Source organism: Lepidochelys kempii, chromosome 14 (assembly GCF_965140285.1).
Source record: "Lepidochelys kempii isolate rLepKem1 chromosome 14, rLepKem1.hap1, whole genome shotgun sequence".
Taxonomy (NCBI): Eukaryota; Metazoa; Chordata; order Testudines; family Cheloniidae; genus Lepidochelys; species Lepidochelys kempii.
In genome coordinates, this window is record NC_136393.1 from 16,108,142 (window position 1) to 16,163,343 (window position 55,202).

Below are 55,202 nucleotides of genomic sequence, written 5' to 3' on the forward strand. Positions count from 1 at the left end.
GAGGACAGCGTGACCCCCAAAGGAGCATGGCCTGCCAGCTGGTGGGCACACCCAGTCTTCTCAGCTGGCTAGCAGATGTTAAGGTCTGCTGCATTTCCATAGCCCTGCTGCACAACGGGGCTCTTCACCCTGCTGTGATTGGCCTGTAATTCCCCAGCCGGGAAAGAGCTGCAAGAAAATTAGTAAAGAAACATGATTATTTTCTGCTGGGGTGGGAGGCCAATGATGTACATTCCCCTGGCTCCTGGCCCTCCACTCATTCATGGAGCTCTGGAGCTACAGCTGCTCTCCCATGAGGTCAGGGGCGGGGAGGGGACATGGTACAGAGGCAGCTTCCCCCTCCCTCATGTCAGAGTTGCCAGTTCAGACAGCAGTTCCCCTCTGTCTGGGAGTCACAAATGCCCTTCCCTTTTGTTCTTACTCAGCCAGACTGAAGTCAGCCTGGGAGTTATGCTGAATGATGCCATCAGGGTCAGGCCCAGGGCATTTCTGAAGTAGACAGTCCTGTGCGACGGGGGGTTAAAATGGACCCGCTGCTCTAACCTGAGATGGAGCGGTCTTTGTGAGTGGTGCTGGAGTACACCCTGCTAATTCATAAGAAATTGCTACTGCCCTTTCTGTGGCTCGGACTAATGAGCTACCTTCTCCCACTCAAAGCCTCGGGAACATTCAGCCCATGTGCACTTATTGCCATTACGCTGGCTTTCCTGCCTGAGTTCCTCAGCTCGGAAAGATGATGCTTTCCCATTAATTTCACACAAAGAGCCAGCATTAAAATACATAGTCATAGGGAATTCAATTCCTGCAAGATAAAAGGCTCAGAGCAGCCCTACTGTTTGGAGCAATATCCAGGGTGTCTCTCTCCTTTGGCTACATGCCAAGCAGATTGCAGACCAGCTCCTATGTGCATGGTCAGGCTGTCTCAGCTGGACTAAGCCAGACTGGCACGGGGCACCATGCTGGGAACAAGGCTAAGAAGGGCATGCAAGCAGACCACAGGGGAAAACTGCCACATTCCAAACAAACCATTCATCTCCATGGAAAGGTGGGGAATTTTTTTCTTAGTAATGGAAAATAAATTTGCAAAGCAGAGAAGAAGGAAAAGCTATGAATGATGGACTGAGAAAATTGCTAGGTTAAAAAAGATTTTAGGGGAGGTCGTTTTTGTTTTCTTAAAATCAGGGAAGAGAGCTAGCTCTTAACTCGAGGAGCAAAGCCACTAAAGGTCACTGGACAATGCCACAGGGATTGGCAGATGCATCAGGGTATGCATCTGGTGCCAGTCTAGAGGTTGCTACTGATTTCATACCAAGGCTACACTTAGCATCAGATATAGCATCTTTCCCAGCTGCAGTGCCTTTGTGCTCTGATAATCACCAGCTGTTTTGCCATTACCTGCTGGTGAAAGTTAGAGAAGCCCTGAGGTTGCTCTAACTTGTGCCAGTGACTGAACCAGACCCCTGCAGACCTGAGGCTCAGGAGAATTGCAAAAGCAGGTATGCAGCCATTTTTGCCCCTCTCCCTTGGGGCCAGAACCATCAACATCACAACTGGCTCCCTTATTGGCTGAATGTTCAAAGAGGCCAGACACTGAACATTTAGGCTGCAGAGTGAACTCCCCAGTCAGCCTCAGCAGCAGCCCCTCCAGTCTTCAAAGGTCTGAAGCACAATGGTTAGTTAAGTATCTGCTAGCTGTCCTGGGGATAAAGAGAGTTTTGCTTGCCAGGGCTGCCAAGCTGGCATCAGCCCTGACAAAAGATGTTGGAAAACTGTTACCATAGGAGTTACAGCTGAACCGTAACAATCTCAGCAGGGTGATGCAATTATCATTGTTCAGTTGACACCACTCATATTCAAGCATCTATCTGCTGAAGTGCGGGAACGAAGCTTGAATTCAATCAATTCAAAAAGCTTTTTTAATGAGACCCACTGAATGTTCAATCACTGTTCAATGTGGAGTTAAATAAAAGCAGATTCAACTGGAAAGAGAAAATAATCAGAACAAATTAGACTTCCATCCGACTCCACGGAAGTTCAGTCTGAGAACCGTCATTACACTGGGACCTTGCTTTACTTAGATCCTTCTTATCATTAGATTATATGGGCATTGTGTATTAATAGCACCAAATTCACTCCTTGATTTCATCACATGTTTATAGTCAAGGACATCTGGGAACTGGGATTCTGAGTTCTTCGCAATTAATTAAAATATTTAGAGATAAGTCAGAACTAGAAAGTAGAACCCAGTGAGAAGGTGTCTGGATCTGAGAAGTATCACTGGATCACAGTCTGCCTGAATAGACTGGCTCTTTGCCAGAGTTTAAAGAAGGGGGCTCATTTCCAGTCCTTTTTTGGATGTAGCAGAAGTCTCGCCAAACCAGCCCTCTGCATGAGCAAAAGACTCACAAGATTAACGAATCTCACAGCAGTTCGGTCAGTGGAGGCCAAAGTCTGATGAGAACATCTTTACAGAGCTTGGTGCCAGCCACCAAATTCCACCTCCTCCCACCACCTTCCTGGGTTTTTTTATTTACTTTAATAACAGCAACAAATATAAGTCTCAACCTAAACGTTCTCCTGAGCTTGACTATTCCTAGGGCTTTTCCCTGCAGCACTCCTCAGTTTGTGTCCCTAGTGCCCTCAAACCCTAAAATTCTTCTGTACTCTGGGACTGTTGGTAACAGGACCTGCCTAATCTGGCTGCCAGGGTGAGTCAGCAGAAGAGCTCTACAGTTCTCTGAAGTGTCCTAGAACATGACACCCTCTTACATGGTAGATTTATGACATGGACACTTTTCAGCTACAAACTGGACAGGGATCCAGTTCATTTCATGCAGACCCCAGAACACTCAGCAGCTGGTAATAACTGCCAGTCACTACCAAAGTTCTGTCAGCATATAAAACATTATTTGTGATTATATTTTACCCTGCAAAGTCAGGGGGTGGGGTGGAAGTGGAGCATATAGACCTATGAAAAGTTGAGGGGGGAAACAAGGTCTGGGATGGGCAACACCCCCCCTTTTCCCCATAGCAAATGGTGCCTCTGCTTCTCCCGTGGCCCATCCATTCCTCTTTAAGGTAGGGTAGGGAGAAGTTGGATTTTGATTTTGGCCCAGAAATATCCCAGTTATGAAGAGCAGAACAGGTTTGTTGTCCCATGGGGTTCACCAGTAAAAATGTAATGGGATGTTGTTTGTCCTTATAGGATTGTAATCTGATTAAACCCAAGGAAAAAGAAAAAGCTAGACAGGGAAAATAGGGAGGGAATAATGCATTTATTTACCATAAGTTTTGCCTGCATGAAGTCAAGACAATCTCCATTCAGATTTCTGGTCCTGTCCGTCGTCCATTCCGTTTCTAGTGCATCTCTCTGTTCAATTGTTTCAGCTGGCAGGGTTCCAGCTGCCATATTTGTGTTGCTTCCAGCGCTACAGAACATACCAAGTGCAGACCACTTGGAAAAAGTCTTGTTTCGAAAAAGGTGGGGTGGGCGTTTCCCTGCTCAGAGCCTGGATCTTTGTCAAAGCTGGAGTCAATGACCATTGTTAATTAACACGCCTTGCCATGTCCAAAAGACATTCCTTACCATAAAAGCCAAGGAACTTGTGATGCTCTTACCCTGAACGCTGTGCAGTTTGATCAGCCCTGAGCAATCAGGGTCAATCTGCTGCAGCCTGGAACATGAGAGTCTCTCGCCTTTGTTCCAACCCCAAATAAAGACGGGGAGACGGGAAGGAAGAGGCGCTAGTGTTCCAAAAGCGGGCGTGGCACTATACCCACTTCTAGCTGTCAGGGGGTCCAAATCAGTTTACAGCACATTCTTCCTCTCACGGGATACACGTAATGAAGCTCAGTGAAATGGCGGCTCTTTCCCAGACAACCGCCAGAGCAGGTTTTTAAAGTGACAGGGATTGAACAGAGGCTAATGTCTTCCCCCTTGTGACTGCAAACAGGGAACCCTGTTCCTGGCTGTCTTTTTAACGACCTTGGTTTCTAGAACAGTCCCCATCATGCGATCAGCAACATGTGAGATCAACCACATTCCACCCGTATTTCCAGGGCTTTACAATGCAGCCTGTGAGCACGGTCTCGGAGCACCTTCCATGAGGAGTCGGCACAAAAAACTCTCTGTGGGCAGGAACAAGCTTCAAGTTATTGACTTCTTTAGATGTAAATAACTAATGTGATCCCCAGCCCATGTCCTGACAAACCATTAACAATACAATTAAATATGATCGGCATTAAAATGATCAGCTCAACAGGAACTCTGCCGGCGAGCTTCAGAGACTCCTTTCCACCCTGGCGTTGACAGAGGAAGCAAACCTTCAAGGCCCCCTCCAAAAACCCTGATTGCTGAGTTGTTTTAAAGATATACAGTTAGAGTTTACCCATGTGGCTGATGGGGGAACTCCAGGAAAGCTGTGTCAAAGAGACAATATCTTCTCACCCCAGAGGAGAGTCCAGCTCACGCCCCCTGACTTCGGAGCTCTCTGCCTGTCCATCAGACCCTCAGGCTTAGTTAACATTGGCCAATGAAGAGGACCTTTGCTGCCCATTTGCGTAAAGGAGAGAAAGACACAGAAGTTCACTATGTCAACACGTTTTGGTCCTGCCATGGCAGGCAGGGGCGAATGCAAGAACGAAGCCTGCAGTGTGCTGAATGCCTTCATCTTCACAGTAGTGAATAGGAGCAGGATTGGGCCATGCAAACTAACTTCAGAAGGGAGGCTAAGGGCACCTAACCTGATGCAACTTAGATGTGACCCCAACAGGCTTGCTAACACATAGCCACATGGAACATGCCCCGTCGATGACACACTATCTTGGAATCTGGCCCATCCAGTCTACGGGGGTCTGAGCTGGTGTATCATGCATGCTGAGGGAGCAGGGGAGAGAAGGGAAGGCAGAAAAGCAGCTAACAACGTACCTGTTAAAGCAGCACATGCACCCCACTTACAATAACTTGCACTTTCTTCTAGCTGCTCAGTGTGTCAGTTACACCAGCTGACTCCTTTGCGCTCAGCACATATTGGGGCAATTTACACAGCACCTTTGGTTCTGGCCTTTAGCAAAGCCTTGGCCACTGTCTGGAGTCCTGGAAATTGATTTCTCTACCTGGAACTGCACATCATTAGTCTCTAGGGAAAGAGCACCAAAGGGGCACAGCATTGTTTATCTGCAGCCACTCAAGGCAAACAGCAGCCACCCAACCCAGGCATCAACAAGGCACTTTGTACAGAGCCATTGCATACAATAGAACCTCTGAGAACAATACATTAGCCACAAGCACCATGCCTTGCAAAACAAAAAAGAGAAGCACTGAACAAATGAAAGCAGCAGCAGCCCAAGTGGGAGGGCTGGTGTACAATAATTGGCATAACAGCTCTGCTGTTTCCCTAATAGGGGATAGGAGAGAAAATTGAAGCAAGTTCCTCTTGAATCGAACATTATCAGGCTCTGAGCAACAGAAAACAAATCGTACCTCAAGAACAAGTACAGGGGCAGCAGGGAGCCAGCAGGCCAGGGGAGATCTTGTACATATAAGTGTAGGAGCAGTTGAATCCCGAGCCATGTCCACAGACTTCACCTTCCTGGGCTGCTCTCATGGTCCCTCTTGCCCCGCCACTGAAGCCAATTAAGTTTGGGAGCCAGTGCCCTGAGCGCTGCTCCTGACTTGGGTCTAGCTTAGATGAGACAAGAACTCATTTGGGAGTCACTGATTTAGCCACTGTTTCTGCATGCTCCACAGCTAGCAAAAAGCCGTTCGGGTTCCTGTGAGCTAGCTAGCTGCACTCAGGCCTGATTAATAGTGCGGTTTTTGCCCTGGCTGTTCCTGCCTGCCTGCAAATGGCACAGAATATTCTGAACTCTAATCTCCCTAATAAGAGAAGGTCAGAGTGTCCCAGGCTTGACATGCAGGCCCTGTCCATGGTGTAACATCCCGGCCTTTCCCTGCCAGTCAGGCTGGGATAAAACACTAATCTTCTCTCTGCTATGTTCTACAGCTAACACCTCCATTGCCTCCCGGCGTGCTGAACAGCCCTTCTGATAGCAAAGGTGTAATAATCATATCCCTATCGATCACAAAGTCCACTGAGAAACACAACCATCAAGAGGCAGATCCGAGACACAATGACTTGGGGGCAGAGAGGGAGCTTGGGTAGAAAACATCCTTGGGTAACCCAGTCCAAGTGTCGAACATCCAAGGATGGCCCATTAAACCCGCCAGTGCAGATCCTCCAGCCAGACACGAACTGGCACCTTACCAGCCTCTGCTAAGCCCCTCTCCATTGTGGAGCCCCAATTCCTCAACATTTGGAAATGCTGAGACTCCCCTGAGACTGAAGTCCACATGTGGCCTCTGCTGGACAGTGGCAGATGTCTGGGAACACTGCCAGGAATTAAAAACACAGCAGCCTCTTGACAAATGTGGCTCCAAGGGGTCCAATAGACAGAGTTTCCTGCAAATCCCCAAAGACCTCACTTGCTTTACCTGACGGCTTCACCCACCTCCTGTTCGTTCAGCGATCGGCAGACTGCACGGGGTGGCATTTCCCCAGCTCTGGAACACCCCAGAAGCATGAGGGAGTAACACACTGAGAAGGCAGCAGATTTCTTAAGGGAAAGATCTCCCTGTGGGGCACTACAGAGGCCAGAAACTCTTTTGGCTCAACCCCTGCCCCCCTCGAGAGTCCTTCACAAAGCAGGGTTCTGCCCTTCCCCTGGACAGCAACCCCACTCCCTCTTAAGTGGGGACAAAATGACAGCTCGGTTTCAGTAAGTCCATTGGCATCGAAAAGTCATGGTGTGAGTATGGTGCCTAGCCAGGGATTCTCAGTGGTGCAGGGGCCAGATGGGTTTGACACGGTGGGTGAAACCCTGCCCTCGGCAGCCTGGGTTCACTAGGAGAGAGTAGGCAGAGAGTGCAGGGACAGCCACACCCCCAAACCCTCCACCCCCTGTGAAACAACATGATTGGAACCTACTGCTTGAGAGCTTGTCAGCTTGGGGGACTAGCTAGCCCCCCAGGTAACACCCACCCCACTTTGTGTTGGCACATCTCCAGCAGAAGGGTTCCTAAGTTAATACCCCCCCAGTACCTTTTCCTTGGCCTCACACAGCTGCCAGGCCTCATCTCTTCAAGTTCCACTCCCCGGGAGCTGCTGACAGTGGCAACCCCATTGGTAGGCAGAGCAGGCGTTGGGTACCAGATCCAACAAAGCAAAGGGGCTTCTCTCTCATGTGGGCGCTCTGCCCAGAGAGGACCCCCGAGCATCTCCCCCTAGCACACAGCGGGTATCATCGAACAACACACTCACACCAATAGCGCACAAAGGTTCCATATACGAACACTATGAACAATTAGAAACTAGTAGCTATAGGCACAGTGCTTAACAGCTCGTCCTGCACCATGAGGGCAAAGCAAGTTTCACCACAGCTCCAAGGACATGGGGCTATAAATCCTGATACAACATGCTCCGAAGGGTCTGCCTGCTTAAAGACACGATCAGGTCATTAACACCCCTGCCCCTCCAGGAACCTCTGGCTAGTTTATTATTTTAACAGTGTGAATTGTGCATTTATGAATAGTCTCAAGGCTTTTCAAGCTGGTACCTGAGTCTCATACTCAGCTCCAGGATAGGCACAGCATGAGCAGTAGCAGGGCAAATCTTCTCCTGCCGATGGGCTTCCACCTTCCTCTGGAAGGTCCAAAGGGTCGAAATGTCTCCATGCTCCTTTAGTCTGGGGCTGCTCTGGTTTGTCATGACTAGGAAAAGTGGTCAAGTCTAGGTTAAGTTTAGCTTAACATGTGCTAGCTAAGCCTGACCTAAACTTGACCTTTTCCCTAGCATGGATGCAGGGTACAAATCTAGGCTACAACTCAACCAGCTAAAGATTGAGCTAAAATTAAATTAACATTTTGAAATCTCAGCCTTAATGTATAGCTTCACAGACAAACTTGTGTGTGATGTACTGGGTACAGGTCTGGTGAGACAAAAAAGATCCCATGGTACATTTCATAAGGGGAGTGTCCTGAAATTCTCTCCCCAGCTTTCCCTCTCCGCACGGCTGTGTGCTTGCTGGTCACACTAGAGATGGCTGCATTTCAACCGTGCTCTCTGAGCATAGGTTCTCATCTCGCATTCCTTGCGCATGCAGACATTCACTGAAGTCAGACGGTAGCTTGCATGTGCAAGGTGGCACCTTTGCAAAGTGCTTTGGAATCCTTTGCTGCTTTAACGACATGGATCATCACCATCACCTCGAGCCATTTAAAATGGCTGCAGTGTTTAAACGTTTTCAAGGTCTAATTGCGCAGACCTGGCCCACCAGTTGGAATTGGCCTAAATAAACAAGTACTTGAAAGTTAGCAAGAGTTGAAGAGGATATTTGTACCCCAGTCAGTCAATATTTAACTCTTCTTTTTGTGTCCGAGGGGTTAATGATACTTTCAGAGAGTGAATAAAAAGACCAAAAAACAAAAACCAGAGGGAGAAAGCAGCATCTAAACAAACAAGAGTCTAGGCATGGGTCTGATCATAAACATGAGACACAGAGGAATGGAGATCACTGCACTGTACTGCAAAGGGAAACAACTGGTCCCCCATGTCACACTCACAGTGGGTATTGGTTACCCTTTGTGAGTGATCATTGAAAGGTACATGAAAGCCCAGGTACATGAAAGTCCAGGAAAGTACTCACTCAGGAACAGCTGTCAGACAAAGGAAGAGGCAGATGGTCCACCGAGAAAGACAGCTCTGTAGTGTCAAATGGAGAGGACGAAAATGGGGAGAAGGGCTCTGGCACCATAACCAAGGCCAAGCAGATACCCCGATGATGGGGGCCCTATAAGAATGCAGACAGCTGGCTCCCTGAGCATTCCTCACACCACTTCATGTCTGGATCACCTGGTGGAATCCCGCGGCCTGCACTGATGCAAAAGGGCACCTTACCCAGGTAAGACTGGCTCTTCGCTTACAGCTCACTGATTGCAGGCAATACCGGCTGGTGCTGTAGCTGGGATTTCCTGTTTAAGCTGACGCCAGGGAACAGTGCGGTGCAGCTGGCGGGAGCACAGACACGGGAGCCAGGGTTCTGGGCCCTGTTCTGCCGCTGACTCACTGGAGGACCTTAGGCAAGTCATTCAGAGACAAATTTTCTAAAGTGGCTTCTAATTCTGGGTCCTTTGGTTATCCTACCTTCAATACCTATGTGCTGATGTTGAGCACCCCAACTCCCACTGGCTTCAGAACCTCTGAAAATCAGGCCCCAACACCAGCATTTTCAATGTGGGGTGTCTTATGTTAGGCCACTACATCCACACTTGGGCTCTGTGACATTCTATACCTTGGGGGAGCGTACTCCCGTATTCCTCATTTCCACATAATCGTGATCTTACATATAAAGCACGCCTTATAAGGTAGCAGGGGACAGGTTATGATCTGCTGAAAGTCATTTCTCTATCCGTGTGTGTGTATCCGTACTGCATATGAAGTTATGAGAGTTGTGTTGTATGGTGGTCACTAAAACATGCTGTAAGTTGGGGAATCAGCCAGATATTAGCTACCCAGGGGCAACAGCAAAGAAAGTAACAACGCCCGGGTGGGGTGTCAAACAACCCACCAACAGTCATTGTCCAGCAAGGGAGCTACAATGCAATGACTCTCCTGCATGAGGCCACACCAGGGGAATTGCTCGACCTTGTTTGGAGAGACTCAGCAATGCCCCCAGACATGCCTGGACTTGTGCTCCCCAAGCACATGGACTGAGGGTATAAAACAGACACAGTGGACGCATACTGGGCCCTTCTCCTGCCCTCACCTTCACTGTAAGCAACTAAGACACTGAGAAGACAAGACTCCAACAGAGGAGATTGGCCCAGGTTTAAGGAACAAACCTCTATATTAAGGACTGCACTATCCAGTGGAGTGAGAAAAACTGCTTCATCTAGATGTTGCCCAGTCTAATAGGGCTGAAAGTTTAGACTGCATGCTTATATTTTCTTTTCTTTTGGTAACCACTCTGACTTTTCGCCTATCATTTAAAATCTATCTTTGTAGTTAAAAAATCCGTTTGTTTATTCTACCTGAAGCAGTGTGTATCCAGACTGGTGATCTGCTAGGTCACTCCAATCCTTGACTCTGGGAGCCAGCCTCACCCGGCTCAGCCCCCACTCCTGGGCTGTTCGCGCACAGCCTCTGGCATGTAAGCCGCTCCTTGGATTGTGCAACCAAATGACATTAGCCAGTATCTCCGGTCCCAGACACAATCCTAGGAACCTCCATCTTGCAGTGTCCAGTTATGCCCGCTGGGCGCTGCAAGCTTATATGCGTTTGTCAATTTAACAAAGAAATTGATATGCACCAGGCTTGTTATCCCAAGGGGAGTCTCTGACATGCTTCAAATCAAATGCACCGCTTCAGGTAGAACAAACAAACAAATTTATTAACTACAAAGATAGAGTTTAAGTGATTATAAGTGATAGGCTCAGATATGCCTACCCAAGAAGGAGGAGTTGTCATGGTCCATTCAAGGCGCAAACCAGGCCAGTGAGGGGTTGTGTCACTACCTGCCCTGTAACCTTGGGCGCCTCACAATGCTTTACCATTGTAGCTCCCAACCTGGGCTACTCACAACCAGCCTACCAGCATGTAGGTCACACCCTGAGACTGCCTGGGTTCAGCATCTCTGACCCCAGCTGCCTGTCTACCGCTCCCACCAGCCTGTTCTACAACTTGCAGGTGACCCCAACGCACTCCCAGACCCAAATTTCCCCAACACCCGTGTACTCTAATGTCCAGCCCTCTCCTAGCCAGGTCAGTGAAATAATATGGTTAATTTTTTCCTCTAAAGACACAAAAACACATGCCAGCTTATGAACTAAACTGGGGGTCAATACGCCCTTCCCTTTAAACACTGCACTGCGTTGGTTTATGGTAAAAATGAAATAAATGCATTAACAAAAATGTACATAGGATTAAGTGAGTTCAAGAATAAGGAATGAAGATAGTTACAACAAAACAAAACATGCTTCTAAAGGTCTAAAGCTTAATTTAGCAAGATATAGCCTTTGTTCCAGATGGTTTCTCTCACCAGCCATTTTTCTTCCCAGCCATGGCTGACTTTCCCTCAGTCAAGACCTTCCACCAAAGTCCAAGGTGCTGGCTCCCCTTGTCTTCTTAGGTGAACGATCTTTGCCTAAGCAGGTTTCTCACCTATCTTCACTTCCAGAGACTTCAAGCCCCACATCCCTGAGGTTGAAGGACCTATCTTTCTCAGCTTGCCCCAGTTCTGGCCTCGTGTCTGTCTAGCGGTGATGCCAAAGATGGCTTCTGTCCTTGCTTATAGCTTTCTAAGTTCAATGACCTTGTTTCAAGAGACAAGGGGATTTCATGCTCTTCTTCCCTTCCTGTGGCCTTCCCATCCCCTATACGTAAATGGGGCTTCCATTGTTTTGATTCTATCATGCTTAATTTACACAGGAACCAGGTAAATAGCTACCCCTCCCCTCATCTGGGCGGGAACTATTCCTTATTTTGTTCAGCCACACTTTTTAAAACATACTATGAATGAGTATTCATAATTCCTCCTATAGCATTCATACAGGCATTTTACAATATCACCCACCAGCGTATTAGAGGCATTCATAAAAGACCTCACATGGTGCACAAATATTGCATTCAATTGGTTGATTCAATTGCTTATTATTTGAGGCTTAGCCTCCCTGTCTTTATAGCCCAGTAAACCTTTGAACTAGATTCTTCTGAAAGTGAAACCCAGACCAAGCCTCTCTCTCCTGCTGGGTACAGCCATGCTGTCTCTTCCCCCGCTTGTTAGCTTTATCTGCCATGCCAACGTGCCTGGTCTAGACATGCTGACCCCCAACCATCTTGGAGCTTAATAATTCTGTTTACTGCACATGTAAATTGCAAGCCCATTGTATCTACTCAACCCTGTGTCATTTGTATTCAAGACCTGGGCGGACCTGTTTTCCAACTCCCTATGGCATGCCTAGTTTAAACACACTTTAATCATAACTGCAGACTGTATTCATAACAATGGACGTCGTGTACTTCCATCACACAAGAATATTAACAATCAGCGAGTTATTTGTTTTCAAATGATACTTCACAAGGCATATTTTGTACCAAGATTATTCCAAAAGCATGTAGGGTGGGAATATAGGGGTGCTTAGCGTCACAGGAGTGGAGAAGAGGACACAAGCAGAGGTTACACAGTGGTTGTAAGAGCCCTTGTGTCCCACACCATAGTGCAGAATGCCTAGATGGCTTCCCTTAATCTTGGCCAGCTACAGGGTCAGGAAGGCTTGACTAATGCCCACTGGTGGAATGGACTCTGGCAGCCAGGGCACCCAAGAAAATCATAGAAGCCTCATCCAGCAGCCTCTTGGCCCTTGCCACTTACAAACTGATGTGGATTCCTCTGAATTCCTCAGTCGTGGTATGACCATCAGCTGTCGTGGGACAAGAACAATTTCACTAGCAGGTGCTTAGAAGAACCTCCCATCCCATCCCATCCCCTCCCCTCCCCCACTCACTCACCAGTCGTTGCAGAACCTGGAAGAATAAAAGCAGACGCAGCAGGGAGCACGTGCAGTGATCTGCATAACACCACACAGCCTGTGGTCCCTGCCCTGTCTCCCCATCAGCTGCTTGCAGCCAACACACTGCAGGACCAGAAGATCTGGACTGGCCATCAGGCGAGCTGGGGATGAAGAACACTTGTTCCCCTTTCATCTTTCCAAAGCCTTCCAGCCACGCTCCCTCTTTCACGGTATGCAGTCACGTAGCCATGAAGCAGAAGTGAGACTCCAGGTCGTTGTCCCTCTGCTGAAGGTTAGATATGGCGTGGAAAATTAAATCCCCCCATGTGACACTCCAAAGCAATGGGGAAGTGCATTTTTATGTCCCTCTGTGCACTGACAGTAACTGAAACTACGATCTCTTTTACTAACCTTGCGATGTCACCAGCTGTCATCTGAGCTTCATCTCTATGAGCAACACAGGTGGGTGAGTGTGAGCTGCCGAGCCCAGCTCCTGCATAGACAATACCCTCTAGAGTCAAGCCACCGAGAATCTCCTCTAGTCTCCTGGAAGTCAAGGCTCAGACTCACTAATCTCACATGAGGCAGATTTGCATTCACCTCTACAAAAGGCAGAGCCAAGGGGTCTCGGCAAATGTCATTTTAATTAAAAAAAAAAAAAAAAAGACATGAAAGTGCAAGTGAAGGGTGCTGGATTGAAGACTGACTTCATTATGCATGGGACATGGCAGCGTTCACGGCCACATGTGTTGCAACTAGGACAGGCAGGAACCACTCAGACTGGAGAAAATTGTTCCGTCTACATGGCCTAGACAAGGCCTTGGGCTCTCTGCAAAGATTGCCAAAAAGGAGGGTGGCTGAGGGGGCGACTAAGATGTGGCTGCTTAAAATCACCAACTCATTTCACAGAAGGCGCCAAAAAACTGCCAAGACAATAATGGCTTCTGGGAACTTGTATTGAGCCCAAATGGGTCAGTTCCAGAACCTGCCATATTAGCAGATGCATAGCCCCCGCACTTGAGTTACATTCCAGCTGTCGTGAGAGCAAGTGGAAGATCTTCTGTCTTGTAGGTATATATGAAGCCGGATAAGAGAGAATCTATAAGGTTTATCATATATAATTGGGGGCCTGGTTTTCTTAGGCCCCTTTGAAAAGCCCAGCCTAAGTTCTCAGAGGTTGACACACACACCGTAGCTCACTGCAAAGCTCTTACACAATGGGAAGGCCCAGGGTTTATTTCTATTTCGCTCTGATTCTGTGGAATAGGCTCCAGGCTACACTACTTATTGCCATGCGGACGCAGCAGGAGTGCAATCTCACACCAGCACACCACAAACAATACAAGGCAGGGACCATCTCTAACAGCCCCCCATGCACTCCTTTCACATCAGATGCAATCAGACATTTCTTAAAACAATGCCGGTGCTGGTTCCACTGGACCAGGGGCTTGGGGCAAGTCCAGAAGTCAGAGGCCTCAGAAGCTCAACCACTGCACAGTAAATTGGGCTGGTTCATCCCCAGCCCACTCACCATGGCTTATTCAGTAAAGACCTAGCTCTACACAATACGTGAAACCACAAGGAAAGGAGCTAAGCCAGGAACTCTCCAGTTACAGAGGATGAACAGGGCACTGTAGCTTTCTGCACAGCCTCCTGTTTGTACAACTGGCCTTTCTAAAGGGAGGGCCTGAAGGGGGAGTTGTGTTAATCTTGTCATCAAAGAACAACCAAACAACTAGCCCTGGTCAGCCAAAACTGAAATTTGTTGCAAGCTGATGGCTATTGGGTGACCTATGAAAGGAGAGCCTGGTTGCTGTCACTGTCCAGTTGCCTGATCTTTAAATCAGACTACTAACAAAGCTGACAATCTCGGCAGGAACAAGGACAAAACGGGCAGAGAGACTTCCTAGTAGGAAAAATATTCCAGGTCCAGGTGGGCTGAGGAGTGGGTTTGTGGGGGATCAGCTCAGTCCCTACTGTAACCGTTCGGTAAACTGAGGATTTCAATCCAGTATCTTTTGGCAATACCACTGTAAATTAATTTACACATGCAGATTAAAGCCCACTAAGCCTTTTTTCACCCTGATCTGAATCTTTCCATTTCAAATAGCTATGTCACAGACTTCTAGAAAGAGACTCAAAATATACAGCAGAAGTTTGCAATTTTTTCCACTATAGAACAAACGCCATTATAATATCCAAACGCCCTATAATCCTTATCCTATAGCACAAGGCTCTCCACTCACTTAGCAGGGACTGGCTTACCAATGAAAGAGAAACACTGCTGGGCTCTAAAAAGAACATTCTACAATCGTCAGTGACTAATATATGTTTGCAACTTATGGACTTTAGTGCAGTGATGGGAAAATCCTTAGAGATCTAAAAGAATCCCTCAGGGGGAACTGAGATACCAGAACACTTCTCTTAGCACATCAGAGTTGCAAAGAAACCCATATATTCTCCACCAGGACCAAGGATTTCACCCTGAGGAGATAAGTATTTACAGAGCTCACACATCTTGCCTCTCCACTAAGAACCTCTCCATCTGGAGACACATGAACATAACAAAAACCACTCTGGAGTATTTCATCTGTCATCTAAAAGCTTTCTCCGTGATCCACTTTAAAAAGGCAAAGGCAGACAGGATGGAGTGTTTTCACATGTTTATAAATCCAATAAATACAAGTATAACACCAACCCACCAGAATGGGGCAGGGAAGGAGGCCCAGAGGTGACCAGGAAAACACTGACTACCATATAAGTCAGCGGTTCATGCTGATGTGTCGAACAGCTTCTCAATCATCTCGCCCACCTGGTCAACTCTATACTTGATGTACTTCTCAGGGTTCTTGGTGAAGGGCACATTGCCATACCTGCCGAGGGCAAGCAAAACAACCCCAGTGTGACACACAGCGGACACTGCACAAAGCCACAGCACCTGGGACTTCCCTTTTCACTACCATCCAGTGCTGCTCTGCTTCTGGCCCCCTCCCAGAGAAGCAATATTCCAGCTCCCACATCTTCTGTTTGAGAGGGTGACAGACACTTGGGTAGAGCTCTTCACGGGAAGAATACCTTCTAGCAGGGTTGGTTCAAATGGGTATTCCTGGGTTTCCATTAATATCAAGAGATTTCTCAATGGAGCCCAGCTTTCCACTAGCTAGAACATGGCCACCAGTTGTCTTGCAATTAGAAGCCATTCACAAATGCCGCGATCTAACTGAGAACAATCATATCAGCCAACCTCAGCTTGCAGAATCTCAAGGGCATATTATACAGAGCTGAGGATAGCTTTGGAAAGCCAGAGTGCAGCAAACTGCCTCACTTTTGGTCTGCTCTGGGCCCAGGAGAACTCAGCATATCCCCAGAAGAACCAGGACAGAGGACACTGCTCCTGGAGAAGAGTGGTCACCTGTGTAAGAAGGCACTGTAGGTCTCTTTCACAATGGTTTTCTGGGCCTTGCGGATTTTGTCCCTCTGCTCCATGTCAGGGATGGCCCAGGCCTTCTGGATTTTACACAACTCCTCCAGGCCGTCATTGAAACCCTTGCCATTAAAACAGGAGAAAACGGTTGGACACAGATGTGTCTAAGTTTCATATGGCGCACTGTGCCAGGCAAGCACAGCTCAGGGTTAGCACTGATCCAGGGAAAGTTCTCTGGCCCCACAAAGGCTTCTTACCTTAAAACGCTCCTTTATCATCTGCCTCTCCTTATCCTTGAGCTGTGAGGAGAGAAGAAGAGATGTTATTTCCCCCTCCCAGTATAAATGTCCTCACTGCTGCTCACTCTCTGAATTCATGTTTATCTCCACCTGGACTGACGAGCCTTCAGGAGAAAAAGCCAAAGGCTTTATTCTTCAAGAGCCTCCGAAAGGCTTTTAGAATCCCACCACCCACATGGTGCCATCTTTATTATCATTCACTGGGTCCCACTCCCCACACCAACTCTCTCCTGCAAGTTTGTCTTACATGCTTTAGCTAGGACTCAGGAATGGGAACATGTTGGGGAGGAGAGAATCCCACTTTCAACGAATGTCACTCATCTAAAGATTATTTAAATAGGGAAATTTGGGGCCAGGACAGGTATTACTGTGCTAGTTGTGCTAGGTTCTCAGGAGTTTTACAAGTAGCATCATCTGCCCCAGTTTCAGAGAGAGGCGCCGAGCGGTGAAGGGATTTGACCACGGTCACACAGTAAATCTGTGACAGGAGAAAATAGACCCCAAGCCTGATTCCTAATGCACTCTCCACAATGTAACTCTGCCTTCCAGTAGTATTACTGCTTTCCAGAGACATTCGCCCTGGATTTTAAAAATATATATCTATATATAGCAGAGAAAATGCTTTGGCCGATTTCCATTGTCTGAAATTCATCCTTATCTATCACCTCACCTTGACTCCTGATTGAAAGACAGGCAAGTTTCTCTCCGAGATGTATTCTGTTACTTTTAACCAGCTGCAATTGACATGAGAGGGGATGCATTACAGACATAAGAACAGACACTCTGGGTCAAACCAATGGTCCATCTAACCCACTATCCTGTGTTCCAACAGTGGCCAATGCCAGGTGCCTCAGAGAGAGAATGAGCAGGCAATCACTGAGTGATCTATCCCGTCGTCCACTCCCAGCTGCTGGCAAACAGAGGCTAGGGACACCCAGAGCATGGGGTTGCAACCCTGACTATGCTGGCTAATAGCCATTGACGGATCTATCCTCCATGAATTTATCTAGTTCTTTTTTGAGCCCTGTTATAGTTTTGGCCTTCATAACATCTCCTAGCAATGAGTTCCACAGGTTGACTGTGCATCATGTGAAGAAGTACTTCCTTTTGTTTGTTTTAAACTTTCTGCTGATTCATTTCTTTGGGCGACCCCTGGTTCGTGTGTTATGAGAACGAGTAAATAACACTTCCTTATTTGCTTTCTCCACATCAGTTAAGATTTTATAGACCTGTATCGTATTCCATCTTAGTTCTCTCTTTTCCAAGCTGCAAAGTCCCAGTCTTTTTAATCTCTCCTCACGTGGAAGCTGTTCCACACCCCTAATAATTTTGTTGCCCATCTCTGTACTTTTCCAATTCTAAGATATCTTTTTTGAGATGAGGTGATCAGATCTGCATGCAGTATTCAAAATGTGAGCATACCATGGATTTATATAGAGGCATGATGATATTTTCTGTCTTATTAGCTATCCCTTTTTATCTATAGACAGTGAGTTATCCAGCAAGGAATCTCACAGGAAGCTAGTACATACTCTCCTTAGGGCTAGAAAGTGGGCAGTTTCCACATCACATGTCCAGATGTCTTTCCATGATGAACACTTCCCATACTATGTTAAACTCTTTCAAATCATATTGTTTGTGGTTCCCTTTTATACTGTTCTCTCCCACCACTCAGTTAGAACTGGACATTAAGGTCTATGCAGAGAGTTGACGGTCTCTCAAGCCATAATGAGGGCTAACGAAAGAGAAAAGACAATCCCTCCTGACCTGCGCTGGTAGGTTTGGATCTGCTGCTCAATGTGCTCCTTGTAAGACCTCTCTGCTGTTTTCTGAGTCACGGCCACCAACTGGATTAGCTCAGACCTGGTAGAAGGAGAGAAGAGCTTATCGAACACCCACAAACCAGCTCATCTCCTGCCAACCCACTGTTGCTAATTGGGTGGTGGGGTTTCAAACCTTCATTAGCAAGGCCCCTTGGCCCTTTTTAAATTAACAATCCCCCATTTTGGAGTGACAACATTCAGAACGTACAAGCCAGGACACAGAAATTGCTCCAAGCTGGATGCTTTCCAGTGCTGGATTCTTACTGCTGAGAAGATGAAAGAATCTGATGCACTCAGAGGCCTGTCTTTCCCTCCCTCTTGTGCAATGTAAGAAAGACTTCAAAGGGCAGTTTCAAAGGGGGAAAAAATACCAGAGAAGATAAACCAGTGAGGAAATGCATTCAACATATTGGAGTTAAAAAAGGGGGAAAAAAAACAACAACAAAAAAACGCCCACAACACTCAACCTAAAGCCCCCACAGCAGTGAAATTCAGTTTGTTTGGAATACATGGGGATTTGTCGAGAGATGCACTTACTTTTCAAGGGATTTAAGGATGTAATTGTAGTTGTTGTGCAGGAAGATGGCACTCAAAGCTGGGTCCTCATAAACCTTGGATTTACTGAGAAGGTTTAGTTGCAAGTTGCCCAATACTTTGCCTTAATGAGAAAAAACACATTAATAGAGGACAAAGGATTTTTAATCAAGACTGCGGAAGATGATGGCCCACAATACCTTATTATTACAGAAGATAACATACAGGGCTCAATCTTCAAAATCTTTAGGCGTACAACTGAGCATACATCTACTGCATGCAAATCTGCTCAATAATTTGTAGACATAATCATAACCGTGGACATGAATTAGGCGTGCAAAATGCACACAATTGCACATCTACCTTGTCTGAAGTTTCCGCGCACAATTCCTAGTACTCATGCAACCATTTCCTTCAAGGAGCAGCTGAGAGCTGCACAAGAGCTCGTACCCCTGCTGCACCATTTCCTACAGTGGCATCTCCATGTATTGCATGCCATCATGGATTCCATTAGCAGCAGAGGACCAAATTTGGCCCTCACATCAGCAGCCACTGCTCCCATTGAAATCAATGAGTATTCCATCTGCTCGTGCCAGGGCTAAATTTGGCCCAGGACCTCTCTTCTGACATCAACCAAGTTTAATGCTGACATGCCCCATCTAAGTGGCTGCTGCATGCTGAATTCAGTAATAGTCTGGCACTTCGGTCCCAGGCCAGAATTACCAGTCAAATAACTTTAACGGCAACTACAACAGCCTTAGCTGTGCCACCCATCTGAACAGTCCAAACACTGCACCAGAGAACATGCCTTGCGGGGCACAAGCAGAGGTGTGGAGAAAGCAATTGAGGGAGAGCTGTGCATGATACTCACAGATGTAGGTGCTGAGCAGACGTCTGCTAAATTCAGAACTGTAGCTGCTAGCTGAAGAGCTGGTCTCTGTAAGGAAAAGAACCTTAAACCAGTTAACATGCCACCCACGGAGCCTGGTTTGGTTAGTCTGCCTCTACTCAAACAAGTCATTTTATTGTTGCTATGGAATTATAATGCCACTCAAGTTGTCAATGAAAATTACTCTCCCTCCTCACCCCAGATACGCATCAGATTATTTAGAACAAGAAAGGACAGACTGCACTCAGTTTGACCCCAGTATTTGCACCTACTGCTAGAAAGCCATGCTACGGGACAGACCTATTCCTTCTTTACTATCGTTTTAAGATTAAGAGAATAGGAACTGAGATATAGAAGACACCCTATTAATCAGAAATCAAGCAATTGAATGTAATAAAAGGTCTTTTTTTAGCACTAGATGTTCTCAACCAAGAAACAGAGAAGTTATTTTTGTTAATAGCAAGCACTTATTGTACCGTACCTGCAACATTAATCCAAACAAGCAGCACCACTCTGGAAAGTTTCAGCTAACACCACCCTTGCTGATGGCAGCCTGCCCAGGCTCTGCACAAGCACTGTTCAAGTACCATATCCCATCCACACAGGTGATGGGCTTGGCTTGTGTAAATTCTATTGCCTGCATGTGCAAATGTTTTAAAAGTGCACACACAAATATTCTTCTGCAGGCCACATGGTCAGGAAACAGTGCGTGAGCAGAGTCCAACAGAGGCCACTGTTGGAAAACTTGGCCCATAGAATTCCGCATGGCTGTAAGCCAGACCAAGTTTGCTTGAAGGATTGGGAGCCTTTTGAGTTTGTAACAAAATCCCAAACTGCTTTTGGAGCTGGGTCTGGTGGCAGCCACCAATGAAGCGAAGAGGGTCTTTCCTGCTGTAAGAAGTCTGGACAGTTGTCAAAAAAAGAGCTGGGTCTGCAAAGGACAGCATGACAGAACAATTGGGCCAACTCCCCCTGGAAAAGCCTGTCCCCATCAGCATAACAGAGAGAATTCAGTGCAATGATACAGACTTTATCCCATTTTAACTAACATCCTCCCTACAAATTAGCAGCCACATCCACATGTTCACTGTAATACAACACTGACTCCCCTCTCCCACTGAGTCAGGGAGCTTCTGGGTTATTCATTTTTTAAAAAAGACAACTGGTTTTTAATCATTAGATATTGGTTTAAGAATCAACAGAAATATGCAACTATAGTCAAAGGTGATATAACATGTCGAGTGGGTAACACACACACTCTGCTTACCTCTGGGATCTAAAGGAATATTGTATGTGTCCCCAAGAACTACAAAGTTTAAGGCAGAGCGGAGAGAAAAGGGGAGGGAGGAGAGAGAAAGAAATGCAAAGTGCAAAAAGACAGGTTAGAGACCACCATCCCGTCAGGAAGAACAAAGCAGATATTAACACAGAGCAGCCACGGAGCTGATGGCAGAGCAGGCAGGATTCGCTCCTTCAAGACCACAGAAATGGTGCTGGTGATTAAGGAGGAAATGTATATTTTGTACTAGCGCAAGGCAGGATGTAATGTAACACTGTCATCACTCAGAGGATAAAAAGTATCACCAAGGGCCTGACCAAACTCCTGTTAAAGTCAATTATTTCAGTGGGATTGGTCCCCCAAGCAAACTGGGTACTGCTGAATAGAACTGAGTGGCTCTGGCCCCCTCCCTTAGTGTGAGCTACATACCCTTTCTAGGATATAAGTGGTATGTCTGGATGAGACAGAGTCTGCCTGGGTATTGTTCAATGCAGGCAGAGAGCTGGTATTGGTGTTCACCACACTTACTTGTCCTCAGGTGAAAACTCATGTTTGAGTGAAACGTTTCACCAGAGCAAAACACCAGCCAATCGCTTCAGACAGAATTAAGAAAGTGGCCACAGCAATAGAAAACTTTACTGAGATGAACAACTCTGCACCGGCAGGGTTAGGTACCCTGTGCTGGGCTAGGCTACCAATGGCAGTGGGGCTAATTTCTTTGATTCAATGATAGAATTCCCTCGTGTTGTTGGTGCTGCATGAGAACACTATCGGCAAAGGCAGACGAGTGCTTCTGACACTGGGGATCCTGGAGGAGAGAGAACAGGTTATAATACTTTGGTCACGATTCAGCTCACTGCCAGTTCTGAGGCACCAGATGCCAAGCTGAGTTATCAGCTCTGGAAGCCTGCAAAGGTCTAATTATTCTGACCTATCATTTTACTGAGGAAACTCACTGAAGCAGCGTTTTCTCCTGCTGACTTCCACCACCATCTTTCTACACCTGATGGGACAGTATGTTATATTTAAAAATTGAATGAGCTTCAGTCTGATGGTTTCCCAGGCATTTCAGGATATGAACCACACTAAAGGCCATTGTAAACTTTTTGTATGGTCTCCTACGACAATTGTCTTCCCTGTGACACAGCTGCAACTTTCCCTCCCTTTAGTAAATAAGGTGAGCCTCATCTTTCAGGAAACAAACAAGAAAATTGAATTTGCACCATCTCTTTGGTCAATGAAAGAGTTAACTCCACAGATGTCTTTTGCCATGAACATAGTTTATCAGGGAAAGAGAGCAGGTGTTAGAGTGGAGGAGGAAATGATGGTATGCTGAGGAGATAGTCGCTGAGATGGGTTAGCCACTGATATGAATATTCTGACTGCTGTTACTGAGAGATGACTGCATGAGGGGGCATAGTGTGAACATGACAGGTAAAATGCAATTCCTCATTAGTCAAACCTCACTACCAGGAACTCAGCTGGAACAACTATTATTCTATAATTCACTCTAGAGATTAGATCTGCACTGATCTGCCTTGCCTATTCTTTATAGGACAGGCCATTTGTTAGCCATCTTACTCTACCTCACTTCATAGCTAGAGAGTAAAGGTTACCCAGCTGTGCATGATGGCAGCACATCTAGAAGGCGAAAAGGGAACCAACTGCAGATCCCCTTGAGCTCTCCAGGAATCAGGTCATGGCAGGTCAACCGATAAGACAATCTACTGGCAGAGGAGAAGCTGGCATGCTAATGAGAGTTCTTGTTAAAGAGGTTTAACCTTCAGGAAAATGGCTCAAACATTGTGGGAAAGTCACCCCTGCAGCCAGGGAGTCCCATGCATGTACCTTGGGATGCCAGCATGGCACCTGCTGTCTCCTGGAAATCCAGCAACTGCTGCAGGAAGAGAATGGCCTTCAAGAGAGGGGGAAAGAGAGAGGAAAAGTCAAACGGAATTCACATTGGGTTTCTTATCCTCCCTTATTAAACACAATGAAGATGCCCTCACCCACATAAAGTCAGCCACAAACCTGCAAGAAACAACAGTACACTCATTTAAAGTGGCCTTTAATAAAATCTTGTCAGCTCTCAAAGCACTTTATAAACCTACACAGGTACCAACTGTACAAAGGTCACCTGAAATGCAGTCATCTCCAGGGTGGAAGACAGCACCTCTTTAACTGTACACAGCTACAGTACAGTTTAGGGCTAGAAGTGAAGAGGAAGAACGTATTTAATAGTAAGTAAAGGGGGAATTTTGGCAGAAGGATGTAGCTACAGCTGGAGTTTGGCCAAGCCACTGAAGTTGGCCTCCCTTTCCAAGAATTACCATTTGATAATTAACATGTAAAAGAGGTCAGGGAATTGGTTTCACGGCATCTCCAGCAGCAGCACAGAGCCACGCTGGGACACCATGCTGGGACACTGGTTCTGTAAAGACCGCCAGGGAAGAGCGCTATGTACTGAATCACCAACACTATATCCTGCAATTCTGTTTTTCCTGGAAGTCTCCCATCCACATACTGACAGTTACCATTCTGCTTAGCAATAAAAACAGGCATTTTCCAGGCTGTTGGCTAAGTATATGTTATATCTGTGCAGTGTCCAAGCACTGCATCTTATCTTCAGATCTCCCAGGTTTGGTGGGACACATAGAAACCTTTAATTGCAGCCCCAGCCTCCTGCATCCCACATACTACCCTAATGCCTTGGGCAAGAAATCAGTGCAGGAATCTAGAAACCATGAAACCTAATCTCTTAATGGAAGCCAAATAATTCCTCTACTGATATCAAAGACAGCCTAATTTAAACACATGCAATTTCCCTGTTGCTCCTGTTGAAACAGAGATACTGGTCTCTGGGGGACTGATGTAAGCAGGAAGAGAGGAGTGGATTTTACAAAGGGACGTTTCAGATCATTGCCACATACATTGCTGGTGAGTTCGTGAACTGTCCCATCTTTCGGCATGTTATACTCCTTGTCTGGATCATTCTTACAAGGGAGGAGAGAAAGATACAGATAAAATAGTTAATGAAAGTAAAAAAAAAAAAATCAAACATTGCTTTTCAGGCAAGTTTATTGACAAGGTTGTTTTTCCAAGCTTCCTCAATATTGTCCTCACCCTAATGCTCACAACCCCATCTACTGGTGACCAGAGGCTACAACTTCAAAGCAGTCCATAGCAAAGGCGGAAAAAGACAGCTAAAGGCAAAACCTGCTTGCTCCAAAACGTATGGATTCATTAAAGACTATCTTACGGTCATCATAAGTTCGGTTCACCAATGTTAATGGATTGATTTAGCGAGAACTCTCCCTTTAGCTGGAGACTGTTTCAAAATTTGGGGCAGGTAAATTTAACTCAAATATTTTCTTATTTTTAAAAAAAAAGATCTCAGGTCATTTTCAAAATGTATGTGCAGTCTTGGCTTTCCCTGTAAAATGATTTGCAGTACTGTGCATTAGGAACATTAAACAGAGAACTGCATTACAATGCAGGTTTAATTATAAATACATTTTAAAACAAGGGTTAGCAAAGTCTATTCCTCCTTACCCTAACAAGTCAGCACTCTGCATTTCTTTTGCAACTGATACCTAAGGCAATGAAGGGAATGCAGCTCTTGAATTACTTAAGTTGTTGGTAAGGTTGCCATCTCGCAGAAGAAACAGGAAGCTGAACTCAGGTCATTGTTCATTAATATAATATCGCCACAGTTCAGCCTGGTGATTGATTCTCTTAGGTTACTGAAGAAGAGACCAGTGGAGCGGCAGTTACCTTAATGTTGTCTGCAAAGTCCTCCAGTGCTTTTGCACCTGTGGTTTCCATGGAGGTGATCAGCCCTGGAAGCTTGTTCTTTGTGCTGGCTGCAGTGCCCTGGAATGACCCAGTGCAGGGCATAAGATGTCTCAGTGAAGATGGCTGTCACTACCTCCCCTTTCACCCACCATCCAACCTTCCCATCATCCCTCAGGGCATCTCTCAGTCTCAATTCCCTTAGTGGTGGGACTTTGCTGGAAGAATATTTACAGTCTAGTAAACCATAGATTCTCATCAGAAATGCCACTGATTGGTTCAGCTGGCAGCAGAAGGGAAGTCCCAAATGAGCCTGGAGCTGAATCCCCATTTTATAATTTATTGATTTCCCCTCTTAAAACACTTGCAGCCACGAGGCTGCACATTGTGGCCACCAATCTCCAACCATGCGGGGGGAGGGGGCGGGAGGGTGTGTCCTTTGGAAAAAAGAGTGACTCTTTGCTCAAACTGACCAGTGAGGGGGAGGAGGCAATTTAACAGCTGAACCCAATGCAATGATAAGGAGCCTCACCAAAGCTGGACATAGTGCCTGGCCCCTGGAGAGTTTTTTTGCAGCCGAGTGGCACACTAGTTTTTAAACCCATTTACAGCTGTTACAAATGAGCTTAATCCACCAATCTCTGACCTAAAAGAACCTCTATTTAACACCATCATCTGCTAGGCCCCTCCTCAGAACAACTAGCCTTTCAGATGATATGAGAAGACTTCCTTAAGAGCACATTCTTAACTAGATTCAATGGTATTGAAGATTAATGACCACAGGCGTGGTCAGAGGTGTGGTACAAGAACCTAGACATAGCCCATCACCTGGTATCTGAGCTCCAAATTACTTCTTTAACTGGAGAGAACTGTTACTAACTGATGCACGATTCTCCTTTCTCCAGGGATAGAGCAAACTGCCTCTGCATCATTCCCAGTCCTTGATGGCTCAGGGAACGAGAAACTGGGACTCCAAGCTGGGTCTACTGCATGTTAGTGAGTGGCACAACCATATTGCTGGTTGGGTTCTGTTCTAAGGTTTTTAATATTTTTGGCTATCGTAAAAGTCACTTAAGAACCACTACAGACAAAGCTGCAGGACTTTCTCCAGTCACCACCTACCTGTAAGACTTGATCAAACTCTGGCTTTGTCTGCTTCAGGTGTCTGAGGATGGGGAAGATGGTGAGCACAGCTGAATAGTCATGCCGAATGATGGCCTTCCGGGCTGCTGAGACAATGTTATCCCCCTCTATCATCAGGTTATCCAGAGACTCCTACAAGACAACCACCAGAAACAGGGAGATGTGTCTTCCACTCAGGAAGCACCAGGTGAACAGAGGGAAGTAGGCAGGGAATGGTTCTGCAAACCAAACAATACAAATCAAACCAAGATGATGAGCTTAAGGGACCTGAATGAGGGAGTCAAAGGTCTTCTTCTGGTGGTGCTCTGGGATGATTTCTGTCAGGAGCTGGTACTCGCTCTGGGCCAGTTTCACAAAGGCGCTAACACAGTGAATGTACGCATCAATCTCGATGTCCAACATGTCATCCCTCCCTGTGGGAACAGCACAAATATATGAGAGCCAGGCCCGTACTGATCCCTCCAGGGTCGCATTGACCCCACCAATGACATTTCTCATTCCAAGACCCTGGTTTACATACAGCTCTCTGGGTTCCCTCTGGAGCAGACAGTTCAGATATTTCACTTTAAAGTCATGTGCAGATGTGACCAGTCTGAGCACAGATCCCAAGACTGTGCCACAGATCCTGCCCCATAAGACTTGCTCCTGAAAGTTATACACACCCAGTAATGAGTGTGCATGGAGGTTTCAAGCTATGGAAAAAGGGACGCAGGAGTGCCATTTGCTCTCTCCAGCATCACAACAAAGCTTGTATTGGAGATGTTTGCTACCAGGACTGCAGGGTTGTGACTACATTTATTAGGGGTAGGAACAAGCTGTTCTAAGACTGGGAAGGGATGAGAGGACTGCAGTGAATTGTTCAACACCTTTTCTGGTTTTATTTTTAGTGAGTCTAAATGGTTTTCACCCCTCACGCTGATGAACTACTGCCATTGTGAATCGGCATTTCTGGGAATGCAATGCTTCCCTGGAAGACATCTGCTCCCCACGGAGAGCAGCTCAGTACTAGAGTGCAGGAGAACATTTAAATCCTATGCTCCTGGAATGTCAGAACGGTTATGCATGAGATTTGCCACATGGGGCTGGATGTGCACACAGGACAGCCAGGAACTCTTAAATCATCTGCTATTTGAAGAGTCTACCTGTATCTGCTACACAGCGAGAAAACCGGGGAGGGGCTGGCTTCTCCCAGACACTATACACAGTTCCTTTCCAACCCAATATCTGTGGCATGTGATGGAAATAGAGTCACTCATCATACCGATGGAAGTCCTTTAGGTCAGCCTGTAACAGGGATGCTCAAAGTCTGGCACAAACATGACACACAATTCTAAAATTGTGGTCTACAGACTAGAAAGGACCAAAATGGAGTATTGCATGCTGGGACCTGTAGTCTTTTGGCTCCTTCTCAGTACTGAGGAAGCCAGTAGCTGCAATCTGTTCCATTTTCTATGAGACAGGAACAGCCCTCCAGACAGAGGATAATCTTTGGTTGGGCAAAGTTTGGGCCCCCCTGCTTTAGAGAGTAGGGCATGCCTGCCTAGTAGGAACAAGTTCTCTTGAACAGACAAGAGTAAAAGCTTTATAACCAGAGATGGCCCCTGCTCCATGACTGCCCACATGGAAGGAAAGTCACTGGCTAAGAGACTCCGCAAAACATGCTGAAAAGAAGGGACATTAGCCAGCTTGTTATTACGACGCGGTACTTACCAGCAGCTGGCCCATGCTTGTCGTTCAGGGTATCGGAAAGGTGTTTAACTCGTAAATCATGCTCATGACCTAGTGAGATGTCAGCCGGCACAAACAGAAGGCTCAGTTTATCCAGGGTGGGTACAGCATGGATGCTCACGCAGGCCGGAAGCCACTTCAAGCTTTGGTTATTCAGTCTGTCAGAAACCTACACACACATGCTGTCCTGGAAAGCCTACCCATGTCCCCTCTCTGGGCACCATAGCAGGAGTAGCCCTTTGAAGCCTGAGAGGAAGTGTGAACCAGACATACCATTTGCCAAGCCCAAGATGCCCTTCACACCTCTTGGCACAAGCTCTACCTGAGATAGTGGGCATGGGGAATCCAATTTGCACATTGGCTGTTAAGAGCCAGAACTCAGTCACCTCTGCCACTCAGTATTTGGGAAGTGTTTTTGAAACGGTAATTGTAGCTCCTGAGGTCCCTTTTACAGTTGTGTGAACTAAAATATAGGTGAAAATATCTATATGCAGATGAAGTTGCAATCATTTCCTTCAAGCTGATCTCTTTATCATTACAGGAATAGAAAGAGCCTGAAGATATTTTAAAGCAAGTGATCTCTCTGCTTGCCCATCTTGTTCAAGTCCCCAGGCAGACAGCAGAGCCAGGGATGACATTTTGGGATGCAGGGGCAAACTTGCTTGTTGCTGCCTTTTGTGCATACCTCTGAGGAGGAGGACAGCAAATTGGATCTTGGGCCGGTGCTGGTCTGACACATTCTTATCAGGGTTGGAAGGGCCACTACCAATCTGAAGCCTTCTTAAAGTTCAGGCAAAGTGAAACAGAGATGGAAACACCAAGGGGGATGTCACTAAGGCAGAGCAGAGCTTCCCTTAGCCAGCCAACTGTATAATGGATTGACTTTTCCAAGATCAGTTGGCCCATGACCTTACAGAGCCAGCTGAAGAATGGCTTGCTACCCTGGTTTTAATGTTCCATTCCTTTATCTTGTACCATGTTTTGAGTCCTACACAAATTAACACTCTTCAATCAGTGTAGCTCCTTTGTCAAGTTAGCCTACGATCCCCATAGGATAAAGGTTAACACTACCCACACAGTGGGGCTGTGGGCTAATGGAAGCCCTGCCTGGGGAAGTAGATCTGATATATAGTAAAGATCCAAGGGTGAAGAGTGAGAGATGTGATTACCTTCCATAGGAATGAGGTTAGAGGCCCCCTTTTTCCCATCTAGACCATGCTGAGAATACTGTTTCAGAAGGTTCTGAGCCTTCCGGATCGTGCCTGTCACCAGAGCCACAAAGAGAAGAGACAAGAAGACCTAGGAAATGAGTGAGAAAAAAACACCAGCAGCCCTCCACCAGTGCTAGTCATTGCAACCCAGTGAGATTATAATGGGCAACAGTGAGCATGCTCAGTACACACACACGAACCCCAAACTGGGTACCAGATGTGCCAACACAATGGCCTATCCAAATCTGTGGCTTCCTTCTTACTTGAGAAGGCAGAACTCAAACCAAGCATTGTGGAATCAGCTTCAACATGCTTCGGAGGTACTGGGGATGGGGGAAAAAGGTCAAATCCGCTGAGAAAGGAGGCCAGGAAGCATCCCTCCAGGGACACTGTGATTGAACTTGGGCACAAAATGCTTAAGACGACAATTCCCTGCTGTGTGAAAGCAGGTACTCACGATCAGTCCAAACCTTCATATTATCCACCAACAGTCCCCCACAAACCAAGGGCATCCAGTGACCTTTACTACACACCAAGAAACCTGACCAGGCAATTAACACTACAGAAAGATATGCCCACCCTGGGAGGTGTTTTATGAGCATGCTCAGTGTGGATCAACGAGGATTCTAACAGCGGAGGTGAAGGAGAATCTCTTGCAGTACAGGGCTAACAACAACAGCATCAGGCACCAGTAGCCAAAGAGTGATTAGGGCACAGAATCTTCTCATCCCCCTTCCCTAGTTCTAGAGTAAAAGGGGGCATGGTGAAGCCAATCACCAGGACACTATCCTTTTGAGGAACTGCAAATCAATTAAGCCACAGAAAAAGACAATTAATATTAAAAAATACAACAGACAGCATTAAACAATAGCTGGTGCTGGACCCCCTGGCTAGGAAGCGCTGCAAGCACAAAACAGAAAGCATTAAAGTGTCAAGTGTAAACTAAGCACTGCTTACATATGGAAAGGTTAGTTTTAGCTCATGGTATGAACATTAACAGAAAACCCCACAGACACATACACACACGGACACCCCAAGGCAGATACTGCTGTCACATTGCTGCATGAATGTGGAACTGAAAACTTTGGAAAGGTATAAGCCGCTCTCTGGAGGGTTAACATGAAATGCAAATAAATTAACAAAAAAATCAAAACATAGCCAAAATACAAAGCAAAACTTGCACTTTTTATTTTAAAAAATCATAACATGCACCAACGCCCAACTTCCAGCAGCAACTCTGGCTGCCACATCACAGGTGCTATTAGCTAGTCTGGAGATCAGTGTTAAGAGAACTGGTTTACACTGTCTGAAAAGTGAGAAGTCTTATCCTAACCTCCTGCCAAAGTTTAAACTATAGGACAGGGCGTAGGGGTGCTAGCTGTTCCACCAAAGGACAATGGTAGCTTCCCTCTCCCCTTACCCAGGTGCTCAAGGGAAGGTTTATACATGTGTGGATAACTGGGAGACACAGGAGGTAGAATGTCTTTGGGAAGATCAGGCTCCCAAATTGGGTAGGATGGGAGTGGGTTGAAGACCCCAAGTGTGTTAAGTTCACTTCCCAATTCTAAAACATTAACCATTGAGTAAAACATCTCACTTGCAACATTTTCTTTTTCTGATTCATCCCACCAATTTACAAAACGGTCTTAACCACTTATTGAAAATATCTCAATAGAACAAATTCACACGGTGGTAATTTTCTTACTTCCACACATTCCAAAGGCTTGGGAAGAGTCACGTCCACTTCCTATATTGATATCACTTACTCCACAGGCCTCTGCAGTATTTGTTTTTATGTAATCTTCTACCCAGATCCTAACTGATTCATCTGGGGCAGTTTTAAAACACATGAGTTCTTTTCATACCAACACCTCCAATTTGTTACAGGCACTTTCAGAAATCTTACTTACAACAGAACTTATTTTATTGTTTCCAATGGCCTAAAATGTGTATGAATCCTGGAAACATTTCTGGTGGTCTCTGGTTTTATAAACATTCGTGCAACCCCTCTCCCCACATATATTATAAATTGGAGTCAAATGTAAATTGCAGATATCACTCCTGCTGATCTGTCATGTTGTCAGTAAGAATGCATTTAGCATGCATGCAGCACACATCAGTAGGAATAGCTAGTCCTAGTGGCATGGCCCACAACCTCTTGACATGCTTGTCTCAGATAAGAGCTGCGCTGTCAGTTGTGCATTTTCTCATTTGCACACAAACAATCAGATGCATTCACATTCAGACATAGCAAGTGTTTGTGTGATTATTTCAATGCTGCTGCATCCCTGGTACTTTGTATCACAATTAGGCCTTAATGGATTCTATTGAAGCCAAATGCCTTTGTTCTATGATTATTTCCTCTGATTAGGCAGCTTTCAAATCAAATGGGATAGTGCAGCAGTTACTAATGAAGGCATCAAATTCAAGAGCTGAGTAAGGATCTAACTGGGGACACAGACACAGGCTATTCATCCTGCTGCTCAAAGATTATATTGCCTTCCGCATGGTACCACCTCCCCAACCGCTAGGTAAACTGGAACTGAAAGAAATTAACTGATATGAGCATAAGCTGATGCTTATGGAAAAAGGCCAATACTCTCTTGGAGAACAGTCAAGGTCACCTCCAGAAAATTAATGAGCCTTTCCCTCCCACTAGGGTCAAATATAAGGTGCAAATTCTCAGACTGCTCTGCTGTCGTTTCCAATATGGCAGTTTCCCATCCTCTGAGCAGTTTTCTAATGCAACAGAAAGTAGCTGTGCTCCCTATTTCCTTGTGAATTGACAGCAGGGTGTCTGTAGGAGAGTGGGTGAAATTCAATGGCCTTTGTACGGAGAGGGTCAGACATGATGATCATAATGGTCTTTTCTGGACTTACAAGTCTATGAACACCCAACAGTTCTGGAAAGAGGTTTCTTTAGTTAGCGCCTTCTACTGGCTCTAGAACAGCAGTTAACACAGTGGGGTTTGGTGTACCACACAAAAATGGCAGCTTTTTAAAAGCTTCTTGCCAGCAGAGTGGCAGATGTTTTAAGAATGATATTTAGAACAGGGGGATTTTTCTCGCTGTGCTGTAGCAATTTTAGGGCAAGTACCCCTTTGGAGCCCCAACTACTCTTGCTCTCTTTGATGCAGAGCTAAAATTTAGGAGTGGGAAGTGATCAGTGTTTTAAAAGGGCTGTAAAGCATTATGCCTCCAATGAAACATGTGACAAGTTCCACTCATTTGCCAGCAGATGCCTTCATTTTAGGTTAGCTTTAAGAGCGTCTCCGTCTCACGATGAAGGATGTTGGAATGCATTTCAATGAATCGCTGAAATTTCATTCCAAAGCTTTAGAAACCTTGTTCATTTTATCTAGCCCACAGCTGTGAAAAGGATCATTTTGGAGAACTATGAAGGCCTTACAAGTATGTGATGTGACCTCAGGAGGGTGCTGAAGTAGTATGTGGTACAACTGCAAAAGAAACGGTGATGGTGATACAAGACTGCATTGACACAACGAACAGGTATTGATAAAAAGCTCCTCAGAACCCAGCTTAATCCTGGTGGGTTCTCTGGCTTGCAGCCCTGCCCTCATACCTTGCCATCATTTTCACAGACACTAGCACCCTTGGACTTTGCTTAGCATGTGAAAGGGCTGTAGCACAGATTTATTTAGTGATTTATTCTTTGCAACAGATTAAAGTGTGGGTCAGGGTCTGTGCTGGGATATTGTTCCATTAGGACTGGGGAGCTCTTAACCTATATGCTTGAACTACCAGATACCCTCCTTTTAATGCTGCCTGAGATTTGATCTGGAGTTAGCTTTGATCACTGAATCAATGGCATAGAAAACATAGCAATTTCCTTGCCCAAACTTCAGAACTATGAAGATTAAAATAAGGGGCAATTAAACCCCAATAGAAGAATTTTGTTATGGAGTGCCACCGTTCTGATTTGGAGATTGGTTAGATCATCTCCAGAGCCGTCCCTGAAAGCTGATAAGTCTGTGGGAAATAAGATGGGCCAATGCCAGGAGGTGAAATAGGAAAGGCTAGGAAAAGATCTCATTTCTGGGTAACTATGCAGTTACAACACATGGCAGGTGTATTTGGAGATGGACAAGCCACTAAGAACTTGAGCCTGGTTCAGAGAGAGACTCTGTCCTTGTCTGAGAATATGGAAGACACGAATTAGCTACTATTATTTCTTGAGACTCACAATACCCTAGATGATCACTTTATTGGATCTCTATTTGACACATGTAATGTCATCTCCATTTGCTCATCTTCTGATTTGTTTCTGTAACCCAGAAACACAAATACAAACACAGCCACTGCTTGGCTTATCCGACAAACTCTCTGGCTAAACACAGATCTAGGCCAAAATTTCCAAAGTGACTAGTGGTATTGGGTGCTCAAATGGAGACCTTTTGAGCCTGGTTTTCCTGTATAGTTTCAAAGTCAGATGGTATTGAAGGTTGGGGAGCAGATCCTAAATGTAAATCAGCGCAATTAAACTGACTTCAATGAAGGTAAACCGCTTTACGCCTACTGAGGCTCCAGTCCTAAGCCTTTTTTGCCTGTCTAGCTGCAGCTGTCTAGCACAGAAGTGCTAAATAACCAGAAAAAAAAAAAGTCTTAACATCTGCTTTCCTTATTGTAATTATTTGATAGAGCAGGTGTTCCCATCAGGGATGCAGAACACAGAATCAAGTATTATTATGCTTAAGAATTTGGGCTGGATTAAATATGGAAAAACACCGACTCCCCTTAGCAAAAATATCTACACCCACAGCCATTATCTTTCTGGACAGAGGTTTACATGATCTACTCCATTCTGCAAAACTCAGCAGTAACGCCAATGGCAAGAATGGAAATTCACACCTCTCCAGGTGGCTCTCTGGAGACAGGAAGAGAGCTGTCAAACTCAGGTTCACTGTAGCTGGTTATACAAGTCGTGCCAAAACCTTCCATAGCTCTCTGAACTGTCAGCTTTCAGGAACAGCTCTGATGCATGGTACTGAATGTGGGGGTGCACGTTTTAGTATCTAGTTATGTGGTCACCAGTTTTAAAGGTCTTCACTAGCAGATTTTCCCTTTAAATATCCCAGGCACACCCTTTGCTATTAGCAGGAAGAGGACTGACTAGGAAGTAAAGAGGGACCTGGCAAGCTGCAGAGGAGACGCACACAAAAACAAAGTTTACCTGGAATGAAGACTGTCATTCACATAAGGATTATAAAAATAAAGACAACACAATTAAAATGCATACTTTCCTTCCTCCTCTCTGGGTCCTCCACCAATTGCCACTCCCTCCTCTCCAATTTTTTTTTGCATATAGGAAGAGCAATAATCTGGGATCCATACTAGAAATAGCTACATTTGAAATGATTTCTTCTGCACAAGCAAACAAATTGCATATTAAGTAGATTGGACCAGATGTGCCAGAACCTTGTGAGTGCTATGTTGAAAGTAGATCCTAACAGAGGATCTGATATTCATTCTGAATTTGTAGGTGATTCTTTTTTAGTGCTACTGAAAGTGTTAGACAGCCCTGGAGAGTAAAGTCCTTACTCCACAAAACAGGGACAGTGGCGGGGGAAGCCTTCCCCACAGATATGCCATAACCATGACCTGGGGAGTCCATCTCTGGGGGGAGTGGGCAGTTCAGTTTCCATAGCTTGCTAAATCCTTGGTCTCTTTGCTCAGACACAGTTTTAGGATCACAGGACTTCCCAGACTGGATCAGGCCTACTGTCCATCTAGTCCAACATCCCATCTGACAGTGGCCAGAACCAGATGTTTCAAAGAAAGGTGTAAGAACACCGCAGTAGGCAGATATGAGTTAATCTACCATCCACACAGGTCTCTCCTCAGTGTCTAATAGTTAAAGATTGGCTTAGGCACAGAACCACAAAGTTTCCAAAACTGTTATTAATTATGACAACTCTGGATAGTTACAATGTCAATATACATGTCCAATCCCTTTGAGACCAAAAATTTAGCAAAATTCAAAATGACTTCCTGTGGCGGTGAGCTCCACAGTTTAATTACATGTGGTGTTAAACAGTATTTCATTTTGCCTGTTTTGAATTTCCCACCTTATAACTTCATAGAATATCCCTTTTCTCTCACGTTATGAGACAGAGAGAACAGAAGTTCTCAATCTGCCTTCTCTACATCATTCACTACTTTACTGACTTATGTTCCCTCCTATCTGTCTCCTTTCTAAGGTAAGCAATCCCAATCTTTGCAATCTCTCTTCATACAGGAGTGTTTTTTTAAAATGTCCCCTGAAATATGGACTGGATGAGTCAACAAAATAAGAGATGAAAAAGGGTCTATAATCTAGGAGCTTGACCCAATGTGAAAGTCCCTTATAAGCAAAAAGGTGTTTGCCATTCAACTCCCACCCACCCTGCTGCCTTCAGAACAACTTTTATGACTAGATGCTACCCCATGAGATGGAGAGGCACAAAGGAAAACTCAGGTCAGTGAGAGAGACACCCATCACAAACAAGTGGAACAACATGCTTGGTGGATGTTCTTTCGCATCAGGGCAGGAAACTGATCCTTAAATTCTGGAACTAACCTGGTCTCTTGATAGGCTTTTTGGTCGGTGTGTCCTTCCTCTTGTTCTGAATGGCGGGGGAGTACGGGATGCCTGTGGAGGAGCTGTTCTTACGGAAATGCTCCTTCAGACCTTTGATGGAGCGGTCGAGCTGGCTAGAGCGGATTTGGTAATAAACATTCATGAAGTCTAAGGAGACAAGACAAAGGTATGACCGGTAACCAAACTCAAGGCATTCTTTGCACAATGAGGATGCTGTTGCTGGATCTTTCCTGAAAACAGACTGCACAAAAGAGACTGACCTGCTTTGACTGGGGTCCCACATTCAAGTTCTTACCTATAGATCTGTCCTAGGGATCTTTTGCTTTAAAGAAATTGATCCTACATTGTACACTCTTTGGGGAAGGGAGTAAATTTGCTATTCTCTCTATTTAACAGAGGGGGAAACTGAGCACAGAAGGGTTAAACGACTTCCAAAAGATTATTATAAGCACTACGGAGAAATAGGATTTAAAAAGAATGATAAAATGGGTTGATACAAGGAATCTGATTTACACTACTCACCTAGAAATGCCTTTAAAAGACAGTCAGACGCTTTGCTACCATTCTTTGTCAGTTTCCAAATGCAATGTGATCTCTTGGCTCCTTAGCTGCAGAACTACCCTGAAAACAGACCTGACTGCTGAGAGGAGAGATAGCTTACTGGCCAAGTTCCACAGTGACACAGACAGCCCTCAGCAGACAGGTTTTGCTCTCAGCAACGTGCAATAACATGGTTGATGGAAACCACTGGAGTGATCAAGATAAACATATCATGTATCACATATCTGCTTGTCTCAGAGATTGGCTCACTTAGGGATTCGTTTTAGTTTACCTTGGTTTCTTCCATACTCCACCAGCCAAAGGGAGATACGGACAATGTCTTGCAAGACACTCTCAGGGAGGTGTTCCAAAATCATATCTTCCTGCGTATCAATCTCATCATCCCCACTGATCAGATCCAGGATGAGGATCGGAGGAACTGGCTTGGTGTGTCGCGTCATCAGACTGCGAAATTCTGATTCCAGAGATTCCTTCCCCCTCTCAAACAGGGATTTCTGGAGGAGAGAGAGCAGAGACAAGAGAAACAAAAAAGTGTTTCTGCAACCTCTCCCAAAATCTTTAAACATCACCTAATCTCTAGCGTTCCTAAATACTGTGTACCACTGACATCTGCTACCAAATGCAATGTAGCCTATTGTCAAGAGAGTTTTAAAAAGTAAGGAGTTGGGAAAAACAAAGTCAAGGAATTACTCTGCAGCTGAGCAGCACAAAACTTCATCACCTGCTACCTCTCTAGCTGTTAAGGAAAAGGCAATAGATATTCAAAGGGAGTTCTAAGCATTTGCAATGATCTGGAAAGATGGGGTCACATTCTGCTCTCAGTTACACTGCTGCAAATCCATTGAATTCAATGCAATTACTCCAGGTTTCCACTGGGGTAACAGCAGATCTGGCCAATAGTATTTATCATAGGAGGTCTTGAAAGAGAGGAGGAAAGCGATCAATGGTCCAGCATTAGTGCTTGGAATAATTGGTTCTGAAAGTACTGCCTCACCAAAGTGTCCATAGCCCAGGTAGCTTAACAGAAGCTAAGTTTAGAAAGAAAAAAAAATAAAAAAGTAGAATCTTACGAATTGTTCTGATTCCTTTCTTGTTTCCCCCACAATGCTTCAGTTGGGACAGTTTTAGCAGCTGAGATCTCAAAATGTTAGTTAGCAATTAATGCTTTATACCATGTGAAAGCTGGAATTTCAAGCTGCTTTCAGATGGTAAAGCCTTCTAGCTCTAACTGTTCTTGTGACAGCAGCTGTTAAAATAATGCCAGAATTTAAGTTGTGGCACAGAGCGGAGAAGGGATCACAGGTGGTGGTGAAAGAATTCAAGATAGTGATGAGCATATGGGATTAATTTAAGTGTTGATACAGTATTTGATCTATTTTAGGTACTTATATGACCTCCATTAGTGCAGTATATGAATGCTTCATAATCTCATGTATTTATCCTCACAACTCACTGTGAGGCAGGGCAGTATGGAGTCTGTGGTGGAGCAGGGAACTGAACCCGAGTCTCCCAAATCCCAGCCTAACCACTGGCCTATCCCTCCTCTCATATCACCAGAGCTAGAGACTAATCTGTCATAGCCAGGATTTCTAGAAACCTAAGGGAGTTAGGCATCCAAATCCCATTAAATTCAAAGCACCTAACTCCCTTGGGCACCTTTGCAAACCCCAACCTATACTAGTTAGCAAAGCTCAGTTTCTCTGTTTTCGAAGTGCATGAACATTTGTTTCTTATCCTGGGGATCCATGGGCTACATTACCTCACACTACCAGTGTTTCATAATGATCCAGGAAATGAGCGTAGCAAACCCTGGATGGCGGATTAAAGATATTTTCTATCTTTGCTAGGAGTAAGAAATAATTTAGGTGCATGCAAGGTACATGCTTTCAGCTATTGTAGATCTTATTGGTACAGAATACTAGGAAAGCTAACAGTCAGGAGATAAAGCATTATCCTTGCTAACAAATCTAATCGGGATCCTAAGAGAATGCTCCTACAAACAAACCTCACTTTGCCACTACTTGCCAATATGCTGCAGATGTCAGAGAAGCAGATGCCCACACAATGCCCCTGGTTTTCAAGCACATTACATACCACCCGGTTCAGTTCTGGGCTGTCAGGATTGTTGTCCTGGAAATATTCTACAGCCTTCTGGATTCTGGCCATGCAGCCCAAATACTCCTCTAGTCTCCCCGTAGGGCTGAAATTGAAATAGTGCACGCATGAGAAAGACACCAAAAACCTCAACAACGGTTGGAACAAAACCAGGGAAGACCTCAACTCCACTTTCTTCAGTCAGAGATTAAAGGGAATTTTACAACTGCCTCCACTCACCGCCACCTCCCCCCACCACCCCAAATCACTAGGCGACTTAGAAAGATTTGCTTTAAAAAGACCTGATTCAAGCAAAAATGGCAGCCCACAGAGCAGCCCATGGTCAGTGTACCACAGTGCTATGAGACTGGGTTCAATCTGCAGGATCTCACTTCCCAAGCCAGCAATTGCTTTCCTCGTTATTCCCACCAACACACTAAGCTCCTGGTGGGATGGGAGCATTTCATACAGCACCACAGTAACCCCTCTGGGCAACCCAAGTGCAAGCATCACTAGCTCCGTAAAAGGACACCCATCCAGTCCACGTTGGCTGGAAAGACGGAGGCAACTACAAGAAAGCAAAGTGCCACTGTAGAAAAATTTGGAGAATGGGAAGAAAGGAATGAACACAATGGATGGGAGCTCCACACAGGGATCGGGTGCAGAATATGTAAGAGGACCCCAGTGTGGATGTGAGAGCAGGATTTTACCCTTAGAGGTTTTGCTAAAAGTTCACGCTGAGTTTCCTCTGGGGTAGGCACATAGGTATATAAAAATACAAAGAACAATAACAAGATTTTTGTAGAGACCTGCCCAATCAACTGCCCCTATTCAAAACAGACATGGGAGAAAGATCCGGCAGAGGAAAGTAGGGGCCTGCTACTTGACTTACCCTTCCTTTATGATCTTCTCTGTGTCCTTAGCCACATGGTAATAACTAATGACATGATCCAGACAGGACAGGGTCTTCTCAACATTCTCCTGCAGACGTTGTAGATTCTCTGTCTGCTTATGCACAGGGATGATAGAGTTCTCCAGCTTCATCAAACGGCTCTCAAAGGAGGAGAGGATGGAAACCTAAACCCCCAAAAAGGATCAAACAGCATGGAGTATTTCCTTCCACATAAAACACAAAACTGTATTGTGGGCTAGTAGTTAGAACAGGGTACTAGGAATCCTGACTCACAGCTTCTATTCCTGGCTCTGCCACTGGCTTGCTTGTCTCCTTGGGCAGGCCACTTAACCTCCCTATGCTTCAGCTTTCCAATGTGTATATGAAAGTAATATTTACCCACCACATAAGCATATGGTGATGTTTAATTAGCATATGTATAGCACCCAAATCATCACACAAATTATTTGACAGCCTGGGAAACCTATCCAAAAGGAGACAAACTGTAGGTGCCTCAGGTCAGGGGAAAGGCTGAAGCAGAACCTACCGAATACTTTGCTCAATTGCACTGAGTACATTTGAATGAATCTTACAATGAAGAAGCCATTTGACTGATGTTCACAGCTCTGCTCTGCCATGGCTATTTGGCTGTCAAGAAACTCCAAGTTTGCAATCTACTGAATTGGCGGGCAGGTGGCCTCAGGAAAAGGGGATGTTATGGAGGAACAAAGTTCGTCAAAGTCCTTCCTGCTTTTCGCCAAGATCACCTCTGTCTTGTCTTGGTTCAGCACAATCTCTCAGCTTTCCCAATACCTAGCTGAGTTCAGGTCCTGGACGAAGAGCAGCTGAAGCCAACACTTAGCAAGAAAGAGGGGATACTGGCATGAAAAGTATGTTAAGAACTCACCTCCTTTATATCACCCCTTCTGTCAGAGGTTCCTGCCATCAGATCATGACAGAGGTTTACAATGTTAGGGTTATTTTGGACATCTTGCAACAGCAAACAAAAATACAATCCATCCGTATTCCATCCAGTCAGACTCAGATCTCGCTACAGCAATCCAGACTCAATTACTGACATTCAAAAGTAGGAATAAGGAGTGGTGGTGGGGATTTATTTGGCACAGAATGCAGCAACCCACCTGTTAAGCAATACATGTGCCCATGAGCACATCAACGGTTTCTCCCTGTGCATGGGCTCCCTAATTCATACCAAATCCAATTCTGGGCCTCTGTTCTGATGCGATAGATAACCAGTCACCTCTCCCTCCACAACCAAGATTACTAACATCAGCTACATTCCACTGACACTACAAAACTGTCAACCAACATGGGAAGGCTTATGAGCTTAGGAGACAGATCTTTCAGAGAGGAACTGGACCTAGGCTCCAGAACTCACTACCAGATGAGTTCCGAAAGATCTCTAAGTACATTGTATTTTTAGAAATAAGTGCAAAACTCATCTCTTCAACTTAGCTTTCCAATAGCTCTTCACCCCTGAGCCCTGACACACAGAACATTAGCTGTTTTCCCTGCTAGATGGAGAGAGTTTATTTCTATTGACATAGACTTGCGAGGTACTAAAATACTGAGATGAGGAGAGCCATATAGGAACCTAGATAGGTTAGATCAGATCAGACTGAAGGATCATTTGGACCCAAGTTTCCAGAACTGACAAGCTTGTGCCCCAACACACACTGTAACCTTTCCTCAAGATGTCTAATCTAAAGAAAGTACCTGTTGAACCCACAAGTTCCGCAAAGCCTATCCGACCCTTTTAACTTAATTTACGGGACTCTACTTACCATGTTTTTGGTGAGCTGATCACTCTTTTCAAGACTCTCTCTTATAAAGGACAGCGTTTCTTCTTCCTGTCATTGGAATGAAGTAGGATTCAATAGTTCTGCATGATAGGTGAATTTCAAACCTTACACAAAAGGGTCAAAGAATAAATACTTCTGTGCATTTCTAACTCCTGATAAAGAAAATGGCAAGTAATTTTGGTTGAGTTTAAAAACACATGCCTTTAATTAGAACAGAAAACTTAACATGATATAACTATTTTTTTAATTTCACTAAAGAGGTATCCTGGATTTAGACATTTGTCTCTGGTGTTACAAACTTAAACACAACAAAATAGTGCTAGTGGGTGAGAATCAACTGATAATCTACATACAGAGTAGCACCAGTTAGACCAGGGGTCTCAAACACGCAGCCCACGGAGTTATTTGTTGCAGCCCGCCAAGCTCCCCCCCGCCCCGAGTTATTTCCTGCAGCCACCAAACTCCCCTCCCTCCCAGCGAGCCGCATCCCCGCTCCTCTGCCTACTTCCAGGTGCTTCCCACTACCAAACAGCTGTTTGGTGGCGCTTAGCGCTTTTCAAGAGGGAAGGGGGAGGAACGGGGAGCTGCACGCTCAGGGGAGGAGGCAGAGAAGAGGCGGAGCAGGGGCGGGAATTTAGGGAAGGGGTGGAGTGGGGGCAGGGACAGCGGGGGTGTCAATGAAGCAGCCCTCGGGCCAATGTACTAGACCTCATGTGGCCTCGTGGTGATCCGAGTTTCAGATCCCTGAGTTAGACTATAGGTTTTAATTTGTTTAAAAATCAATTAACCCAGTGTAGCAAACCCTTTTAATTCAATTTAAACCTGTCTTACGCCTGGTCTACACTACAAATTTAGGCCAATGTGAGTCACCTTGTATCGACCTCGTTGTGCATGTGACTACATTCAAATTTGTCTCCCACCAATGGAAGCGCCCCATTACGACAAAGCAATAAACACCACCTCCCTGAACGGCATTGAGCCATGGTCAATGTACTGTGGTTGACAGTGCAAGCGTAAACACCACATGACCTATATTGATCCTAACAGTCCTCCAGCAGCTTCCCACAATGCTCGACATCGACTGCTCTAGTCACAATTGTGAACGTCACTGCACAAGGGGCATAGAGACCCAGAATCCCCGCTTTAAAACCCCCACGTATTTTCAAAATGCCTTTCCCTGAACTCTCAGCTTGGCAAGCACACCTAGCAGCTCTCCCTTGTTGTGTGCAACTGCCCAAGTGAACATGCCACCTACACGCTGCTGACACACTCCGGCCTGGAGCAGATAGGATGTCCTGATCTTCTGGGATTGTGGGGAGAAGAGGCTGTAAAGGCACAACTATGGAGCCGCTGTAGAACCGTGGACACTGGGCATGCCGGCAAACGGACATGACAGGGATCAGCAGCAGTTCTGCATGAAAGCAAAGGAACTGAGACAGGCATACAGAGTGGCCAACAGTTGATCTGGTGCCAAGCTGTATACCTGCCGCTTTTAAAATGAGCTGCAGCCATACTTGGCAGAGACCCACCAGCACCTTGCAGAGCATCGTGGATACCGCAGTGGAGCATGAGGCACAAACCCCTACCATGACCGGCAAAGGAGGAGGAGGAAGAGGATGGGGGACGGGTGACCTGGTGGTCCAGCGATACTGCAAGCCAGGATTCATTCAAGACTTCACTGCAGACTAGTCGGTCCTGGCAGCCAAGCATGGGCAAGCCCTATGCACAGGAAGAAGCCTCAGGTGTGTAAATGTATTTCCCATTACAATCTTTTAATGAACAGATGGTGCCTGACCCCAGTGCAGCAGGACACAGGTCGTGACTTTTCATTAATTTACTCGTACTAGAAGAGTTAGTGGTACAATAGAGGTCAAGTTGTAATTTGCTGTTCATTCCCCTCTAGGGTTGGGAGCAGTGGGCCCGAGAAGCAGTTTGTTCATGTACACAGGGATGTGCCTTGAATCCTGCTGCGTGATCTCGATGAAACTTCCATGGAGGTTCTCTGAAATCCTCTTCCTAATGTTTCTAGGGATGGCAGCCATCTTTCTTCCTCTGCAGTAGGGCGCTTTCCCACGCTCGTCCGCAGTGACTTCGGCAGGCGCCACTGCAGTACACAGGCTAGTGGCATGTGGGCCTGGGCAGCTTCGGGACAGCTGTGCTCTCTGTGCCTTTGCTACCCTCAGGAGCAAAATAGCAGCTAAAATCACCGCCGCCAGTGGAAAACAGTGCCAGTGCTCAGTGCCATTGCCCTGCACTCGTACCCAGGGAAACAGGCTGAGATTTTAGTGCTTCGGGTAGCCGAACAATTTCCTCCTTGTTTCCCCCTCCCCACGGCTGGGACCACACAGCAGTTCTGGGTGGGGGCGCTCCAAAGCTGAAGTGTCAATAAGCATGTCTTGATTAAAACATTTGGAGAGCAAGGGGAGGGAGTTCTCAGTCTTAACTTCCACTTTCCGTTGTGATTATAAAAACAAATGACACCTCTGTGTGCTTTATGTGTAGCTGCTCCCTTTGTGGCCTTGAGGGGTCCCCACTCAACACTTGGGAACACCCGACCATGATAAGGAGGAGAAAGAAGAGGACACGGAAGGACATGTTCAGCGAGATCCTGCAAGCCAGGATTGCACTGGATCGTGAACAGAGAGTGTGGAGGGTGATTATTGCAGACAGTACAGGAGAGGGAAAGAGCAGACAGGAGAAAGGTGCAGGAATCAGAAAGGCAGGTACACCAGGAATAATGGGACTTCTCCGGCAGCAAACACAAATGCTGCAGACTCTTGTGGACCTACAGGTTCAAAAGTCAGGATCTTGCCTCCTTTTGCAACCAACGGGGAACTCAATTTTAACACCTCCCAACACGCCCCTCAACATTCAACTTCAGGGGCCTTATCCCTACCCCCACATCTCCATACCGGGGGACAGTAAGGAGAACTATAGCTTCACCTACACAGAGCTGAGAGAGCCATGGTTGCTGTATGTGTAGCCAAAATGGACACAAATATTCTTTTCCACTTGTTAAATTCTGTTCCATTAATTTATTTCAGAAGTATTTATTGTACTTGTTTTTTATTGCATATTGTTTTTCTGCAGTGGTTTTGGTATGCAAAAAAAATCTGTTCACAACATATGCTACAGAATGCCTAGCCTGAATGAAAACACCCACAACTTCTTCCACTACAGAGTGACAGAACTCACAGATTCACTGACAAAAACTGTGTAATTATAAATGTACAGCAAGCACCACAAAATTAACAGGTGCATTAACAGATAGTGTTATAATAGATGTACACCAAATATCACACAATTCCTACCAGTGGGGGCCTTCCTGGCCCCCCAAATTAGCACAGGGCACCACACCTCATTACTGTTGCTGACTGGTAAAATGCTCTTACAAGGCCTACCTCACCCACATAGCTCTGCATTGAGCTTTTCTAACTGCAGTTATGTCTAGCTACTCAGAACAGCGGCCTGCAGAGTTTATCTCCACCCCAGTGGCAATATTTCCCTCTTTGCTACACACAACAGGAGACAAACAAGCAGATACAACCATTAGGATATTTTTCTCACCGAGATCCAATCTGGTCAGTAAACAACATCAGCATCCCTTCAATCTACCAAAAGGACATTCAACTGTCATTCTAGACCTGCTGTGCCAATAGCTGAATCTTTTGCTGGTGTATGGCTCCAGGAGCCAGGGGAGCAAGGAGAAGGCTGCGTCCCTCAAGATCACTATTGGCATTTCAACATTGCCAATGGTAATCTGCCAGTCAGGAAAGAATGTCCCTGCCTGCAGCTTTCTGAACAGCTCTGTGTTCTTAAAGATGCGAGCATCAAGCACCTTCCCTGACCTGCCAACACTGATGTTGGTGAAGTGTCCCTCATGATCCACCAGTGCTTGCATAATGCTTTTGTTGAGTTACTCTGTCGCAAGGCGAGCTGGTGCCAAAATAGGGAAATGCATGCTGTCCATTGCCCACTGCTGTTCAGGAACCCCATTGCTGAAAATCCATCTATGTCCTGCACACTGAGTAGCAGGAGACGATTAATGGCGGTGCACACTTGCATGACAACAGCCACTACTGTGGATTTTTTCAAATCCAAAACAATTTCCCACTGACTGGTAGCAATCTGTCATTGCAAGCTTCTGCAGAGCAATCAACACCCACTTCTCCACTGTCACGGTAGCTCTCATTCAGACGTCCCTGCGCTGGTGAGCAGGGGCAAGCTCAGCGCACAGATCCAGAAATGTGGCCTTTTGGATCTGAAAGTCCTGCAGCCACTGCTCATCATCCCAAATCTGCATTACGATGAAATCCCACCAGTCAGTGCTCGTTTCTTAGGCTCAGAAGCGGTGCTCCACTGTCTGCAGCTGCTTCGTGACCACCATTGCCAACTTCGAATTAATGTTCAATATGTTCCACAGCAATTTGTCCTCCACCAAACTGTCATATTCCCCCATCGCTGTGGTTCTTCCTGAAGCTCTGCAAATTTTGGAAGATCGTTCATCCTGGGTTTGCAATGCTCATGACAACAGCACAGAGCTGTATGGGCTCCATGCCTCTGTCAGAGATGATGGACTGTGAGAAGTGCCGCACGGGGTTGTGGGATTTTTTAAAAGCATGAAAATTATGGGATAAGGATGGCATTATGGGATGGAGAAAGTTGCTTTATGGAAACTTGACCCCTTGCTCCTGGCCACCACTGCATGATTCATTTCTGCCTCACCATGTACTGCCACAATTTCACAAAAGACAGCAAGCTGGATGATGGTAACTTGCATACTGGGACACCTGTCCACGGTGCACCACACTGTGCATTGACCAAAGCACTCTTGGGTGAGTATGTGCAGTGATGACACAGGAACCAAGTATGCATGCACACGAAAGCTATACTAACTGTGGTGGCTTTAGGCTGACGTAACTTGCATCAACCAAAGTTTGCAGTGTAGACATGGCTTATCAAGTTAGTTTATGCCTGTAAATTTAGGCAACAGACACAAGCTAAACCATTCTTAAAGTGATAAAATTCTGCCCACACAGGGGGTTGCACCAGTTTAACTAAACTGGTTTAACTGAGGCTATTGGCATTTCAATTTTTTTTTTCTCAAAGTCCAAATTTCTTGGTCAAGGTATAGTCCAGGTCCAGACTCCAGAGAAAAACAATAATAATGATAATAAAAAGAAAAGGAGTACTTGTGGCACCTTAGAGACTAACCAATCCTTTCCAAATGCAAACAGATGGACATCATACCAAAAGGACTGAAGGTAAAAACTGGTTAGTCTCTAAGGTGCCACAAGTACTCCTTTTCTTTTCGCGAATACAGACTAACATGGCTGCTACTCTGAAACCAATGATAATAAAGTAAATAAAAAATGTTTGTGGTTCGTTCAAAAGCATCTGGCAGTCCGGAATTGGCCCCAGGCCCACCTATTGATTATCCCTGGTTTAAATTATCTTAATTAAACCGCTGCAAGTTGTGTGTGCAAACAAGGCTGGGGATCAAGAGTGAAACTGAACGGACAGTTGTCATTGTCTAGGATCAGAGAAATGCAAGAAGTCACAAGAAATGAGTCTTCTCTTTGCAAGGGAAGCATCCCCGGACCCTATGGAGTGCTGTAATCACACCAGGGGTGGTGTCTATAGGTTAGTCTCCAGCTGGGGAAAGGACAATTCTCATGGGTGGCATCCAAGGCCCAAAGTGGGGGAGGGTCTCTCTGGAGGGAGGGGGTGTCACAGGAGTAGTGCTGTCTAGTCTGGCTCTGTGGGAGCAAGGAGGTCTCAATTCCAGCGAGGTCTATCTGGCAGGCTCGGCTCCAGAGAAGCAGAGCAGTCCAGGGAGGAATCTGGCTCCAGGGAGGGTCCCCTGAGCCCCACAACGGGGGAAAGTTCTGGGGTGGGTCTCTTAGAGGGGGCCAATTCCAGGAGAAATGAAGCTGTTTAGGGAGGGAGGATCTCAGACGGCAAGGAAGGAAAAGCAACGTGGAGACTAACAGATGTATGGGGGAGGTGGGGTTGTTGGAACTGCCCGGCGGGGGCTATTCCGGGGGTGTCTCTCGAAGGTTGGAGCAGTCCAGGGCCGAGGAGTTTTGGGGGGTGGAGGATCGGGGGAGGGTATGTCAGGAGGAGTCTCGGGGTGGGGGTGGGGCTGTCCCGGTGGGGGGGGGGGCTGTGTGGTGGCCCACAGACAGCCGAGCCCCTGCGGGCTTCCCGGGGAGCGAGGTGGGGGTGCCTGGGACTCCCCGGGCCGGGCCCGGCCCAGCGCCCCCCTCTACCTGCTTGAGCTTGTCCTCTATCTCCCTCCTGCGGGCCGAGGCCTCCTCCGGAGGGATCATCCTGCCCCACCCTGGCGCGGGGGCTGCCGCGGGACCGCTGAGAACAGCCAAGGGGCACCGGGCGGCCAAGCACCCCCAACACTGCCGCGCCCGGCGCTGTCAGCCTTCCCGCCCCCACTTCCGCCTCACGCCCACCGCCGTCAGCGCCAAACCGCCATGTTGAGGGTGGCAGACGGTGATTCGCCGGCGTCCGTCCACAGGCAGCCATCTTGAGTGTGGTGGGAATCAGTACGCATGCGCATCTGGACGACCCGACGGGAGCGGCTCCGCCCTGGCAGTAATGCGCATGAGCGCCTCCAATAGGAGCCATATTAAGAGTGGCAGACATGGAATACCACCATGTTGGGAGTGGCACTGGGTCTCCCTTGGCATATTTAGTGCTGGGCTGGGCGTATCATTAATGACTGGGGAAGGAATTAGGAGGCACATATTAAATACAAAAAGGAAAGGAGTCCTTGTGGCACCTTAGAGACTAACAAATTTATTTGAGCATAAGCTTTCGTGAGCTACAGCTCAAATACAGCACACTTGTTATTACACCCCCTGGACCATACAGCTCCCCCTCCTGCTAATAGCATGATGGGGTGTGGTAGATCAGTGTCCTGCACATATACTTTCCACTCCATTAAACCAGTTTAACTACTCCAGTGCAGTTTCCCCACAGTAATGGAGTGGGGGGACCAGGCTCAAAAGATCCTGCACAGATCCCAAAAGCCAGTGTCCATTTTTAAAAGATTGTGTCCACATCTGTTACACAATTAACATTCTCTTCAGTTCAGAGGGGCAGTTATGTGACTATTAAGACATTTTAGGATTAGACAACCTGTACTCCCTCCACATGGAGATGAGGGCAAGTCCCTAGACATTCTCTCTCATTTTGGGAGTTCACATCAGCACACTCACCTTCTCTTGATAATTCTGCTCCCCGAGTGGCTTGCCCAATACAGAGATGCTCAGAAGATACGATGGTGAGGAGCAGTGTAAAACAACCTAGTGAAAGTACACATATAAGGACAGCTAGAGAACATCTCACGGCCTCTAGCAGCAGATCTTGATTCCTTTTGAGCCTTCCAAACTGAAAGCCACACAAGAAACACACATCAAATACTGTTGCTGAGATAATGAGAAGAGCAATTTCAGTGGGACCAAAGATCAGCAACATGCAATGAATTCCCAGAACCATTAAAGTCTGAGAATTACATGTAAAATGCAGCACATCCACCAGATGTCCCCAAGCACCAGCTTTCCTCCTTTTGCTACTTAGTAGGGGAGAAAAGGGGGGAGTCATACAGTAGAGCATCCGATGAAGTGAGCTGTAGCTCACGAAAGCTTATGCTCAAATAAATTTGTTAATGTCTAAGGTGCCACAAGTACTCATTTCCTTTTCTTTTTGCGGATACAGACTAACACGGCTGCTACTCTGAAAAAAGTTCTCAAACTGTGGCTTGGGACCCCAGAGTGGGTCGCGACCCTGTTTTAATGGAGTTGCCAAGGCTTGTATTAGACTTGCTGTGGCCAGGGTCAAAACCCTAGCCCCAGCTTCACCACCTGGGGCCAAAGCCTGAGCGCTTCAGCCCTGGGTGGCGGGGCTCAGGTTACAGGCCCATGCCTGGGGCTGAAGCCTTGGGCTTCGGCTTTGCCCCCACTCCCTTGGGGCAGCGGGGCTCAGGCTTTGGCCCCCCGCTCCTGGGGTCATGTAGTAATTTTTGTTGCCAGAAGGGGGTCACAGTGCAATGAAGTTTGTGAACCCCTGCAGTAGAGTCTCTAGGGCTAGCCAGGAACCAAAGAAATACAAGAGAGGACTTTCCAACTATTAACCAGAGCAGCCATAGGAGGGAAATTGTTTTAGGCAACTCGTCCAATCCAATCCAATCCTCCAACACCCTTCACCCCTCATGTGCAACATGTGCCAACTGTAATTTATTTGAGACATTCCTTTGGGGGTGGAGGGAAAGGTCTTAATGCCACAGATCAAGGTAAATATTATGTCGTAAGCTATTTAGCAAACAATAATGCTATAATAATGCAATAATACACAGGGAAGTGGGAACTATGTTACCTGGCTGGGAAGCCATTAACAGCTAGAAACACAGCATAAAGAAGGGAATTTCCCCACCTTGGTCCCCGATAAATGAATCGGCACATCATGGACTACCCAGTTTCCCTGAATCCATTACTGGGGAAGGGAGCTGTATTTTAATGATTAGAAGGAAGTCTGAAGTGTTGTCTGTTATTAAATCAGAATAACAGCTCTTTGGAGCAGGGACTGTAATTTACTATTTGTTTATACAGCATCTAGCACAATGGGACTATGACTTAGGGGAGGCTTCTAGACAATACAAAATTGTAATAAAATAAAAACTTTATATTTTGCCCTTCACAGCATCTCAAAATGCTTTACAAATAAATCACAGAGTATCACAGGTCCCCTGAGGGTAGGGATTATTATCCCCATTTTACTGAAGGAAAAACTGAGCGAGAGAAATATTAAGTGACTTGCCCAAAGTCACATAGCAAGTCAGTTGCAGAGATGAGGATGGAACCTGACTTCCATTTAACTCCTCCCAGCTCCACCCATTAAAAAGCATTACCTCCCAAGCAGAAAGGGCACCTTGCCCCTATCAGCATCCGTCTTCTCTGCTCCACAGGGAGCTGGGTAGAGTAGTTAGATTTATTTGCACAGATGATGCCACACTGTTGGCACCAGACTCACTTGCTGCCCTCACACTGCTCCCAGCAACCAAGAATGTTGCCGTTTATGGGGCGTTGCCCTTTCATCGGGACACCATCCAGTCGTTTTGGGTTGCTTGCTTTTTTATTTTATTTGCAGCTAGTAAAACCCTCTTAGAATCTTGAGGGAGAAGGGAAACGTCCCCTTGCCTTTTTCCTTCAGTTGGCAAACATTGATTCCCCCACCCTGGTGTTTTGGATGGAGCTGAAAGTAACCAGGGGCTGTCTTTGTTCAGCGACAACTTCAGCATGTATTACAGAGCACCTTATCTTGCTGCAGACAGCTGTGTTTGTGCGCCAGCCTCATTGAATGGGGTGTGCACAACAGTGTGTTTCGCCTGTGAAATTACCTGGCTGTGACCATGTGTGCAGGCTCAGCTGAGGTTCCTCGTTTGGAGACTTTGGTCCTACGTGTGTAGGGAGAAGAACCTCTCTCCAGACCCCTCTGCGTTGGTTCGGTGCCCGCGTTTCAGATGCCTCATATTGCTTCTGCGACAAGCTTTATCCTACAGATATTTGAGATATTAATGGGAACACAAAGATGTCAGATCAGTTCCTTCCCCCCCAAATGGCTGCCGTCAATAACAGCCCTTCTGCTGCTCTGGCTGCATAAACAGCATCCTTTACGTCAAAGCTTGCAGTCTCATTCAAAGGAAAGTGCAAGCTGAAAGGGCTACTGATGAGAGCTTTCGAAGTTCCATCCTTTTTCTGCACCATGCAATGATCTTACTGTATGTTTGCTCCCCTCCCACTGTCCCACCGCCTCCCCCCTGCCCTCCACTAAGGGACTTGGATGCCAGAGGTGCTGGCTAGACTGTGGCCCCCTTGACATCAGCCTATTGTTTGAGGATCTTCTGAACAGAGCTTTATGTTTGTCCTGAAAGGCCAGTGAAAAGGCTCTGCTCAATCCCTATGGAATTACTCGGCCCATTAAGGGAAAGAGGTGAAGCTGGGGTCAGATGCCAGAGAGAGCGACACAGGCCATTTCTCAGAAGCTGACCCTGCCCCCTGCTCATGGCCTCCTTACCAGGCAAGCTTGCTGTTTTCACCGTAGGAAGGAATTGAATTTGTGTTGGCAAGTTTGGGATGGAGGGTTTGGAGCTTCTGAGCTGATCTTGTTTTCAAAAAGCCCCTATGAAGCACCTGCCAATAATAAATTGGGCACATAATCAGGCAAGCGTAATCAAAAAACGTACAATAACCAGATAATCACAAATCACCAATAAATCATCAGCCCAAACACAAATCACAGATATAGCGCCACATAAAAGATAAGACTTCAGATCAAACACAGAGTGTTGGTAAAACATACTGTCATTCAAGAGGGGACAGCTAAGGAGTTAGTAAAAACACCAGTTATTTTTAAAAAATTTGAAATAAAAATATGAAGGCCGGGACACTGGGTGGCTCGGGGGGTTTTATCTCCAGGCCTCCAGATTCAATCCGTCCCACACTGATAATGACTGAAAGCTGTCACCTTCGATGGCTGTTCTGTGGCCTATGTGAAATTAGTCTCAGTCCTGTTCCCTGGTGCAGGGGTGACCCCCCCCCACAAAACAAACTACTGTCAATTGTTGTCTGACTCAGCCTCAGGAGAGCAAGGATTGCAGGGCCCGTGAGGACTGAACCCCCTGGGATTTAAGGGCAACACATGTTGATGTGATTGGGTGAGGCAGCCTAAACTATGCAAGAAATTCCAAGAAAAAGATTAAGGGGTTAAATATAAGGGTCCCAGCAAAGCAACAATAACCCCTGTTGCACCCAGCAAATACAGGCAGATTAAGTGCTGTGTCTGGATTTAGAGCTGGTGAATGGGGCCAGCCAGATAGACCTGCAGAAGGAACTCTTCTCTCCACAAAACAGGCAAGGCAGGGCAGCAGCAGTGCAAGCTTTTAGATGAGGAATGGGAGCTGTACTCCCACTGCACCCCCTTTCTTTAACACCTGCGCATTCCTGACCCTGTGGGACCCCCTGGTCTGAGAGGGGTGTTCAGTCTCCAGGCCCCATTGAGTATTTGGCTTCTGCTGTTCTCCAGTCAGTGGCAGGGCTGAGTCCGACTGGCAGGCAAGGATTCCAAAAGGCAGAAGAGCAAAGGCCGCCTGTTTCAGTGGCCTGTCCCCTTTTCTCTGCCTCTCTTTAGCTTTGTTCTCCAACCGCTTGCGTGGACCAACCTGCCAAACCACCCAAGAGAGGGAAACTTCTTGACCACAAGCTTCTACCTGCTTGGCCAAAGGGAGGGAGGTGGAAGGCCAGGAACACAGTTATGAGTGACTATGCCTGTTTTGGATCCATTGTCTCCAGAGGCGAGACATGCAGGGCGGTAACTCTGGGGAAATGGGAGGGGAGGGGTGAGCAAGGCCTGCATGTTTCCTGAATCTTAAAGGAGGAGGAAACACTAAAAAGGCCAAATTCTTGCTGGTGCCCCAGCAACGAAACTGCAGTTGCTTGTAGGAATGGGAGGTCAAGGGTGGAGAGTCAGCGGAAATTGTGTGCCCCCATGCTGGCCCCTCTAAGAGTCATGGAGAAGCCACAGATCTTCCGTAACCAGAGGGACATTGCAGGATGTGCCCTAGAGTGGTCTAGAGGTCAAGGGGCTTGATCCAAATATCAGTGTGTGGCAATGAGCCAGCAATGGCCTTTCTGCACAGCCCTGTGTCCACTTAGAGACCTGAGGGGGTTGGCAGCCTCTTCTACTGGAGCTGGTAGCTGTTTTGGGGCTGAACGTGCGGTCCCTGTACGAGCAGTTCCCTACATGACCACCCAGGTATCCTAGGCCGCCAATGGGAAGCAGGAAGTACCAAATGCCTGCTCTGGAAAGATTTCCAGTCCCTCTGTGGGTCAAACAGCCATGGCATTCTAGTTTGGGAACATCCTTAGAACCCACTCCCATCTTCAGTGCAAGATGCATCCTAATGACTTTTTCCACCAAGGATTTTCTCAATAACAAGCTGCAGTATTTAGATTACTTGTGTCTCCATGAAAACTGTCCTGCAGTTTTGCGGGGGCAGGACTCCCCCAAGCATCTCTTCCAGTCCGGTACAGCAACTGATACTGACTTGAGAGGAACTTTTCTGCAGAGTGAATGAAAGTAGGAGAGACGTTGATTCAGCACTGGCCAGGGGATGTCAGCAAGGGGGCTTCAGCAGAATGACAAGTCATCAGTTCCATTCTGGGTGCGGGAAGCCTCCTTAGCACCAGGCAGCATGAGGGGGAGAGGGAAAGAGCAGCCCTCCTTGTTATTGCAGGAGTCGGGGCAGACTAGTCCAATTAAGCTGAATAATAATACTGTGGGGCCTCTGTGGTTGCTTGACTGAGGTGCAGGGAGCAGAGCTTTCCAGTGTCACTTTCAGAGCAGTGAGACAGGTGACCGTGCGCACGCACAGCCAAAGCAGCAGCGTTGGGAAACAGGAGGAAGTAAACAGAGAAAATGGCTCTGAATGAGAATCTGTTCCTTGGTATTGTTTGGCCAGGGGCACCCGTTGTGCAAGAGTAACGATTTTGTTTGCAGGGTGTGTTGAACAAAGATAGAATTGATATGCCGAAAACGTCACTACCTGGGATGCTGCGATCAGATCAGGGCTCGGTAGCTCGGATCATGCTGTCTGGTTCAAAACAGTCACCACTGTCAGGCTACTTAAAGGGCCCCGTAGCTTAGATACAACTTTTAAAGGTAGGTTACAATAGCAAATGTCATAGGCATAGGGAGGCTGGTCAAAATTGTCATATTTTGCATGACTCTAGCATTTTCCATCCAAGGATCTGATGGCACTTTGCAGACATTTATGAATTCCACCTCACTGGAAAGTTTAGCTAGCCCAGTTTACAGACAGAGAAACTGAGGCATGGAGCAATGAAGTGATTTGCCTAGAGCCGCACAGTAACTCGGTGGGAGAGCTGGGAATGGAAGCCAGATTTCCAGTGCTCCCTCTCACGTTCCGAAGGGCTACTACGCGAAGGATATAACTTTGATCAGAATCTGGCAAAACAAACCAAGTATTCGTAGCTCCAGAAGTGAATGGTTTCCTATGGTTAAATGTCTTATTGAAAAATTAAATATTCTACAAAAAGTGATGCAGTTCCTGTAGGTCCTATACACAAAGCAATGTAAGCATGCTATGACTGCAGAGGAGCACGTGTGGATAAATATAGAGGTATATGTGAAATTTGACAATGCCCTTTTGAGTGCTGAGATTCCAGGTTTCCCAGTATGTTACAATGAGGAAAGATTACAGCAGCGAGAAGTCTACAAAAGGCTTTTGCATTTGCTGTGGGAGAGGAGAGACAGAACAGAGTGCAGAGCAGCCAGGATTAACATAAAATTACAAAACCTTCATTATCGCTTGAAGGGACGTCCCACACTGGGAGCACTCCCCCACCTCAGATTCCTCCTCCCCTTCCTACGTGACCTCCTGATGCCCTAGAATGATAGAACGCGTGGGAACAACCTCCCCAATGCCACCAACCACCACCTCCCCATGCTCCCGCCCCCCTCCCCCGCCCCGTCTTACCCACAGACACAGAGTCTATTATCCGTTTCATTGGGTCATCCAGATTTCACTTGCAGACAGGGTTAAAATAAGTGTGTGTGTGTGTATGTGTGAGAGAGAGAGCATACAGGTGTGTGTCTGGGAGCGAGAGAGTGCATGCAGGGGTGTGTCCATGAATTTGGAGGTGCAAATGTTAGAAGGGAACCATCCTTCCTGTTAAGTACCTTCTGGGATTGTTGTTTATAACATCTCACGGGAAGCTTGAAGCTATATTCAGGCAAGGCCAGGCACCTACAACCTCCTCAAGGTGCTGAGCCCCACACATGGGAGTTGCAGGTACTCAGCACTTCAGGGTTCAGACCTGTCTCAGTGAGGGCATGTCTACCCTGTAGCTGGAGGTGTAATTTCCAGCTCGAAGAGACATACCTGCGCTAGCTCTGTTCAAGCCACTGTGTTATAAATAGAAGTGTAGCTGTGGTGGAGTGAGAGGCGAGAGGGGCTAGTGCCCGGAGTACGATCCCATGCAAGAAACTAGGTATGTATTCAGGATGCCAGCCTGTCCTGCTGCTTGTGCCGCAGCAGCTACACTCTACTTGTAGTGTGCTGGTGCGATCAGAGCTAGCGCAGGTATATCTGCTCGAGCTGGAAATTACACCTTCCTGCTCCAGCGTAGACGGACCCATGGGTTCTAAGGGCCTGGTCCAAAGCAGACAGAAGACAAAGGATAAAGGACCAAGAGATGGCCAAGTCCACTTCTCCTCCACTCCCTGCTCCAAATACCATAGCTAGGATCAAGCGTCCCCTCCCCACCGGCCCCCATTGACAAGAATTAGGGACAGAAGCAGCAAGAGACGTCAGGCCCAGGACAGAGCAGATGTAAGGGAGGAGCAGAATTACAAAAGACAGGTACAGAGGCCGTGTCCCAAGGCAGCACCGTGATGGGACAATGAGAGAGCAGCCTTAGCCTGGGAACAACTGCAAAGTCCAGGAGCTCAATA

General features: G+C 46.4%; 1 protein-coding gene across 14 annotated transcripts; it reads right to left on the reverse strand.

Moving 5' to 3' along the window:
* Nucleotides 1-3,256: 3,256 nt before the first annotated feature.
* EXOC7 (exocyst complex component 7) lies at nucleotides 3,257-47,194 on the reverse strand. 14 transcript variants are annotated; one of them, XM_073311265.2, is made up of 22 exons: nucleotides 46,928-47,192; nucleotides 40,638-40,703; nucleotides 38,833-39,017; nucleotides 37,941-38,046; nucleotides 36,118-36,340; nucleotides 35,265-35,432; nucleotides 33,879-33,890; nucleotides 28,646-28,738; nucleotides 27,459-27,527; nucleotides 26,016-26,161; nucleotides 25,728-25,880; nucleotides 24,588-24,686; nucleotides 23,744-23,806; nucleotides 22,662-22,728; nucleotides 20,802-20,840; nucleotides 19,517-19,582; nucleotides 18,649-18,769; nucleotides 18,056-18,151; nucleotides 16,959-17,022; nucleotides 16,247-16,288; nucleotides 15,978-16,111; nucleotides 15,214-15,438 (listed from the first exon to the last, which is right to left on the reverse strand). In XM_073311265.2, exons 1-22 carry the CDS (start codon nucleotides 46,985-46,987, stop codon nucleotides 15,336-15,338), a joined length of 2,175 nt encoding a protein of 724 aa, XP_073167366.1. In that variant the 5' UTR covers nucleotides 46,988-47,192; the 3' UTR covers nucleotides 15,214-15,335. The 14 variants fall into 14 exon arrangements, with proteins under 14 accessions (XP_073167374.1, XP_073167372.1, XP_073167369.1 ...); XM_073311273.2 differs by lacking the exons at nucleotides 15,214-15,438; nucleotides 28,646-28,738 and adding an exon at nucleotides 3,257-4,128 and having other exon boundaries at nucleotides 46,928-47,194; XM_073311271.2 differs by lacking the exons at nucleotides 15,214-15,438; nucleotides 27,459-27,527 and adding an exon at nucleotides 3,257-4,128 and having other exon boundaries at nucleotides 46,928-47,194.
* Nucleotides 47,195-55,202: the final 8,008 nt, after the last annotated feature.

What these genes read in the sequence shown, in the direction of transcription:
- EXOC7 (XM_073311265.2), bottom strand. Translation starts at nt 46,987, where the DNA reads ATGATCCCTCCGGAGGAGGCCTCGGCCCGCAGGAGGGAGATAGAGGAC. An exon ending in GAGAAGATCATAAAGGAAGG is followed by an intron (nt 38,047 to 38,832) that starts GTAAGTCAAGTA and finishes TTTCAATTTCAG; the next exon opens with CCCTACGGGGAGACTAGAGG. An exon ending in TTCACGAACTCACCAGCAAT is followed by an intron (nt 22,729 to 23,743) that starts GTATGTGGCAAT and finishes CCTCTCTTGAAG; the next exon opens with GCCATTCTCTTCCTGCAGCA.